This window comes from Megascapheus bottae, chromosome 1 (genome assembly GCF_031878675.1).
Source record: "Megascapheus bottae isolate mThoBot1 chromosome 1, mThoBot2.hap1, whole genome shotgun sequence".
Lineage (NCBI taxonomy): Eukaryota > Metazoa > Chordata > Mammalia > Rodentia > Geomyidae > Megascapheus > Megascapheus bottae.
Genome location: NC_143509.1, coordinates 23,884,035 through 23,955,899, shown reverse-complemented (window position 1 = coordinate 23,955,899; position 71,865 = coordinate 23,884,035). Strand labels below are relative to the sequence as shown.

Sequence of the window (71,865 nt, the reverse complement as noted above, 5' to 3'; positions counted from 1 at the left end):
TTTATAAGCTTTATTGCCACATGAATTTTCTGCATACTTATATTTGTTTGTAATGTGTAAGAGGAAAGTTCTCTCCAAAAATTTTTTAGCAGCCTAGAACTTGAACTACACCACTAAATAAAATATGTATAAAATATATACAATAGATAATACATAGCATAGATAATACAGAAGAATTTTATGTTGAAATTCAGTGGTGTTTTTCTGTCTAATCGTGCTGATCCAGTCATTAAATCAATTCACCAGACTGAACAAAGGCACATTTTAGCTTCTTCCCTAAGAACACTAATTTGAATTCATGAATATGATGAAAGTCTATGTTGCCAGAAAATGCCCGGGCAGTTAGGGAACAGAACAGAGAGGAAAGCAAGAAGCTTTTTTTTATCGCTTATCATTATATAGCAATTTAATGCTTTGAAAGTGAAAATAAAACATGGTGTGCTTTCTTCTCACCAATTCTGTGGGGCTTTTGTTTCCACTTAACAGATTAGGCGATGGCTGCATCTGAAGCTAATTCACTTGTTGCTATACCCAGATAGCCCACCTTTTTTTTTTTTTTTAATTCAATGTTCTTTAGTAAAAGTTACAGCTCAAAAGCTGTTCTTTTCAAGTGCAGAGATCACAGCGGAGCTTGACAACAATCAAATGCTGGTTGCAGCAGTCAGCCTGCAGGAGACAATTTGAGGACAAACAAAGAGGAAAGGTACTTTCACCATGGGTGGTAGACACATATGGAACTCATTAGCTGAGTGACAGTGTTAGCTGGAACATTCCAGGTTCAAGGAAGGTTCAGATGCATGCATGGAGAATGACTCTGACAGGCTATGGAGTGAATGCTGAATTGGGTCTAGGGACAACTCCGAGCTCTGGAGATGACTACCAAAGAAAGCACATACACCTTGTCTCTCCTAACCAGGAGCACCACAGCAACTGCAGCTGAGACTGTGAGAGATACCATCCTCCTGGTTTTTTGTTTGGTTTTTTTTTGGACCCGAGACTTGAACTCAGAGACTGGACACTGTCCCTAAGTTTTGTTGCTCAAGACTAGACTTTTAGCTACAGCTCCACTTTCAGTTTCCTGGTGGTTAACTGGAGATCAGAGTCTCACTGGACTTTCCTTCCTGCCTGAGCAGGCTTGGAACAACCATTCCACAGATCGCAGCCTCCTGAGTAACTGGGATTACAGGCGTAAGCCACCAGTGCCCCTGAGATCTGATCGTGACATCCAAACTAAATTCCAAACCTTATTACCCAGAGGGCAACTTGGACAGACTCCAAGCTCTTGGCCCAGAAATCTCCCAGAGTTAAGAGGAAGAACTTATAATTAAAACATTAAAATCCTAGCTCTCCTTCTTCTCCATCCTGGAATCAGTTTTTTTGTTGTTGTTTAGTTTTGTTTTGTTTTAAGAAAGCCAAGGCCCTGTGGCCCCTCTAGGGACCTGCCAGGATTGAAAGTAACTCAGAAACACCTTCTGAACTAGTGTCCTTCTTTTCAAGTTCCAAGTCCAAACTGATTAACTTCAAAGGACTCTTTACAAAACTGCGGATTGTTTTCCTGCTGGCTGACTGATAGTTGCAGTGGTTTTCAGCCCAATAATTTCTTGGCTAAAAAAAAAAAAATTGAATGTGCTCATTCATTTTGGCACTTTTGTTTGCAAATCCATGATCTCAACTGACCTGCACACTAGAGAACATGAGTTCAAATCTCACGCTTAAAACTCACTTGGCTCTGTAATCCTGGCTTCATCTCCTAAAGCCTTATTTCTTCCTATGCCATCCCCCAAAGAATTGTTAAAAAGTTATAGCTACATGTTCTCTTCAAAAATCCATTTTCTTGTGTTTATAGATTTAATCAAAATTGGAATTAAAGAGAGAAAGAAAGGAAAAAAGAAAGAAAGGAAGGAAGAAAGAAAGAAAGGAAGAAAGAAAGAAAAGAAAGGGCCAGAACCAGCTTCACGAGACAGTCTCTCAGCCTCAAAATCTGCTCTTGGTGTGACACTGTGCAGCCAACTGTTCCATTTGCTAATAATGTCATCATTGGAATGTGCTTTGTAAATACAGACAATGGGCATGTAGGAGAGAATGGAGCAGACCATTGAAACAGCCACCTCCCCTCCACTCTTTCCTCCATCCATCGGCAGGAGCTCTGGGTCATGCCTCGAAAGCATAGAATCCATAGAGATCCATGATACGTGCAAGCTGGGCATGTTTATGTCTATGACTGAGTAGAGGCACAGAGTTGTCCCCCAAGGTGCCACCACTTGTCATGGAATCCAGACTCACTTCAGATCCTGGAGTAAGGAAATGGAATTCTAGGACACATGCATAACATGGGATCACTCAATTTATCACTCAAGAAATCACTCAACTTCCATGGGAAAGGATGACTATACGAGAGCAAAGCTCCAGTTCCTTCTCATCTGGAAGCTGAAAGTGGAGAATGTAGGCGAAATGTGGGCACATGGAGAATAAAACTAAGCCGGGCACCAGTGGCTCACATCTCTAATCTTAGCTACTCAAGAGGTCAGAATCTCATGGACACTTCAAAGCCAGCAGGCCCAAGAGGGCCCATGAGACTCCTACCTCTAGCTAACCACCAAAAACCCGAAACCGAGACAGGGTTCCAATGGTAAAGCACCAGACTTAAGTAGCAAAGGTAAGTGACAGCACTAAGCACCTAGCACCTAAGTTCAAGGCCTATGCTCTGAGTTCTCTGTACTGGGGAAGGGGTGGAAAAGGGGGAGAGGGGAAAGGAGAGGAAGAGACAGGGAGGGAGGGGGAGAGAAAGGGAGAGAAAAATTTTAAATAATGACATTAGTTTTGTGCAATGCTACCACTATTCCAAGAGCAAAATGCAAACAAATGTCCCAGGTGTTTAGATATAAACTGTAGGACGTCAGCATCTCTGTATAAGTGGAAATTGCTTTTATGTGTAAATTCAAAATTGACATTACACAATATAAAAACTGGATGGCAAATTTTATGCCCACTATGTATTTATTTTTCTTCACAATGAATAGTAAATGACCAAACCACACTGACACAAGAGAGAGAATACAAAAAAAAGGCTTTTCTCTTTAATACTCTTTTGTCTTCATGTAAAAAGAGTTCCATATTTTTTAATTAAGTAGCTGTGCAAAGGGGGTGCAATTCAACATGTCAAGTTATGTGTATAATGCATCTTAATCAATGTCACACCTTCTGTCTTCCTGTGACAATAATAGAACTTGAACTCAGGGTCTGGGCACCATTCCTTAACTTTTTCCCTCAAGGCTGGCACCCTACCAGTTGAGCTACAGCTCCACTTTTGGCTTTTTGGTGATTAACTGGAGATGAAAGTCTCACAGCCTTTGCTGCTGGAGCTGGTGATTCTGGGGCTGTGATTCTCAAATCTCAGCCTGCTGAGTGGCTAGGATTATATGAGCCACCAGTACCCAGTCCTCAACAGTATTATTTCCTGTATTCTTCCGGACAATTCAGCAGCCTCCACCATCTGAAGAACCAGCATGGAAACCATTGCTTCAAGTCTCCACACTGTTGAACTAACTAGAACTCACACATGTGTCAGCCTATTTTTGATTGCATGCAGAAAGCTGAGTTCTGATGCAGGGACAGTGAGTTTTTAAATCATTCCAACAAGCAAAAGATTGGCCCCCTTCACCTTGGTACAACCCTAAGAAGAAACGACCTGTTCATCTATACAGAGCCTGTCACAAGAGTCTACTAAGCCATTCTACACACAACTTGCTCTTTTCTCATAATTTAGCCAGTCAACTTCAGAAAGTTTGGAGATTGTCTGATTTTTCCACACTTGTTAGGACATGTGTGAGGCAAGAGGAAGATCCAAATATACCTCCATACACCAAATCTTCTAGAGCTTCTTCTCTTTTATTTGTGTCACAGTAGGCTTCTACTAGTCCTTTATTTTCTCCTCTGTCAGAGTATCACTTACCAATGTAGATTAAAGATGACAGTGATAAAGAACAAATGGTATTATTCATGGCCTATTTAATGCCACTAATTGGGAGTTTTTTTGATGGTCGGTATCTTTCTGCTTCCTTTTTATAGCTGATAGCTAGTGAACACGTGACAGCCACATAGCAAATGTTGATTCAATGTTTCATTAACAAAAATAATCAGACTTAACTGCTGCTTATAAACCCATTTTAAGATTCATAGAGTTCTAAGAGTTTATAATTTTTTACATAGAAGCAGTATTTCAAATCCAGGTATTGGTAAGCGTGAGTTCTGGAACAGGTGTCACACCCTGAATGCCTAGTTATTCAGAATTTTCTTCCGATCTAAGCAGAAGGCAGAATGAAGGAGACGGTTTAATTAATATAAGCTTTGTAGATTTACTGAAAATATAAATAGCCTTAGGGAAAGAGTTTCAAATTTATACTTAATTTTCCAAGATACTGTTCCTGTAGACAGTTCCTATTTTCTTGGCAATTGATTCTGTCTCTAAGAGATCGTGCAGAGGAGTGAGGCAGTGAATGTAAAAAAAGTTTAGTATTTGAGTGACACTACTGGGTATTTGTAAGGATGATAGACATGTGTTCTTTGGAATATCCTCAGCATTTATGTCTTCATTTTTTGAGTAAAATCATCTTAATTCCTCTGAGGAAAACCTCATTTTCACTTCCCAGAAAAAAAAAACTACATACAAAACACATAAACAACCCAAGCTTCTCATGCCTGTAATCCCCGCTACTCAGGAAACTGAGATATGAGAATTGTGGATGGGCACCAGCCCAGAAAGCCAAATTTTAGAGAGTCTGATCTCTAGTTAACCAGCAAAAAGCAAGAATCAGAGGTGTGGCTCAAGTGGTAGAGAGCCAGCTGTGAGCAGAACAAATCAGGTGAGAGGACCGGGTAATGAGTTGGAGTCTCCACACTGGCATAAAGATGGGTAAACACCAAACCTGGGACCCAGGCCTGCTTGTACTAGTGAAGCTAGCATCTGTAGCCTCCATGAAGACAGACCCTGTGCCCTGAAGCAACACACAGGCAGCAACCAAATACATGACCACCTCATGCTTGAAGTCTAAGCCAAACAGCTCACAAATCCCTCTGCTATAGAGGACTTTGTTCTATTGAAGAAAGCACCACGATACTAGCTTAAGGATCACCTAGAATCAGAGACCTGACACTACTGGACTCCCTTCTTTCCTGGCATTTCTTTTTCCTCTCCTTCCCTTCTGACAGGCTTCTTCATTGAACTGATGGTTGTCATGGACACTAGAGAAGAAAGGGTTTCTCTCTTTGTCTCACCATGAGAAATTTCAGGGCAGGATTTGATTGGCTTGACTTTGGTCACATACCCATCTTCTGGACTTCACACAGCAGTGGAGGAGGGTTTGGGCCCCACTCCAGTCATGCAGCAAGCTTTTTAAAAAGCCACGGTCCCCAAAGAAAACTCAGGGACAGTGTACACCTGTGTCTAGGAACAGAATCTGCCTTGGACTGCAATAGACATAACCCAAGTGGGAAAGAAAGGGTTTGGCAGGAGCCTGTGGCTCATGCGTATCATCCTAGCTACTCAAGAGGCTGAGATCTGTTCATCATGGTTCCAAGCCAGCCCAGACACTCTTATCTCCAATCAACTATCCAAAGCTGGAAGCGGAGCTGGAGCTGTGGCTCAAGAGGTAGAGTGCTAGCCTTGACAGGAAAGTAAAAAGGCCCTCAGGGACCGCACTCGGGCCCTGAGTTCCAGCTCCAGGACTGGCAATAATAATAGTGAAGAAAGAAAGAAAGAAAGAAAGAAAGAAAGAAAGAAAGAAAGAAAGAAAGAAAGAAAGAAAGAAAGAAAGAAAGAAAGAAAGAAAGGGTTGACTAGGGGTACTGCTGGTTTGTGGAATCAGGACAATCTATGAAGTTGGCTTCAGAAACAACAAAACCAGTCCCCAGCCCATATACTATAAACTCTCGTTCTTAAGCTTCTCATTCTCTTTGCATTTTTACCTTGTTTTCCCAGATTCCATTTTTCCCCAGCTACGATGTCAGTGATAGAGCTTCCAGGTTCAACTCCTCTCAGTTCTGCTCTCAAGGAGGACAGGTGTCCTCATTCAAGGCCCCAGTGAAGGATGAGCTCAGGTGTATTCTGATTGGATGAAATTCCGATCTCCGTGGTGAAAGATACTATGACTGGTCTAAATTAGTGGTTAGATGTAAATTAGAGGTCACTAATACAGAGACTGAACTCACTCTACTGGAGTAGTTCCTTCAGAGAAATAGTTCCCAAAGCCCACAAACCACCACAGGAAACAGGAAATGGTGCCATGACCTGGGACACACTACTTTGGCCTATGTTCATTGAATTTGTTTCCATGAGTCTCAAACTTCAGGACAGGCCAAAATAAACTGGCAAGTCATTTTGTAAAAGGCAAAAGATGTATAGGATCTGAAGAGAAACCAGGGAATTGACAAGTCAATTCAAATTCAGATTCCCAGGCTCTGCCACCTCCCCAACAATGATCCCATATGACTGGATGGGGACCACAAGTCTCCATTTGACAAGATGACTGAGAGCTGATGATCTGTATAGCACACATCGGAAATACTGGCTGGAATGTCTCAAGATGCCTAGACACTTCAAGGCTGAGACCAGCTGAGCTCCGTTTGATTTGGGGAAAGAAAGAAAAGGCTTGGCATAACGTGAAATTCCTATCACTGGGATTACTCCACTCAACTTGTTTGAGATGAGATTTATCACTAACCTTTTACCCACGCTGACCCCAAGCCTCAGCTCTCCTGATGGCTGTAATCCCCAACTAACTGGGAATACAGGCATAGGTTACCATGCCTACCCCAGGTGTTTAAGTTTCAATGAGGAATACAACCTGGAAACCAAATGAATGATTCTACACCAGAATCAGCACTGATGAGTGAAGTTCTAAAATTATCTTAAAAGGCAAAGAACTATTCCAGTGCCATCCTCTAGAAAGGGAGCCCTTGCTATGTATGTGCCTAAGTGTGGCCTATGTGTCAGCAGGTGGCAGCCTCCGGGTGTGAGGCAGACCAGATAGATTCACACCCCCCTCAGAGTCGTTACAAAGGCACCTGTGGAATCTGCAACTGCCTTGTTACAAGATCCCAAGTGATTCCAGGTGATCTCCTCCCGAATGCCAGCTGGAAAGTCACAGCTGAATACCACTCAACCTAAGAACAATAAAGAGAGAGACCCAGTTTCACTAACGCAAACCCCCCAGCTGTGACGATCCATGCGCTCTGGCTGGAAGCGGGCTCCTCTCTCTGCTCAAGTCCACATTTTCCATCTCCACAATGGGGCGTGGAGCAGTGACAAGTCCCTCCATCTCCACTCCTTCCCCCAGCTCGGGACCACAATGCTCGAGCTCGGAGCAGCATCTCCAGCAACATGAAGCACTGTGGATTCCTCAAGAGCTGCTATTCAAGGCCGCAGCAGCATGTGCCAGCGTCCCAGCCCCGATCCTGGGTCTCGCTCCGTCAAGACGCACAGCTGGCACTCACACAGTCTTTTGTGGAGCCACAATGGCAGCCCTGAGGCTGGCAGCCCCACAGAGGCCTCCCTGTGCTCCACTTGCATGATGTCACGAGCAGGAGTATCCTGACAAACATTCAAGACGGTTCGATTCACATTGTAGACATTGTATAGAGACAGTGACGCACACATCTCTTTTTGACTTAACCAACAGAACCAGATACAGCCAAAGCTTGTTCTATTGTTACAGCCAGCACGAATATGGAAGCTGTATTCGCCACACAATCTTTTCTTTCTATGGCTATCGTGACTAGATTCACAATCCCTCGAGATAATTCTTTTCCTCTGTTTTAGTTTCCAATTCTTGGAAAGCAGGAAGAGGACTGGATCATTTTAATCGAAAGCACTCCTGTCTTCAGAATGAGTGAAGGAGGAGAGCAAGAATGCTTAGATTCTCAAAAATCACCCAACCTCCCGGGACCTTCAGAGAGAGAACAAGGATTGATATTGATTGTGTCCCAGGCAGAGAGGAGAAAGAATTCTTGTCTTTATCCATGGAAAGAATTCAACATCTCCAGAGTGGCTATTCGACCTTGAGAAATACCATCACCACATCTTTAGATCAGACATTTCTCATTTATAGCATGACAGTTGGAAGGATTAAATGCATGTAAGTGCCTGACATAAACAAGTCTCAATTGCATAATTCCAGTTATTTGGGTTCCAATCCTTTGGGCCTGTCATTTTACATATGATTGGAGGACTGTTGTTCTTTTTCTAATTGTTCAATAAATTGCAAATGCCAAATCCTAAGAGAACTCTGTGAGAGCAGGTAAAATAAGACTGAATTCCTCTTGGCGATTACTGACAGAATTATATTACAGTTGTGTTATCCAGTCCAATCACCTGTATGACTTCTGAACCCCTGAAATAGGGCTAGTACAAATTGAGATACTCTGTGAGCACACACAGCAACAAACAAACAAAAAAACCAAACACCCAACATGGAACCAAAACACAAAACATACAAATGGCGGCATATTCTATGAAGTGGTTGTACTTTAGAAAGATCATCTTTTGGTGTACCACATCAAATAAAATATATTCACATTCATTTCATTTGTATATTTTTAGTTTTTGAAATGGAGCCTGTAGCTAGGCTCATGCCTATAATCCTAACCTCTCAGAAGGCTGGGCTCTCAGGAGCAACATTTGAAAACAGCATGAGTAGACAAATTCAAGAGCCTCATCTCCAAGTAAACAGCCAAAGGCCAGAAACGAAGGTATTGGCCTGGTACTAGAGCTCTGGCCTTGAATGAAAAAGCCCAGGTGAGAACAGGCTTGGGAGGATCGAACCCTCCAGTATTGGCACAAAAATTGGAAGAAAAAAAAGAGATGGCTTCTAGAACATTTCAAATTGAATATATGAACATTTACTCTTCACCTACAAAATGGGATTCCCTAATTTTTGTTTGTCATCAGCCAAGGGACATATGAGGTCCCCTATCATGCCTCAGGGGACTGGCACTCAAGTGGCTCCCCTGCAGACTGAAAAGGAGGCAGAGGAAACCTGTCAAGACCCTAAGAGAAGAGAGCTACTGTGCCTGAGGATGCCTTTGCTTTGCAAGAAGACTTAAAGTTTTACCTCTCCCCTCCCCACAAGCCATTTGCTCTATTCAGATTTAGAATCCATATACCTTGACAAGTTCATTGTTGTGCCAGTACTGGGCTTGAATTCAGCGCCTGGATGCTATCCCTTATTTAGCTTTTCTGCTCAAGGCTAGCATTCTGCCACTAGAGCCACAGCTGAACTTCCAACCTTAGTTGGAGATAAGAGTCTCGTGGATTTCTCTGCCCAGGCTGGCTCTGAACTTTCATCCTCAGAGCTCAGCCTCCTGAAGAGCTGGAATTACAGGCTTGAGCCACCAGTCCCTTACCTCTGACAAGTGCTATTGAGGTAAGGAAGAGCCACCTCACTTAGATCCTTGTGAAAACTGTATAATTGCAAAACAAATACTTGTGTCAACAGGAATCTTGTCTTTTCTGCCTAAGTCATTTAGATATAACTCTTTTTTTTTTTTTTTTTGCCAGTCCTGGGCTTGAGCTCAGGGCCTGAGCACTGTCCTTGGACTTTCTCAAGGCTAGAGCTCTACCACTTGAGCCTCAGCACCACTTCTGACTTTTTTTTCTATGTATGTGGTACCAAGGAATCGAACCCGGGTCTTCATGCATGCTAGGCAAGCACTTTAACCACTAGGCCAAACTCCTGGCCCCTAGAGATAACTATTTCTAAATCAGGTTATAATAGCTCCAATGTACACAATTTTCTGCACATGACTATCCCAAATAACTATTTGCAAAGAAATGTCTGCCAATTATTAAACTATAAGCTAATGAAATTAGTATTTTGGGAGAAATTTGCCAAGATAAAGTATAATCTAGTTTCTTATAAACTGACAGAAATTCTGGACTACAAAACAAAACTCATTGTGTCTTTGTATCCAAAATTTCCAAAGATCTACATACCTATATTGGGACAAAGTCTATGGGAGTATTAGAAGTAAAGGTTTAATACAATGGGTTTGTTTATTTTTCTATATTAAATATTCCAAGGAGACAAAGGATTTTAACAGTATCAGGGTGAGAACTTGATGTATTATGGCTGAATATTTACTCATAATATCAAGCTATCGTGAAGTTATTCCATTTAAGAAACTCTATGAGCTGAGTACCGGTGGCTTACATTTATAATACTACCAACTCAGGAGGCTGAGATCTGAGGATCACAGTTCAAAGCCAGCCCAGGCAGAAAAGTCCATGAGACTCTGATCTCCAATAAACTACCAAAAAAGAAAAAGCCAGAAGTGGAGCTATGGCTTAAGTTATAGAACACTAGCCTTGGACAAAAAAAAAAAACTTCAAGGACAGTGCCCAGACCCTGAATTCAAGTCCCAGGACCAGCAAAAAAAGAAAAAACAAACTCTCTGAACTTCTGAGTTATTTCTCCATGATCACACAATAGTATCATGATACCCCCATGAATAAAATATAACTTTTTAAATGTATTCAAGGCCACACAGAATGATCTTTTTCTGGTTAGTGATCAGATACAATCTAATTAATGGTAGAGATCATTTGTTTCAAATCCATAGATAAAACCTTTGTATTCAACAAAAGAGTCAAGGCTGGTTTTGCAGAGTTTGTTATTTTATTGCACAGATTTCACTTAAAGAACAAAATGCACCATCCATGTTCGGAGAATTGGGTGGGGAGGGGTGTCTCAGAAACTGATACATCATCAGTGTTTACACCCGTACAAGCCAAATTCAATAGTACAGCTTATGTTACACACAGCACTTCAACATGGCTAATAGAATGAAAAGCAAGACAGGGGATGGGAGAAAAAGCTTTAAAATGTGTTAATTTGAAGCATATGCAAAAGTAAGATTAAAACAATAAAGATGTCATCATACAAACCTGGGAAATCAAAAAACAGTGCATGGTAGAATGTCAGCTCAAGTTCTACTCACTTGTGTGGTTATGTGTTGCACAGTTAAAAGTCTGCTTGGTTCATTTCCTTCATATTGATGAATTGAGAATTTCAGGAAGACCATGGTTATGGTTTTTGTTTTTTTAAGTGATCTATCTTGAAAAAGTATGTACAGATAAATGTAAGATCACAAACTAAAAAAGAGCTCGGCTCCTTGCCTTAGTGACAGAGAAGTTTTCCCAAGCACAGAAAGTTCCCCACCTCCCTTCCCTCCCCTGCCATTCCTCTCCTCTCTCCTCTCCCCTTTTCTATCTCTTAGGAGTGAAGGACCTTGGATACCCAGAAGAAAACAGGGAGGCGTCTTAGGAGGCTGCCATTGTCACTTGTAACTGTCTGAAAGGTGTCTTTTCTTTCTCGCCTCATCCATACCCCATTCAGCAAACGTTTGTAAGATATTTAAACTTTATAGAGAAACAAAAGAGTTGTGGTTTTTTTTTTAATAAACAACAAAGGAAAGTCCAAGAAGTGGGGGGGTGGAGAATAAGAGGAGCAAGGCCATGAGAAAATAAGAACGTGATCTATGCTAGAAATTTCTTTCAGGCAACCAAAAAGAGGGTGGGGCGGAGAGAGGTGAAGACTACGAAAATGCCAGACAGGCTGCTCTCCAGATCCGAGGCTGGGGTGCCTGGCAAAGGGGTGGGCGCCCCGCCTCCCCCCGCCCTGCAGCAAGCAAACGCAAGGCCCTGCGCCCCAAATCTACAGCACCTGGGTGGCGCCCGCAGCGCTCTCACACGTGGGCGCTCTTGGCGTGAGTTGGGGAGCTGGAGCCGGAAGCATAGTAGAAACGGTTTTCACCGAAAGACTGGGCATCTCCCGAGCAGCAGACGATCACGCAGCCCCCGACCAGGCACAGCACGGCGCCGATCCAGCCCGCATACAGGGAGTAGCCAAAGCTCACGATGGTGGTCTCACGGTGGGCGCACACGGGGAACCAGATGGTGGCCACAATGGCACAGAGAGCTGGGGAGACATGGGGAGACACTCCTGTCCACGGGCGTGTTTCTCCACGCCCAGGGCATTCACCCCCTCAAGGGCACTGGCCCTCGGGCACACACTTGCCAACTCCCCCCCCCCAAACTCTATCCAAAGAGCTCTCTGCCCTTCTCCAGTGCAACCCGGAATTTGCATCTATAGAATAAATTGACTGAAACCTCGTGTCAAGCCTGGCACAGGTGGTTCACACCTGTAACCCTAGCTACTCAGTAGGCTGAGATATGAAGATCGAGGTTCAAAGCTAGCCCAAAGAGTCTGGAGACTCTTACCTTCAATAACCAGTAAAAAGCTGAACGGGAGGTGGTAGAATGTTTGAAGGGGAAAAGCCAAAGGAGAACTCAAGGCCCTGTGTTCAAGCACCATTCCCAACACAAACAAAAATGAAAAAAGAGGGGCGGGGTGGGGGGTTTAAACGACAAGGTCTCTTTTTTTCTTTTTTTTTTTTTTGCCAGTCCTGGGCTTGGGCTCAGGGCCTGAGCTTTGTCCTTGGGTTTTCTCAAGGCTAGAGCTCTACCACTTGAGTCACAGCAGCACTTCCGGCGTTTTTTCTATGTATGTGGTACCCAGGAATCGAGCATGCTAGGCAAACTCCCAGCCCTCATTTTTTTTAAACAAGTGACAGAGAGGAGGGAATTCCCCAATGCAAACCTAGAAATCATCATTTAGGTTTAAAAATTGTCTTTATATATTCAGATACCATTCCATCTTCCCACTTACCTAATCATATTAATAATTTTCTCTTTGCATATGCATTTCCCATGTCCCAGGCTCTGGGTTCTGTGAAGGTAAGGGTCCTTTCTGAAAACTCAGTGTCTCACGCATACCAGGCACATAGTACATGCTTGGTGTACACTAGCTGAATGACTAGATGACCTAAGCTAGTCGGAGATGGGAAGTAAGATGATGCCCACTTCAGTCTCTAATTGATTTAATTTTGTCAGCTCACATGACAAACACCTGGAGAAACTGCTGTCATTTTCCTTGCTGTAGCAAATATTGTTTGCCATAATTGGAGAACCAGCTAAGTATCTGAGTTTATGTTCTGCTGTTCACAACCACAGAATCCCCACAAATGAAAAGCTCTGTGAGTAAAAGAATTCATCTATTCAAGAATTTCACAATGATATTTTTCATAATGGGCCACAATGGTAGAACTTAAGATCTTTCACCAATTTTGGGGTTCCAATTTTATAGATTAAGATAAGAAGCTAGATACTGGATGGCTCCCACCTATAAACCTAACTACTCAGGAGGCTGAAATCTAAATCACAGCTAGAAGCCAGCCCAGACAGAAAAACTGAGAAACCTATCTCCAATTAAACAGGAAAAAGCCAACTGTGTACTAGAGGCTATTGTCTGTAGTTGTAGCTACGCAGGTCAGCCCAGTAAGAAAGTCTTACCTCTAATAAACTACTCCAAAAAGAAAAAAAACCCAAAAGCAAGAAGGGGAGTTGTATCTCAAGTGGCAGTGCCCTTGTCACTTCCAGCTCAGCGAGATGTTTTTTCTAATTTTTACTCAAACTAATATTCTAACCTATACTTTATGTCTGCTGAAGAAATAATACATTTTTTTCTTTAACACAAGCTCTCGAATATGACAGCCGTGCATTTGTTCTTAAACTGATGCAGGTTTTGAAACACCTTAAGCTATCTCACTGAGTTTTTTTTATTAAAAACAGACTTAAGATCACTCCCCATGCTGAGTGTAAATAGATGTGATTCCAATCCTAAAAATATTTGGGTCCCAGGCCCAGCAGGCAAGGGCTGGATATACCCAGCCCTTGGGAGTCTGAGGCAGGGGGATTGTGACATTGTCACACACACACACACACACACACATGCCCGCACATGTGCACACACCAAGAGTATGGAATCCAGGTAGAAATGGTCAGCAAGAAAAGAGATTCAAGGAGCTTTAAATTGTCCAGATATAGTTTTCTAGCACCTTAAAATCATCCCATTAATTATGGTCCATACAAAGACTTTGTATTGATTAACTAAGAGGCTAAATTTCCTCTCCCCTCTCTTTGTATTAAATTTTTGAGATAGAGTCTCATTAATTTTTGGCTGGCCTCAAGCGTTCTAGACCTCTCTAAGAAGGTAAAATATTGATAGGGAAGAGGGGAAAACAAGATGAGGGGTGGGGGAGGGGGGAAGGGAAATGGGGACCATGACATGTGAAAGGGTATCATTGTATGGGAATTAAGGCACCATTTATCTGGCAAATATCATGCAACCCTTCTATTAATTACAATAAAAAATATATTTGAAAAATTAGAAAATAAAAAAAGAAGGTAAAATATTTTTATGTCCATGGTTTCCTTTCTCTTAAGAGCTTAAATGCAACACACCCTTCTGTGCCTTTTTATAGGAGATATCATGGAAGGAGACATTTTCTTTCCGAGAAAAGAAGCTGGGTATTTGTGAGTGCCTTCCTCTCCTTCCTCTTTATCACCCACTCCTGTGGCAAGCCTGGGGGGGGGCTTCAAAAACTCACAGACAGGGAACATTCTTTTCATCTCTCTTCCTTTAGCCGTGAATTCTAAATCAGGCACTCCTGAAGCATCTCTTGACCACTGTGTCAATCTTGCAAAGAGACACAGACAACAGCATTTTTCTCCATAAGGATAGGAACAGAAATCCTTTCCTAAAGTGTTTGAGCCAAAGAGAACTCAGAATCCACAACTACCATAGATTTGCATAGCCACACATGGCCCTGCACCCACCTCCAATCCACAAAGTGGGTGTTTGACCTGCTGTGGGGAAGAATGGCCAAACACCAGTTGTTTAGAGAAGGAGAGCAGGGAATGACAAGCAAAATTACATAGAAAAAAGGTTTCATTCCCAAACAACTGATTATATACAGTGCATCCAATCAGTCCCCATAAACAATTAACTGATTTCAAAACTGCTTATGGTTCCAATTAAGTTTTATGTTTTTTTGATTACTTTGCGTTAACTCCTACAACACACATGCAGTCTTTCCACACATCTCACAAAACTTTCAGCTTTGGTTTAGATTTTATAGAGTAAAACCAAAATGCTGCTCCATTTATTTAATTCTTCCCCACTTCCTAAGCAAATTAATAAAATATGACTACCTTCAGGTAAGAAAAGAATCAGGCTTAGGAGTCCCAAAGTAATCAACAGTTGGTTTTACATGTTTCAGAGGTTTTGCTAGATTTTATTGTAATATAACTCCTTAGAAAAGGGGAAAACCAAGCACAGGCAGCTCATAGCTATAATATTAGCTACCTACAGAGTGGCTGCAACTTCAGGATTGAGGTTCAAAGCCAGCCCAGGAAAGAAAGCCCCTAAGAGACTTATCTCCAATGAACCACAATAAAGCTGGAAATAGAGCTTTGATTCAAGTAGTAGACTACTAGCCTTGAACAAAAATGAGTTCCAGGCAGCACCCAGGAACCTGAACAGAGAGAAGGGAAAGGGGGGGAAGGGAAGGGGAGGAAAGGAGGAGACCCAGGAAAAATGTTTGACAAGTCTGGGGAGGGAGAATAATGAGATGGGTCTGATGAAGTTACATTGTATGATTATATGGAAATTGGACATGTCAAAATAAAACCTTCTTGTAATGTTAATAAAAATGTAAAGAAAAAACATTTAAGCCTATGTATATGAAGCAAGGCAGGACATTGTATTAGAAACATCTACTGTTTGGGGCCGGGAGTGTAGCCTAGTGGTAGAGTGCTCATCTAGCATGCATGAAGCCCTGGGTTCGATTCCTTGGTACCACATACACAGAAAAAGCCAGAAGTGGTGCTGTGCAAGAGACAGTGCTAGCCTGGAACAAAAAGGGTCCAAGGACAGTGCCCAGGCCCTAAGTTCAGGCCCTAGGACTGGCAAAAAGAAGAAAAAAAAATCCACTGTTTTACCGTTTTGATTCCATGAATGAGAAAAATGAGAGGGATGTATGATTAAAAGAATAGATGGATAAATGGATGGATGGATGGGTGGGAAGATGGATGGATGGATACATGTGAATAAACAAGAGGTAGTCTTCTTTCAGTTGTACTTTCCCCTTTCCACACAGCCAAACTAACTCGCAAAATCAAAACACCTTAATGTAACTTTAACACAATTAGAGCCACTGGCTCATGATTTACCTCATTAAAAACTTCCTTCTTAATGCATGCAAACAAAATAAATGAGCAGCAGCAGGCCCTTTATTTCCTAGTGGATAAATGAACTCTGAGTGGAATTCCTGTGGCTCTCAGAAATGAACCACATCAAAACCACCAAGAGAGGACAGGCCACCACCCAACATGAAAGGGAAGCAGGGGCGACTGGAAACAGTGCCCTGTAGTTGAACTCCAGATGAAAATTGTTTAAAAACTTTACAAAAGGAGAATTCACTCCACTTTAGCACTGCCTTAAAGGGACAAATGGATATGTGTTGACCAGCAATGAATGCAAATCAAATCATTGCTTTACCAAACAATGTAAAATAATAATAAAATGAGTACTAATTTTTGTCATTCTTAATGAAAGGCCAGTGAAACAGAGGTATGTTTGTAGACAAAAGAAAAAAATTAAAATTTGGAATAGTTCTGTTATCTAGGAACTATAAAGAAAGAGTTTTCCTAAGCCGGGCACCAGTGGCTCACATCTGTAATCCTAACTTAGACTCATGAGGCTGACATATGAGGATTATGGTTCAAATCCAGCCCAGGCATCAGTCCATGAGACGCTTATCTTCTGTTAACCACTAGAAAACTGATGGTGCTTTGGCTCAAGTGGTAGAGCACTGGCCTTGAGCTGAAGAGCTCAGGGACAACATCCAGGCCCAAAGTTCAAGCCCTTAAAAAAAAAAGAAAGAAAGAAAGAAAGAGAGAGAGAAGAAAGAAGGAAAGAAAGAAAAGAAGGAAGGAAAAAGAAAAAAGAAAGAAAGGAAGGAAGAAAGAAAGAAAGAAAGAAAGGAAGGAAGGAAGGAAGGAAGGAAGGGAAATTTTTCCTTTAAAAAAATCATGATTACCTATAAAGTCAAGAACACTGAAGAAATATAAAGGAAATTTTCATGCTTTCTCATTTTATGTCATCAGAATTCATTTTTCAATTAAGCCTCTAAAAACAAGATAGGAATTTTACCACTCAGACTTTTCAGATTCCTTCTTTTTGCAAAGTTAATCTGTTGCTTTCTTCTTCTTTGAATCCAGAAAAATTTTAGTTTCTCTTTTTCACATTTGTCATTCTCTAAAATGCTAACATAAGAACACATGGCTAAGCCAGGCGCCAATACCTCACACCTTTAATCTAGCTACTCAGGAAGCTGAGATCTGAGGATAGCAATTCAAAGCCAGCCCGAGCACGAAAGTCCATGACACTCTTATTTCCAATTAAGCACCAGAAGTGGCACTATGGCTTAAGTGGTAGAGCACTAGCCTTGAGCTGAAGAGCTCAGGGGCAGCACTCAGGCCCTGAGTTTAAGCCCCATAACCAACAAAAAAACAAATAAAAAAAGAACATACAGCTGTCAGAGGTGGTACTGCACTTACACAAGGGAATACTGGGGTGACCTATTATTTACAGTCATCATCGCACTAGTGGAACATTTGAATCTCTCTTTTTCCTGGCCTACTTTCAATATTTTCCCATTATTTTCTATCTATGTGTCATTATCTTTTTTCCTAGCCTCTCTCTGTCTATCTCTCTGTGTCTCTTGTGTTTCTCCCTGTGTGTGTGTGTCTGTATGTGCACATGCGCATACTCATGTGCACGTGTGTGCCGGTCCTACGTCTTGAGCTCACTCTCTGGCTTGGCTCTTCCACTCAGATCTCAGCCTTTTGAGTAGTTAGGATTACAGGCATGCATGAGCCACCAGTACCTAGCACAAATTCTGTATGTCATACCCCAGAATCAGATTTCCTACAGGGAGAAGAGAATTCTGAGATCTTTCATTTAGAGCATTAAGTAGAGTAGTTAAAAAAAAAACCTCCTGGGGCCAGGAGTTTGGCCTAGTGGTTAAAGTGCTTGCCTAGCATGCATGAAGACCCGGGTTCGATTCCTCGGTACCACATACATAGAAAAAAGCCCAGAAGTGGTGCTGAGGCTCAAGTGGTAGAGCTCTAGCCTTGAGAAAGTCCAAGGACAGTGCTCAGGCCCTGAGCTCAAGCCCAGGACTGGCAAAAAAAAAAAAAAAAAAAAAAAACAACCTCCGTCCAAACTCATCCACTCATCTAAATTCATTTTTCTATGGGTAATATGAGATCTGAGGATCGCAGTTCAAAGCTCGCGGGGTGGGGGGGGGGGGCGGGGGAGGCTTATCTTTCTATTCTCCAATTAACTACCCAAAAAGAGCTAGAAGTAGAGCTGTGGCTCAAGTGGTTGATAGCTAGGATTGAGTGAAAAGGCTAAGGAAGAGTGCCTAGGCTCCAAGTTCATGCCACAGAACTGGCAAAAAAAATTTCACAGACAGATATAGATAGACATACATAGATACAGATGTATTATAGATAAAGATAGAGATTTGTCATCATAATCCAGCCCCAACAAATCACATTGCTCTCACCAACCATGTAAACACTTCCCAAATAACTATTCCACACACAATACATTTTGCCATATCTTAATGTAGAATGAGTGAGGATATGAATGATGTTGATGATGATGATTATGATGATGATGATGATGATGATGATGAAAGAGTTCCACTTAGAAGCAATTCCTTCCTTTCCATTCCCCCCTTGTTCCATAAGAACCATCTAAATAAAGTCCCTTCTAACTGGCTGACAGATAAGAATTGCTCACTCTGGAAGTAATGCACCTACTATTTGGCGAATATAACTGTAACCCCACTATACATTACAATTTTTTAAAAAAAGAATTGCTCACTCTGAGTGAGACACAGGCCTTACAGTGGCTTTTCATGATGAAAACAAGCAAATGTTTCCAACTATTGAGTCCCACATTCTGGTCTCTACAGAACAACCCAAGAAAATCTTTCCATCAGGCCAGGACCCGAGCTAATGCTTTCAGAAACAGGTTCTTTTCTCTCTCACCAGTTCTGTGTGTGGAGAAGGCCCAGCAGAACTTAGATGTGATTGGGAGAATCCCCAGATGCCCTCTGGGCCAATGCTTTATCTTCTAGAAGCCAACAATAACAACAACAGCAATAATAATGGGAGCAAACACTGCCAATGTGCTAACTAAATAATTTCCACTTAGCATTTCCCTGAGAAGGAGCCATTTTGAGACATGAAGTAAGTGTCCTGACGAACACTGCTAAAAAGCAGTACATTCTTGAGTGAGTACAGTTAGGTCTGACTCCTAGAACAAGACAGGCAGGCAAGGCATGCATAACTCCCACAGGGACTCCTGAGAAGCCACACACAGACCCCATTCCCTTCAGATCTACCCCAGATCTGAGGCGCCCGCTGCTCCTTGAGCTACTCCTCTGGCTTAAGAAGCAGGCCCTCCCGCTCCTGCTGCACAGCAGGAATTCTCACCCATCACACTCCTGAGAAGAGAGAGATGTACAACATACATCTTTTTTTTTTTAAGCTTGCAAAAAACAAAACTAGCTACAGAATTCAGGGTAAAGAGTCACTGGCTTCCACTGTGTTTCCAGCTTCCACATCAAGACTGTGGATGACACAACTAGGGACCTGGTCCAGGGGGAACCCTTCCCCTTGAGTCAGCTGGAACCCCATCAGTGACCCTAGGACCCAGCACAGGTCCAGCACTAGCTTCTCCCAGGAGAGTGACACAAAGGGAGCCTTCACTCTGGCTCCTCCACCCACCACCAAGAGAGAGAAAACAAGACCCTGGGGCTCTGGGGTGGAAAGAGTTAGAAGACATCCACAGGTGCCACACTTGAGACAATAAGCTTTTACATTTCCAGACAAAACAACATCCAGCCCAGAGACCAGCGGTGACCCATGGAGAAATAAGAAATCTAAGAGGCAGAGAAGATGACAAATGGAACTGTGAGCAGCTGGGGAGGGCGGGGAGCAGATCACTCAAGGACACATTCCCCATCCTTTCAATGGACACAGCAAATGGGGACTGAGAGCTACACACCCACTGGCTGGCCCTACTTCATGTAATTCTTCTTTGAGACCAACTCTAAGCAATAAACTATGTCGGGCACCAATAGCTCACACCTGCAATCCTAGTTACTCAGGAGGCCAAGATCCGAATGATCACTATTTGAAGTCAGCTTGGTTATCACCAATGAACTAGCAAAACACTGGAAGTGGAGATGTAACTCAAACGGCAAAGTGCAAGCCTTGTACAAAAGAGCTAAGGGACAGTACCCAGGCCCTGAATTTGACCCTTAAGTCAGTTAGGAAATTTCAAACCACTGAGAACCTCCCATCTGGTCCCCAAATAACACTAGCTATTCAACCTGACAATTTGGTTGTTTTTAGGGATTTAAAAAAAATTGTCTGTATATACCTTGCTTTTATCCCTCTGTTTTCCATAAGGAAGACTTGTTTTTATATGTTTGCTCTTCACTGTGAATCCTTCACAATGCTCAAGTGAAAAGCCAGAATTTCTAAAGATAAACACCTATGATGACAGATTCATCCTTTGGCTCTGCTTCTGCCCTCTGCAGAACCTTCACAGCAAAGGTGCAGAACCCAAAGGGATTCTATTGCATCCCACAACGCAGTCCACCACACTGACCTATGGGAAAGGGAGAGGTGACTACAAGAAATCACTATGAAAGGGGGTATATGCAAGTCAGACAACGCTGGAGGCTGGTGTGGGTTCTGATGTTCTGTGTGGCACACACACATATGTGTGTATGCACACATATGTGCGTGCGTGTGTGTGTGTGTGTCCACACACAGGCACACAAGCCTGTACCAGGGCTTGAACTCAGGACCTCTCACAAGTCCTCACTGGCTTGTTTGTTCTACTGACTTGAGCCACACTCCCAGTTCAGCATTTTTTTTTTTTTGCAGTTAATTGGAGACAAAGTCCTGTAGATATTTCTACTCCAGTCTGGCTTTGAACCTTGATCCTTCAGGTCTCAGCTTCTTGTGTAGCTAGAATTACAGTTAGGAGTCATGGGTACTTGACCATACATACCCACACACATTTTTTTTAGGCTAGAGTCAGGCTTCTCATGCCTAGGATTCTTATCTACTGTTACACACACACACACACACACACACGCACACACACACACACACACACACACACACACACACACACACACACACACACACACACACTGGAATTCTCTAAGGCTTCATCAGCCCCCACAAACCCTTACCCATTTGCAACTCTGGGAAATGACACCCCACTTATCACATCTCCTCACAGAACTAGTGTCACTAGAAGATGTCTACAAGTGGGAAGTGACATCAGCAAATGGCATTGTCCCCTAGGCCTCATCTGATGGATTCATTAGGGGAAGGGAATTATTGGGCCCAGGAAAAGGTGAATTCATATCTAACCTATACCATTTTTTCCAACTTGATGTACATATGCTCCTGCTATGCTCCTGCTCTTAAAATCCACATCCTCCTTAAAATATAAGGATCTGGAACATGCTAGAAGAATTAGTGTCTAAGGGAGAGAGGGAGGAGAAAAATGAAATCCCCAGAGAGAAGAGCCAGAACCAGAAGGACCCTTCCCAGATTGTTAAATCAGTCCTCTGTGTGCGGGTCCAAGCAGCCCTCCATCCCAACTCTCTCTCCCTCCAGTCCAAGGCCTCACCACCTTCTCTTCAGTTCTCAAGACTTCTGGCTGGTTTCCTCCTGTCTCCTGTGCGTGCGTGTGTGTGTGTGTGTGTGTGTGTGTGTGTGTGTGTGTGTACACATCAGTCTCAATACTTGAACTCAGAGCCTGGACACTTACTTCTGAGGGTTTTTGCTCAAGGATAGTGCTCTATCACTTGAGCCACGGCTCAACCTCTGGCTGTTGGCTGCTTAAATGGAGAAAAGGATCTCATGCAGATGGCACAGTGGCTCACATTTGTAATCCTAGCTACTCAGGTGGCTGAGATCTAAGGATCAAGCAAGAAAGTCTGTGAGACTCCTATATCCAGTTAATCACAGAAAAGCCACATGTGGCACTTTGCCTCAAGTGGTAGAGCATTAGCCATGAGCAAACACATAGGGAACCCAGAGACAATGCCCAGGCCCAGAGTTCAAGTGTCATGACCAGTTCTGTTGTTGTTGTTGTTGTTGTTTTTAATGTCTCATGGACTTTTTCCCCGGCTTCAAACCATGATGTTTCAGATCTCAGTCTCCTGAAGTTAGGATTACATCCCTAAGGCACAAGGCCTTGAAATCTTTTAACTTTCCACCGTCAGTGCCTCTCATAGACATTTCTTATCCCTCTAGTTGAACTTCCGGTGACTAGAAAGGGGTTACTGGTTAGGGGGAGTCTGTCAGGAGGTGGAAGGATTGCATCTCTTGACTTCCTTTCACATTCCTCTTGAACTCGATGAAACAGCAACTGCAAGGTCTGAGAAACATGGGGTTCACTCAGTGTTGGGGTGCCAGGAAGTCAGGCAGGAAGCTTACCCAGCAGAATGAGCAGAACACCAGCCAGCTGAGCCCGCCTGTACTTGGCCACGCCAGGCTCATGACCCATTCGGATGCAGGGGAGGACTGTCAACAGTAGCAAAATGGCCGGCAAACCCAGAACAGAGGCAGCAATCATTAGAGCTCGGCAAGCTTGCACATAACCTGGGAGTAGAGAGCAGAGAGGACCCATCAGATCAGCCTGATTCCCAAGTCCTGCACACAGGAATTCAGCCCCACACTGCTTCTCTTCCCATTCCTAGCTTTAGAATGGGCTAAGTTGTCCAAGACGGCTACGCACTTGTAATTTTTTTTTTACTTTTTTATTGAAGAATTTATTAACCTTGATTTTTACAACATATTTCAAATGTCATGTTTAACAAACAAGTATTCAAGAAGGGAATCTCTATCTACAATCACTGGCACTTAAGTTTTAGAACATAATTAAAATTAAGCTGAGCGAGGGTGGGGGTGCAGGGGAGGGAAATGGGGACCAAGACATGAGAAAGGGTATCAATGTATGTGAAGTAATGCACCTTCCATCTGGCGAATGTAATGTAACCCTTCTATTAATTACAATAAAAATTATATGAAAAAAAGAAAAAAATTAAGCTGAGGGTTTGTATGTCATAGATAGATATTAATTATGTAATAAAACATTATGTCTATAGAGTATATAGCCCATCACACTTGTAACTTTTTTTTTTCCAGTCCTGGGCTTGAGCTCAGGGCCTGAGCACTGTCCTTGGACTTTCTCAAGGCTAGCGCTTTACCACTTGAGCCTCAGCACCACTTCCGGCTTTTTGCTATGTATGTGGGGTACCGAGGAATCGAACCCAGGTCTTCGTGCATGCTAGGCAAGCACTCTACCAGTAGGCCAAACGCCCGGCCCCACACTTGTAACTTTTGAAACAACTCAAGAGAAAAAGAGGAAAGGGCCAGGGCCGCCCATGGCTGGTGCCCAATAATCCTAGCTACTCAGGAGGCTGAGATGAGGGTCTCAGTCCAACACCAGTGTGGGCTGGCAAAATGCCAGAAGTGGAACTCTGGCTCAAGTGGTAGAGCACCAGCTTTGTGTAGCAAATCTAAGTGAGGACAGCGCCCAGGCCTCGAGTTCAAGCACCAGTATTGGCACAAGAAAGGAGGAAAGAAACAGACACAGAAACAGACACAGAGAGAAATCATGATACCTCTATCTATGTAAACAAAACCTGACAAGGCCCTCTGAGAAAATGACAGACTTAAACGTATTGCTTCATTTTTAAATGTATTGATTCTCCTTATAACTCATCTCATCATCTTAAAGAAAGGTTGTCTTCATCATTTTCTCTTGTTTGTTTAGATAGAGTTAGAGCTAGGTGGAAATGAGACAGACAGGGTTAGTGAAAAAGTCATGAAGCTGGCCCAGTTCTGGTACATGCCAGGAATTTCATACCAAAAGCAGCCAATCTGCGTCATGCACCACATCTCAACTTTAACTGTCTCTTAAGGTGGGCGGTGTCTTTCAACCACTGCCTCTCTGGCCCTCATTGTTAAAGCGGCTCAATCAAGTACCTACGGACTTGGCGGCCTCCAGGGAGGAGCCCCAGGACCCGAGGCCCCACCCCTCCCTGCAGTTTGGAGGCTGGCCAGGGCCCACACAAAGGAGCCAGTGGCAGTAGCCACCCAGGGTCTGAAATTCATGGCACAGCCTGTCCAAATGCTACAGTGCCAAGGCTGCTCTGGAAGCCAAGAGATGGACTGTCCCTGCCCCCACCCAAAGCGCAAGGGAGGGGAAAGAACTAGAGGTCAGAGATACTCCCTAAAATGTGCTCCTCCTGCAGGATAGACTGTTCTCTGAAAGCAAACCACTCTCAGTATACCTCATATCACAAAATAAGGAGGCACAAAATACATTTATACTACAGTCAAAGGGTGTGTGTGTGTGTGTGTGTGTGCGTGAGCGCGCGTGCGCGTTGTGGCTTAAACCCAGGGCACCCAGGGCCTGGGTGCTTGGCTTTTGTTTGTTTTCTTTTAAAGAAAACTTGATGGAGCTTTATTAATTAAGACAAGCAGACAAAAAGCAGAAGATAAGCGAGCAGGGCACACTCTAGCATGCAGATTCTTTCAAAGAGCAGGGGGAGGTAAAGAGACCTTCCTTAGGTTTTTCTATTTGTTTAACTCAAGGCTAGCACTCTACCACTTGAATAATACTGCTACTTCCAGCTGTTTGGAGGTTAACTGGAGATAAGAATCTCACGGACTTTTCTGCTCTGGTTGGCTTTTTTTTTCTTTCCTTTTTTTTTTTTGCCAGTCCTGGGGCTTGAACTCGGGGCCTGAACACTGTCCTTGGACTTTTCTCAACATTAGAGCTCTACCACTTGAGCCACAGCAACCACTTTCAGCTTTTTTCTATGTATGTGGTACCGAGGAATCGAACCCGGTTCTTCATGCATGCTAGGCAAGCACTTTAACCACTAGGCCAAACTCCTGGCCCGGTTTGGTTTTAATTTTTAAGAGCTCGTTGAGGTTAACACGTAGTCCCAAATAATCTGCTTTTAGAGTGTTCGGTTCTGGGTCCAAGCCAGGTTTACCCAAACCAGAATTCTGAAGTTGACCCCAGACCTGGTGTCCCCATCGCTGTGTCAGGTTAGAAGTGGAGAAGAGGGCGCAGAGGGGACCTGCCCTCCTCCGGGGCGGGCCCAGAAAGGATGTGGAGCTTCAGGAGAACGTAACCCATGAACCACGGGTTAACAACAGGTGAACGGGAGCCGTTTTGGCCTAGTGGTAGCGTGCTTGCCTAGCATGCACGAAGACCCGGGTTCGATTTCTTGGTACCACATACATAGAAAAAAGCCGGAAGTGGTGCTGAGGCTCAAGTGGTAGAGCTCTAGCCTTGAGAAAGTCCAAGGACAGTGCTCAGGCCCTGAGCTCAAGCCCAGGACTGGAAAAAAAAAAAAAAAAAAGCCAGTGGGACGGCAGCAAGAGGCAGAGGAAGTGTGGGGATCTGTCAGGTCTGGGAAGCGTGGGACCTGGGCAGCTCGTGTGGCACCGGCTCTCCGTGGACGGGACTCCCCGCCCTCCACGGCGAGGATCCGGCAGGATCCCGGCAGCCCAGAGCCTCCGGGGGGCCCAGCCTCTCCATGCGCCTACCCGGTTTGCGGCTCGACCTCGGGACGGGAAGGAACGGAGAGCGCCCGGCCGGGGGCGTCGTCGGGGAGGCGCGGTCGGTGCGCTCCTCCCGGCCCGCGCGGCCCCGGTCCGCGGGCAGAGCGGAAGTGGTCGGGGCGGTGTGCGGGGAGGCTGCCGGGTGGCGGGGGCGACGGGGCTCCCCCCCCCAGGAAGGACCCCCTGCCCCTGGCTTAGCCCAAAGCCAGCGTTACCACCCCAAGGCCAGGTGCCCGCGCCCGGGCGCAAACGGGGTGTCGTCTGGTGGGGGGGGGGCTGTGACGATGCGGGGCTCGGGGTGGGGTTAGCCGCGAGTGCCAAGGTCCCCGATGTTTCTAGAAGGTCCTCCACGGCCCCCTCCCACCACCCCTCCTCAAGGCGGGAGGCTCGGCAGCCCCCCGCGGGGTGGGGAGGACGGGGAGCGGCCTTACCCGGCAGGATGAGGATGTCCACCAGGGGCTTGCAGTGGTACAGGCCCGTGGCCATCACGCAGTCGGCCCACAGCCCCTTGGAGCCCAGCTCGTCCAGCTTGCGGCAGGTGGGGATGGTGTAGCCGCAGGTCACCACCCAGTCGTTGGTGGACGTGGTGACGATGATGCCGATCCAGCCCACGAAGCTGGTGACGAAGCCCACCACCTGCAGGCACGTGGCCACCATGGCGGCGGCGGCCACGACGTGCCCCGCGCGCCTGGACCCCGGCTGGCTGCGCCCCGGCCCCGGGCTGGACGGCACCGGCCGCGGTGCGCTCTCGACCGGGCGGGCGGAAGGGCGGGCGGGCGGGCGGAAGGGCGAGCGGGAGGGCGACCTTGGGGGCGGCCTGGGCCCGGCTCCGACGGCGCGGGCGGGCGGGCGGCGGGGACAGCGGCGACCGCGGCGACGGCGGGGACGGCGGGACGGCGACCGAGTGGCTGCGCCCCCGCCCCCTCTTTAAAACCCCGCGGCCCCGGACGGCGAGCGCCAATCGGAGACGGCGGCGGGTGGGGACGGCCAATCGGGACGGGTGTGGAAGGGCCGCCCCGCCCCGCCCGGGGGGGGGGAGACGCCCGAGGAGCCCCAGTCCCCGGGAGTGGGGGTGTGGCGGGGGAGAAGCCCTGGGGTGCGGGCTCAGCCTCCCTCTCCCGCCCCCCCTCCCGGGCCTCCGGTTCGCCCTCGCTCCCGCCCCTTCTCTCCAGTCCAGCGCGAGGGCGCCCCGATGTCAGCACCCGCCAAGCGCGGCCTGAGACTGGACAATCCGCACCGCGGCAACCAGGATGGGGAGCCGGGTCCGGGGGGCGGGGGCCGAGGCCTGCGGGGCGCCGCGGACGCGCCACTCACACCCGTTCGGGCTCGGGCCGGAGGCTCCACCGCCCCGGCTCTCCACCACCCCGGGGTTCTCCACTGCCCTCGGCTCTCCACCGCCCCGGCTCTCCACCACCCCGGGGTTCTCCACCGCCCCGGGCTCTCCACCACCCCGGGGTTCTCCACCGCCCCGGGCTCTCCACCACCCCGGCTCTCCACCACCCCGGGCACTGGAAGCCAGGCTTGCCCAAACCAGTTCTCCTTTATGTCCGACTGACATAAATGAGACCCGAGGACCCATTCCCGGGCCACCCGGGCAGGAAATTCGGAGACACTTCTCTCCAGTCACCACCAAAAAGCCAGAAGTGGCGCGGCGGCTGCGGTAGTAGAGCCTTAGCCTTGAGGATAAGAACTCAGGGACAGCGCCAGGCCCCGCACCCAAGAATAAGCCCCATTTTAAAGGGGCTGAGGATGGGGCTCAAATGCTAGGCCCCGACTCATAGGAGGCCCTGAGTTCAAAGCCAGTGCTGCCAAAACAACACTGACACCAAAAGCAGGAAGTCTCCTTTCTCTTCACCATCTTATCATGTAGAGAAGACCTCTTTAAATGGTGTGGATCTTAGTCATCTTTTCTTTCCTGTGTTGAGCATGTGCAATCGCGGCTTTATTGAGGCCTGAACTTCAGGCGTAGGTCCTGCCTATTAGCTTTTCTCCAGCCGAGACTGGTGTTCTACTATTTGGACCTCATCTCCACTACCGGTTCCTTGGTAGTTCCGTGGCGATAAGCATCCCACATTCACAGGCTGATTTTGAGGCTCATCCTCAGAGCTAAGCCTCCAGAGAAAGTAGCCTTGCAAGCCTGGCATCTTAACATATCCCTTGATCAATTCATCTGGGCCACTGCCTCCCCATCCATTAGTCAATCTAAAAGTGTGCAAGATTGGCCAGGAGCATGACCTAGTGGTAGAGTGCCTGTCTAGTATGCACAAAACCCCGGGTTCCATTCCTCCCTCCTCACCACATACACAGAAAAGGCCAGAACAGGGCCGGAGTTCTGCCTAGTGGTAGAGAGCTTGCCGAAAACCCGGTTTCAATTCCTCGGTACCACATACATAGAAAAGCCAGAAGTGGTGCTGTGGCTCAAGTGGTAGAGCTCTAGCCTTGAGGGAAAAGCCCAAGGACAGTGCTTAAGCCTTGAGATCAAGCCCAGGACTGGCAGAATGAAAGAAAAGAATGAAAAAGAAAAGGCTGGAAGAAAAGAAAAGGCTGGGGGCCGGGAGTTTGGCCTAGTGGTAGAGTGCCTGCCTACCATGCACAAAGACCCAGGTTCTATTCCTCGGTACCACATACATAGGAAAAAGCCAGAAATGGTGTTGAGACTCAAGTGGTAGAGCTCTAGCCTTGAGAAATCCCAAGGACAGAGCTCAGTCCCTGTGCTCAAGCCCAGGACTGGAAAAAAAAAAAGAAAAAAAAGAAAAAGAAAAGGCTGGAAGTGGTGCAGTGACTCAAGTGGAAGAGCTCTAGCCTTGAGAAAGCCCAAGCCCCAGGACAGGCAAATAAATAAATAAAATGTGAAGCATTTTAGCTAGCACATCAACTTCCTGCCATAAACTTCTACAATCTTAGAAATGGGTGACAAACCATGAGAACTGTCCTTAGTCCTCTCTAATGGTGAGGTCGTTACACGTCATGTCTTTAAGAAAAGATTAGCCTTGAGAAGAGTATCTGCTTCCATGGAAACAACAAAGAAACAAAATGCCCAAACAGAAATGTATCTGTGATAGATGCCAGGGATGACCCAGGAACCACGTGAATTACAGAAACAAGCCAGCCTCTACTACTTTGACAGAGATGAAGCTAAACAATTAGGTTATTATCATTACTGAATGAGAAATAATTAGATCAATGTGCCATGTACAAAATGCTACTTAGAAAGTCAGAAAGATGTAGCCTATTTAAATAAATTAGCTGTAAAGAAAAAGAACGTATATCCATTCAAAAGGAAGGCAGACAGCCATAGAAGTCCAGAAAACTGGGAGCCCCTGGTTAGACAGAGCAAGGAGAATCCTTTGCTATTACCCATGCTAAGGTCATCCACATTGCCTGCCTGTGCTAGAACCCTACTCCTCAAGCCCTTCTGATTCGGACCAGACTTTCTACCCTGCATAGCTTAAATCAGCACCCCACACCACCCCAGGCACCCTTTCAGTGTGGTAGTGAGTCTCTCAGGGTGCAGACATCTCAGATCCTGTCAACAACAGGTTCTCAGACTATCCAAACACAGAAAGACCTCAGTTCATTTTTCTCTTGAGAACCTACACTGTGCCACTTCCTCCCATGTCGACAGTCTATAACAAAACTAGAAATGGATGAATGAGATCTCACTTCTGACCCCCAGCCCAATTTTCTTTTCATTAACAAAAATGGGGGTCTTTCCTGTGACCACAGATGATTCTTTATCTTCTTGTTACCTGAAGTTATTTCAAGCAGATGATTAGAGGATCAGTCAAATGTTGTAAAATACAGATGCGTACTGAACAAAGAAAACGTCATGGCTAGCTTTTTTTTTTTTTTTTTTTTTTTTTTACCATTTACATCTAAAAATAGCAGACCAACTAGAGCTGCTCATTCACATTGCAAGGCAGTCTCTTCAAAGGCCCTCAGAGAACACTGGGCCAAAGAGGTGGACTCTCAGCGCCCACTAGTGGTCATCTTTTATCATTGCATGCTGGTTTAATTTTTTTTTTTTAAAGACAATTTTTGTGTCTTGCACAGAAACAATCTCAACATACCAAATAATAGTAAGACTTAACTACAAGATGCATTTGTCCATAACAGCCTTCTCTATGTACTGAAGAAAATACATCTCTTTAGGAAACCAAACATGAGAACACAAGATGCAGATAAACTTACTTATGAACAATTACTCATTTACAAATAATGTACTTTTAATAGGATCTCTCTTTTACTGTGATCATGGGGCTTGAACTCTGGGTTCTGTCCCTGAGCTTTTCAGCTCAAGGCTACTGCCCTATCCCTTGAGCCACAGCACCACTTCCTAGGATCACTTTTTTTTTTTTTTTTTTTTTGGCCAGTCCTGGGCTTGAGCTCAGGGCCTGAGCACTGTCCTTGGACTTTCTCAAGGTTAGAGCTCTACCACTTGAGCCTTAGCACCACTTCCGGCTTCGTGCATGCTAGGCAAGCACTCTACCACTAGGCCAAACTTCTGGCCCCCCTAAGATCACTTTTTAAAGATAACTTATTCATGATTTTAAATATTTAGTAACACAAAAATTCTATGCATACATATTTTTAGAGTTAAAGTATAAATTCACAGTATAGAAAAGTATGTAAAGGGAGAGAGAGAGAGAGAGAGAGAGAGAGAGTATGTGTGTGAGGGAGAGAGAGAGAGATTGAGTTTGCACAGCTCCAAGTTTTACTAAGATGGCAATCTAAAGACACATGAGGAAGAAATCAGAACAGATTCCTAGACAAATGGAGCCTTCCTTGATAGAGAAGGAATGCATTGCTCAGTTTTCAGTTTTTAAAGCCCCCATTTATATCCAGGCACTGGTGGCTCACACCTGTAATACTAGCCACTCAGGAAGCTGAGATCTAAAGACTGTGGTTTACAGCCAAGCCGCACAGAAAGTTCATAAGACATAACTGATTAGCAGAAAAGTAGAAGTGGGATGTGGCTCAAAGTGGTAGAGTTCTAACCTTGAGCAAAAAAGCTCAGGGACAGTGCTCAGACCCTGAGTTTAAGAGCCAAGACTGACAAAAATGTCCCCAGTTAATAAGGTAAACTAAGATGAGTGCAGTTGTCCAAGTAGATAGTTTGCATGTATGAAAATAGAGCAATGAAACCCATTGAAATAATTTTAGGAAGGGGGAGTGGAGTAATAGAGGGTTGAGACTGAATGGAATATATTATATACATGGGTGAAAATGTCTCAGTGAAATCCCCCATTTTAACTAATGTGTGCTAACTAAAACAAGAACAAAAGCTCTCCAGTTATCTTGAGATACTGGCCTATCTCCATCAGCAAGGTATATCCTATTTATACAATACTTCCCTCTAGAACTTCAGGTTCAGCTACTCGCCCTTGCACAATTATGCTTGCCTATAGTTCCAGCATTTGGTAGGCTGAGATGGGGGGATCATTAGAGCACAGACATTCAAAGATTAGCTGAGAAACAGAGAAACTCCAACCAAGGAAAAGAAGGAAGAAGGAAAGAAGCCAGGCACTGGTGGCTCCTGCCTGTACTCCTAGCTACTCAGGAGACAAATCTAAGAATCTCAGTGCAAAGCCAGCCTGCTGGGCATGAAAGTCCATGAGACTCTTATCTCCAATTAACCACCAGAAAACTAGAAGTGGTGCTGTGGCTCAAGTGGTAGAGCACGAGCTTTAAGTTGACGTTCTCAGGGACAGTGCCCAGGCCAAGAGTTCAAGCTCCACAACTGACAAAAAGAGAGGAAAAAAGAGGAAGGAAGGGAGGGAGGGAGAAAGGGAGGGAAAAAAAATAAAATTCCCTACACTGTGTGGTTCTCACCCTGTATCAAAAAACTGAGATCTGTGGATCAAAGTTCAAAGCCAGCCCAGGCAGGAAAATCTGTGAGACACTCCTCTCCACCAGAAAACTGGAAGTGATGCTGTGGCTCAAAGTGGTAGAGCACTAGTCTTCAACACAAAAGTTCAGGGATAGCATCCAGGCCCTGAATTCAAGCCAGGAGTTTGGCCTAGTGGTAGAGTGCTTGCCTAGCATGCACGAAGACCCGGGTTCGATTCCTCAGTACCACATACATAGAAATCAAGTGGTAGAGCTCTAGCCTGGAGAAAGCCCAAGGACAGTGCTCAGGCCCTGAGCCCAAGCCAAGATTGGCAAAATAAATAAATAGATAAATATCAGCTACTTGAGAAAAATGTCTTTCAAAGCCGCATTTTTTTACCTTCATTATACATTAATAATGCCATTACTTCAGAAGCCATTTTATCCCAAATCTGTCTTTCTTCTGCTTGTAAATAAGCCAAAATAATGAACAAACATAATAAAATAATCACAGTTTTAGGTTTGAGCCTTCTCTTCTTGGGCGTGTGTGTGTGTGTGTGTGTGTGTGTGTGTGTGTGTGTGTACTGAAGCTTGAACTCAGGGCCTCAAGCTCTCACTTAGCTTGTTTTCTTGTGACTGGCACTTTACCATTTGAGCCACACTGGCACTTTTGGCTTTTTGGTGGCTAATTGGAGATAACTTTCCTGACCCAGCTAGTTTTGAAATGAGATCTTCAGTTCTCAGACTCTTCACAGCTGGAATTACAGGTGTGATCCATTAGCTGTCAGCTTCTATTAACTTTTGTAATAACTGTGAAAATCAAACAAATATCACTTGTATGTAAAATGCTTGGAGCAGTCTCTAACACAGAATACTTAATAAATATTGGCTTATCTAGCTGGGGACATAGCTATGGTAGAATGCTTGCCAAAATGCCAGTGCCTTGAGTTCAATTCTCAGTATCACAATAAATAAACACATAAATAGATACTAGCTTCTACTCTGAAAAGAACCAATTGTTTGTAAATGTTCATAAACACAGTTTTTAAAACACATGAGCAAAATTCAAACCAGAGAGCACATAAATAAGAATTTGAACAGAAATTAAATTATATCCCTTTGTTCCAACTACAAGGTAAGGAGGTTTCTTTAGCAGCCAATTCAAGATCCATCTCAACCATAAAGATTGAATTCAAATTATTTTAATTCCACAGATATTTCTGCAAAAATTATCTAGGCCACAAGGGGGCTCTCATAGCCTCTGATAATGCTACATAAAAATGATTTTATTAAAAAAAAAAAGTAACACCAAAGTGAAAATTACAAAACACCATCACTAACATACACTCTTTCCAGAGTAATTTGGCAATATATATATAGCAAGGAGATTTTTTAAAATCTATTTATTGGTCTATTTCTAAACGTTTTATTTAAGGAAGTTATGAAAATATTCAATTATTTTTATTTATATTTCAATTAAGTGTGCCTGGACATTTAACGTTTTTGTTGTTTTGGGTGTTGTTTCCTGGGTTTTTTGTGTGTTTTTATTTTAAACTCGGGGCCTGAGCTCTTTTGGCTCAAGGCTAGCGCTGTACTTAGAGCCACAGCCCTATTTCTGGTTTTCTGGTAGCTAATTCCGAGACTTTTCTGCCAGGGCAGGCTAGAAACTGAAATCCTCAGATCTTATCTTCCTGAGTAGCTACAATACAAGCACCTGTGCTCGGTTCCATTTTAGTTTTTAAAGTTAAAATATTTTAAGTAGGGGGCTTGGAGTTTGGCAGAATCTGGTAAAGTGCTCGTTTAGCACGCATGACGATCCAGATTCAATTCCTCGGTACAACATACATAGAAAAATCTGGAAGTGGTGCTGTGGATCAAGTGGTAGAGCGCTAGCCTTGAGAAAGCCCAGAACAGTGCTCAGGCCCTGAGTTCAAGGCCCCAGGACCGGCAATAAAAAAAAAATACTTTAAGTAAACCAGGCACTGGTAGCTTATGCCTGTAATTCTAGCTGCTCAGGAAGCTAAGATCTGAGGATCTGAGTTCAAAGTCAGCCTGGGCAGACAAATCTAAAAGATTCTTAACCTCCAATTCACCTGCAAAAGGCCTGAAATGGAGCTGTGGCTCAAGCTGTAGAGTTTCATTCTTCAGCGATTGAGAAATAAAGACTAGAAAATTAAATGAAACTTTTACAAAAAGCCAATGAGGGAGACCTTAAGCTCAAGCTACACACACACACACACACACACACACACACACACACACACACACACAGTGCACCAGCTTTCCATGTCCCAGCCTTGTAAACAACCCCTTCCTCTAGGGCAGGGCCCAACCTGCCCTTAATCCATGCCACTCAAACAACTCCACACAGAAACATACCGCACCTCAGCCTGCTAGTACCAAAACCTATGTCATCCACATTAGAATATTGGGCTTTGGGTTTGACCAGACTTTTCTCAAGTACAATATTGCATCTGCTAACTAGCCTCCTCATAAATGCAGAGGGCAAAAACTTACAGGTAAGCTAATAAAAGACATAGGTGGCCAGACACTGATGATTCCTGCTTATTATCCTGACTGCTCTGTAGGCTGAGACCTGAAGAAGAGGAGGGAGTAGGAAAAGGAAATTCCATGCAAATAGAAACCAAAATAGGAGTCAGATAGATATACTTCTTTTTTTTTTTTTTTTTTTTTGCCAGTCCTGGGCTTGAGCTCAGGGCCTGAGCCCTGTCCTTGGACTTTCTCAAGGCTAGAGCTCTACCACTTGAGCCTCAGCATCACTTCCAGCTTTTTTGTATGTATGTGGTACCAAGGAATCGAACCCGGGTCTTCGCTCATGCTAGGCAAGCACTTTAACCACTAGGCCAAACTCCCAGCCCTTCTTTCTTATTTTTATTTTTCGTCAGTTGTGGAGTTTGAACACAAAACCTGGGTGCTGTCCTTGAGCCTTTTGCTCACTCTACCAATTTGAGCCATAAGGCTACTTCCCGTTTTCTGGTGGTTACCTGAAGTAACTTTCCTGGACTTTCCTGACCAGGCTGGCTTAGAACTTCGATCCTCAGATTTCAGCCTCCTGAGTAGCTGGGATTACAGGTGTGAGCCACCATGCCCAGCCTATACATACTTCTACCAGTAGATTTTAAGTGAACAAACACTGTAAAACAGGCCAGGCACACATAGCCCACACCTATAATCCTACCTACTCAAGGAGGCTGAGATCTGAGAATTGTGGTTGGAGGCCAGCCTGGGCAGCAAAGTCCTTGAGACTTTTATCTCCAATTAACCAGCAAAAAGTGGAGTTGTGGCTTTTAAGTGCTAAAGCGCTAGCCTTAATTAGGGACCATGCCCAGGTCTTGAGTTCAAAGCCCAGGATCAACACACACACACACAGCGCAGAAGAGGAAGAACTCAGTTTTATAATAGGTATCATTAATTTTGGAAATCATGATTGCACAACTCTGAATATTCAGTTGCCTCTGAAATGTACTTAAAATGGCTAAATGATCCTTTATTCAAACATCACACAAAAAAAGTGAGAGTATTAGAGCCATAATGTAAAATGACTTGTCGTGATGCCCATCTCTTATTTATGTCCCTGTGTGAGGCCGCTGCTGTACAGTAGAAACTGGACTTCATCTGAAATACAGGACAACAGAGGCTGTGTGTGACTCAGAAGGGATGGCCCATTTGGGTAAGTAAGCCACCCAGAGGCTGTGACATGAACAATCCATGAAGTACACACACATACACACACAGTGTCTGTCAACAACTCTGACTAGAGCAAAGCCTTCAGCTGTCAAGCTCATTTGGCTGTAGGCACAGGTTACACCCTAGCTGTACCCTCAGATCAGCTCCCGAGACCACTCAGCTAACCTGCTCCAGGATATCTGGCCCTTGAATATCGAGACATTTGTTACTTTAAATTTGGAGCCAGAAGTTTGGCCTAGTGGTGGAGTGCTTGCCTAGCATGCTCGAAGACCCAGGTTTCATTCTTCAGTACCATATACACATAAAAAAAGCCAGAAGTGGTGATGTAGCTCAAGTGGTAGAGCTTTGGCCTTGAGAAAGCAAAAGGACAGTGCGCAGCCCTTGAGGTCAAGCCCTGGGACTGGCAAAAAAAAAAAAAAACTTTTTTGCTAAATTTAGGGATGTCACAGATCATTCACAGATAAGATAGATTATATCATAATCTGGGAAAGACATTAAAGCAAAACTCCAATTGTCACAAAAATCGGGTATTTTCATCACCTGGAGTTATTACATGAAATGTTCTATTTTATAATAAAGCAGGTTTTCCATGTTAATGTGTATGTATAGACTGTAAAGAAACAGAAATGACCATCGGATAATTAACCTACCACAGGATCAAATTTGATTGGCATTAAAATTTTTTATTTGGAATTTCATCCACAATCTGTACAAGATATTTACAAGGCATGAAAATGGAAAACAGCACAAAATACAATTGAGGTATAAGCTAAGAGCACAGTATGTCATGTTTCAATAAATAGAATTCAAAATTTGTAAACTAAGTGACCAGATAGATGAGTCTTATTTTTTTAGTAAAACCATATAAAATATTTATTTCACGTGAGGTAGAGGACAGTTCTGTGTCATGTAATGCAACCAACGCAGCAATTTTAATCATAAAACTGTACATCATTGGCAAAATTATATGTTAAATTGTGGTCAATATAGTCATCAAGTTGTTTCAATAGTTGCTGAACAAATCATTCATGGACTGCTTTAACCAGTTAGAAATTCAGAAACAATTTAAGACTACCATATTGGCTTAAAATTATCAGGATAAAATAAATATTCCTAGCAAGATAATTAAAAGCAGGTATATTTTATTTCTTATAAACTCTAACTTCCCAAAAGATGCGTTAAGGTTTAGCAACTGTTTAACAGGTTGTTTTTATATAAGAACTACTTTAAGTATGCTGTGCTTCCTTGATTTTCGAGTGAGGTATCTATATTGATTGAAAAAAATCTTACAAATTTATATTAAACTAACTTCAAACACTTGTTTCTGGGCTTAATTTTTAAATGTTTTTACATTTGATCATTTCCTAATTCAAAACAGTAGCACTACATATTTCATTCTATTTCTAAACAGGCTCCAAATTACACTATGTATTTTAGAAGCCATTTAAATGGATTTTAAAAAAAAAGACTGTCCTTTTAAGAGAAGATGCAATATAAAATACCCATATGCTTTCTTCCACAGTGGATATGCTTAAGTATTCTACACTAGAAAAAAAATTAAGCTCAGTTTAAATTATTCAACTCCACAATATGTAATACAGCAGTTTTATGTTCCTTATTGCTGATAGCTTCAATAAAATCTATTAACAAGTAGTTCTAAGCACAGGAAAAGAAGTACAGTATGAGCACAAATTTATATGAATTTTTAACTTCCTGTTGTGTGAAATAAATGCATAAAGGGCAAATAAAATATTCCTTACATAATCAAATATGGTCATTATTAAGAAGAAAGCTTCAGAAGCTACTAAAAATGCCTCGTTACAACCGATGCCACTACTTACAGGGCAACATCTTCTGTATTAACTGGGTTTCTTGTCATTTTTGTGCTCCATCATACAGAAGCCAGAGATGTGCAAATGAATTTTTGCTCTGCTATGACCTCTAGAAGGTAAGGGCTACCTGCAAACATTATAATACTTGCTCTATTTTGCCTACTTTTGTGACGATCTATAATTATGTACACGTGATTTTTTTTCTTTTCTCTTCCTTATCCCTGTACAAATGATTTAATATCTAAACTGGTAATATATTAAATGTTATAAAAATCAGTTCAAGAAGCAAAAACATCATAATTATCAAGGACACAGAAATTTCAAGCAAAAGAATATACTTTACAAAACTTAAAGCAAAACCCAAACCTAAGTCATTGATGAAATCATTGAGTGTTAGAAGTTACACTTGTGAGCGTGTTTACAAGCTTCTAAGTGACAGTTACTCCCTTTATAGATTTGGTTTGTTTTCCTCACAAAAGTTTAGACCACCGAAACTATCACCACCCAAACTAAATACCGCCCATCACCCAGGAAGCCAATATTGATTTTTTTCCAGCTAGGCTCCAGCAAAGCTTTACAGGCCATTACTTAATGTAGCTTTCTATCCATTCTTACTTTACCTTAAAAAATTACATATGCATATATATGGATGCATATATGTATATACATATATGTTAAGAAATCTAAGGGAAAATCTGCTTGCTTAGTGAACCTGGCATGGCACACAGAATCTAACACCAAAACAAACTTGAAGATAGCAACCAGCACATGAAATGAGCATGCAAAGAAGGGTGTTAAATGAATATTTTAGCAGAGGTCACTTTTAAAGTATTACAAAATCTCTACATTATTTTTCAAGCTATGTGGTGCAATTTAACTTAAAGTTACTTTTAATAATAAGACATATTTACATATTGACTAAAACAATCTTCAAGGAAGACAGGACAGAAACCTATGGCACACCAATTAATGTATCCTTTGGAAAGTAAAGATCTTACAAAGTCATCAAAGACTAGAAAAAAATGTTTCTTTACTTGTCTGTAATTTAATGGTGTTTTGATGCCCACTTAGAATTCTAAAATACCGTATTTCAAAGAATAAGCCAAATATCTTGGAAGGTTTGAGTTAAATATTGTCATTCTCTAGGTCATAAGCAGAATAGTTTTGAGATAATTAGAAAAATGAAATGGCAGGTACTTGAGGTAACCTCCCAAAAAGTTGAGCTATATACAATCATTTCACAACCTAACTAAAACTATTTTATATGCCTATTGTGTTTCTTTCTCCAGGTCTAAATAAATGGCACTGGAAGGATATGGTCATAGTAACATTTTTTTCCTCCTTGAGGAAAGAATCAACAAATTAAACTATAGGTTTAATATAGTAAATGCAAAGTATGCATTTAGATAAGAAAATAGTTAGGAAACAAACTACATTTGGGGAAATACAAAAGTGCCCTTTGCATATGTAAGTACCATGAAGCAAAATGTAATAATCCATTATAATCTAGTAAATTCTGAAGTACTAAACTGTCAGAAGACCGATGGTAGAAACAGCACATAACCTTCATCTAGCTAATCTCTTTTTAACACAAATTCAGCTTTTTAAAGTAGTTTCTTCTAGTATCTTAAGAGGAAACATGATGGGATAATGTGCTGAGGGATTCAAAAATTCTCCTTTAAAGTAACTGCAGACTGAAAATTTTACCTATTAACTTTTAGCCTAAGAATTACTCATTATTAATGTGAAATTTAATATTAAAAATTATACTTTTCTGTGCAAAAAAAAAAGAAAATGAGAGAAAAACAAAGTGCACATGTGGTCTTTCCCCAAGTTATGGAGTTCCTTTGTCATCTGAAATTTATTTTATAAACCTTTCAGTAATAGATATTTGAATTATGCTATATTAACCTATTAGCTATCTGTAAATTCATGATTTTCTATTAAAGAGCAATTGAAAATGGTCCATTCATGCAGTTTTGATAACACAATATTTAAACATACAAAAGTTCAAAATAACCTTTGAGGTGTTTAATATTTTATCATTTAAAAGGAACAAATCCATTATAGAAATTCTAGTAAGATCCACATAAGACTACATATAAAACTGTACAGGATTATGGACTATACAGAAACTAATGTACATCAATGGCATCTGTTTTTCTCAAGAACATTAATATTTTCAATATCACTATTAAAAGTTCAGAATTTTTATTTTTCTGAAGTCACTTCAACACACACACACACACACACACACACACACACACACTTCTAAATAAAACCACACTTAAATCACAACTGCTCCTTGTGTTTAGCAGCGAGGCATAATAAAGCATATAACCCTCCATGCCGTGTCCAGAGGTGTGCTGTTACTTCGTTAATAGAATGCCTCTTGAGAGACATTAAAAAGAAAAATGGTGGAAATCTGTTCTACTATCTGAACAAAGTAAAAGTAAATTTGGTATATAATAATATTATATCAACTTAGGAGACAATGAGAAAAACAGATTTAATTCCTGGAGTAGCACTATATTAGATACTGGAATTAGGATGCTACTACTTGTATCTAAAGTTGAGTGTGAAATATGGGTAAATAATTGACCCAGCTTCTTTCCACCATATAGCTCTTTAAAAGTATAGAACTTGGGCCAGGAGTTTGGCCTAGTGGTAGAGTGCTTGCTTAGCATGCACAAAGACCCAGGTTCAATTCCTCAGTACCATATACATAGAAAAAAGCCAGAAGTGGTGCTGAGGCTCAAGTGGTAGAGCTCTAGCCTTGAGAAAGTCCAAAGACAGTGCTCAGGCCCTGAGCTCAAGCCCAGGACTGGCAAAAAAAAAAAAAAGTATACAACTGTAAGTTTATATTAGAAATATAAGTTGATTATCTACTAGTTGAAACCACATAGTACTCTTACCAAGCTGACAAGGGAAAAAAAGTACAAAGAAACCACATTTTCATTCATTTGGAAAATTAAGAATTTATGTACTAATATATAACCTCTTCTGGCTCTACAAATAAAAAGAATGTCTAATCTTCATGCAGATAAGATGTTCAGAAATCAATTACCAAAGCAAGCAACAAACAAAAGAAACCCTGCCCATAATCCACAGATGAACTCCTTAACCATGTCTACTCCTTAGCCGTCTTCGACGACTTCAGGATTTGCAGCTTTAGCTCTGTGATCATCATCTCTAACTTCTGTCTTGCCTCCCTCTCCTGTCGCAGTTCATCCTGGAGTTGCTGCCGGTCCGCCTCGGCGTGGTCCAGTCTCTGTCTCAGTTCTGCCAACTGTGTGATTTAAAAAACTGTCAGTTGTCACTGTTTCCTTTTCCCATTTTCCAATTACTTTTTACAAAATCAGCTATTTTGTGCATCTTACACAATCCCTGGAGTCCCCTACATCCAACATGACACTGGACTGAGGGGCTGCCTACCTCCAAAACACTGGCTGCTCTACTCACCTGACAGCCGGCTCCTGTGCACCGTCTCCACATGCAGAGCTACTGTCATTACTTATCACCAGCACTTCCAATAGAGCAGGCCAATCGTTTATCTTTGTTCATTTTACTTATAAGCCCACAGACTACATTAAAGCAATAAAATTTTAGCCAGGTGCTGGTGGCTCATGCCTATAATTCAAGGCCAACTGGTACAGAAAAGCCCACAAGACTTCTTAACAGAGAGTTACTCATGGTGGGATAAGCCTGTAATTCTGGGTTACAGTGGGAAATCCACATAAGCAGATCGTGTTCAATGAACAGGGGAGCAGAAAGTGAGACCCCATTTCAAACAATGCAAAAATCAGGGCTAGAGGTATGGCTCAGTAAGAGGGTCTGCCTACAAGAGAAAAATCTGAGTTCAAGCACCACTACTACTCCTCTAAATATCTGTGTGTACAAATTTTATATAACTTAGTTGTTTGTTGGTTTATCTATTTACTGACACATTCATTCATTGATTGAGTGCTGGGGAATTCAATCCAGGACTTTGTTGTGAATGCAAAGCAAGTGCTCTGCAAGCATTTATAGTTCCAGCCCAAAACAACAACATTTTATCTTTATAGAGAACTAGAGATCAGTAATTCAAGTAATTATCAATTATAGAAAATAAATGCTTAAAAAAGCCCAAAAATAATAAAACCAAAGAAAATTATATTTACCACAATTAGCTATTTTACAAACAACAATAACATAAAAAGAAACTAAAAATAGTTTCCATATCCATGTTGAAAGGGCATCAATATACAAACTGAATTATTCTTACCTGTGCTGCATACTCAGCCTCCTTGTCTTTTTCTAAATTTGAGTCACAGGTACATTTCTGCTTCATTACCTGCTCCAATTTCTTCTCTAAGTCTTTCTGCTCAACATAAAATTCCTCCATTCTTTGAGCATGTTCATTTTGCAAAGATTCAAGCTCTTTCTGCAAATTCTGCTGCTCTTCAGTGAGTTCCTTCATAACTTTTGAACTACTCAACATTTCTACTTCCTGTAATATAAAAATCATGACAGTTTTTAATTGATTTACTTCATATTAAAAACATCACTTCGTGTCTATGGCCATACCACCCTGAACACACCTGATCCCGTCTAAAAACATTACTTCAAGAAAAAAGTCAAAGAATATCTAACATCTGTAATATATTATTTCTCTATTGAAGCAATTATTAAAATTGTTGTCTCTGAAAATTTAAATGTCAGCCAGGTGGGCTCATGGCTATAATCTGAGCTACTCAGTAGACTGCCATATGAGGACTGTGGTTTGAAGCCAATTCAGGCAGAGAAGTCCATGAGAGGGGCGGGAGTTTGGCCTAGTGGTAGAGTGCTTGCCTAGCATGCATGAAGACCTGGGTTTGATTCCTCGGTACCACATACATAGAAAAAAGCTGGAAGTGGTGCTGTGGCTCAAGTGGTAGAGCTCTAGCCTTGAGAAAGCCCTAGGAGAGTGCTCAGGCTCTGACTTCAAGCCCCAGGACTGGCAAAAAAAAAAAAAAATTGAAAAGTCCATGAGACTCTTATCTCCAATTAAGCACCAGAAAAATGCAAGTAGAGCTGTGGCTCAAAATGATACCACGCTAGCCTTGAGCAGAAAAGCTCAGGGGCAGTACCCAGGCCCTGAATTCCAGCCCATGACCAACGAAATAAAAAATTACATGTCAAAAATGCTTACCAGTATAAAACAAAATAATCCTACGTACAGTTTTACCGTATCCTCTTGACTTTCTCACTAAAACTACTGTTTTGTTGGTGGTGATGGTCACAGGACTTTAGACAGAACATTAGATAGAAATTTTACCATCTGAAGCTGTTGCTTCTTTTGTAAAATTGAGTTCAGCTTCTCCTGTTGCTTTACATAAGTTCTCATTACTTCTTCCATGATGTTTCCCTTATCATCTTCGCAAGTAACATCTCTGATAGGAAGTGGAGCGGAGGCTACAGCATCATGTTTGCTTGTGTTTCTTACTAAGCTTCCAGTGGCAGCCTCAGATTTCTTCTTACTTGTAGAATTATTTGAGATCGATGGATCTTTGAGCATAAAAATAATCAAGTTAGTATGAGTAAGACCATTAAAAAGTCACTATAATAATCCATAAATGAAATCCAAGACAGTTCTATTTACAAATTAAGGAAAATAAAATACTCAAGACAATAGTGTCAGATGTTTATAATGATAACTACAAAACTAGTAAAGAAAGAATCTGCAAACCTAAATATATGGAAAGAACTGGCGTATTCATGGAATGCACACAGTAGGGGCAATACTGTAAAGAGGACAACACTTCCCAAACTGATCCATTATCCAACTCAATCTCTATCAAAAATCCTAATTCTGATATCTGCAGGGAACCTGACAGGCTTATTTTAAGATTCCTACAGAAATGTTATGAAATCCAAAATAGCTAAAACAATCTTACTGATACAATTTGAGGATTCATCATTTCCAATTTCAAAGCTGACTACAAAGCTACGAAATCAAGAAAATTAAGAAATAAAAATCACAAAACTTATATACTTCAAAGTTCACTATTAATAAAGTGAAAGACTGACACGTAACTCCTAGAACTCAAAAATAACATACAACCCAATTTAGTACTCAAAAAAAGAGACAAACCAAACCAGGCAAAGAATCTAAATTACACTTTCCTCAAAGAAAATACCTAGTAGCCAGGAAAACTTTTTTTTTTTAACTTTTTTTTTTTTTTTGCCAGTCCTGGGCTTGAGCTCAGGGCCTGAGCCCTGTCCTTGGACTTTCTCAAGGCTAGAGCTCTACCACTTGAGCTTTAGCACCACTCTGGCTTTTTTTTTTCTTTCCTATGTATGTGGTGCCGAGGAATTGAACCCGGGTCTTCGTGCTAGGCAAGCACTCTACCACTAGGCCAAACTCCTGGCCCCAACTTTTTTTTTTTTTAATGTTCAACATCGTCAGTCATTAGAGGATTTCAGATCAAAACCACGAAGTACAACATGGCAGTGTGATAGTCATGACACAAGTTACAAGTGTGGACAAAAAATATGCACACCTCAAAACCCTCCCAAACCACTGAAGAATGCAAAATGGTGCCGCCACTTTGGAGAGTATGAACACAGTTAATATATGACCCAGCAATTCCACCCTTTAATATGAAACTATATGTCCACCCTAAAACGTGTATTGAAGTGTTCATAGCAGCACCATTCATAAAAGTCAAAAAATAAAAGCAATACAAAATGCCCATCAACTGAAGAACAATAAACAAAATATGGCACATCCACATAATGAAATATTAAGCTACAAAAAGAAAAGTATAAACACATACGAAATAGGCTATAGGATTCTTTTTATAGAAAATGTCCAGAGTGGAAGTGATGCTGTGGCTCAAGGGGTAAGGCGGTATCCTTGAGCTGAAGAGCTCAGGGACAAAGGCCAGGCCCAGAGTTCAAGCTCCACAAACAACAAAAAAAGAAAAAAAAAAAGAAAGAAAGAAAATGTCCAGAGTAAGCAAGCTCATACACAGAAAACAGATTAAGGAACATGAGGAGTGATTACTAGAGGATTACAGCGTTTCTTTGGGGAGTGATGTAAATGTTCTCTAATTATATTGATAGCTATGAACTGTATACTTTTAAGTTTTATGGCATGTAAATTACATTCCCTTTTTTTTGGTCAGTCATGGGGCTTGAACTTTGGGCCTGGGCACTGTTCCTGAGCTCTTCAGCGCAAGGCTAGTAGGCTAGTGCTCTACCACTTGAGCCACAGCACTACTTCTGGTTTTCTGGTGGTTAATTCAAGATAAGAGTTCTCATGGACTTCTTCCCCAGGCTGGCTTTGAACTTTGATCTTCAGAAATCAGCCTCCTGCGTAGCTAGGATTACAGATATGAGCCACCAGTGCCCGGCCCAATTATTTTTTAAGTACAGAAATTCATTTGGAAAACAAAATACAATGCAAATATGACACAATGATGTATAATGAAGTACTGCTTATCATGTCTTAATCCAAAGGAAAATTGAATTGCAAAAAGTCAAACGTATATTAAGAAAATCAAGAATCTCAATTCCCTATAAAAATAGTTAAAATAAGAGGGCTGGGGGCTGGGAGTTTGGCCTAGGGGTAGCTTGCTTGCCTAGCATGCACGAAAACCTGGGTTCGATTCCTTGGTACCACATATATAGAAAAACCCGGAAGTGGTGCTGAGGCTCAAGTGGTAGAGCTCTAGCCTTGAGAAAGTCCAAGGACAGTGCTCAGGCCCTGAGCTCAAGCCAGGACTGGCAAAAAAAAAAAAAAATAGGCCCCCAAACCAGAAAGAATTTGGAAAAGAAATGGATTAAATGATGAACCTCCACAAGGAGACCTTCACTGGTTCCTTCCCACTCTGAGCCATAGGATTCCACAGGAAGAAAAAAAAAGGGGGGCTGGGAATGTGGCTTAGTGGTAGAGTACTTGCCTAGCATGCATAAAGCCCTGGGTTTGATTCCTCAGTACCACACAAACAGAAAAGGCCAAAAGTTGTGCTGTGGCTCAAGTGATAAGAGTGTTAGCCTTGAGCAAAAGAAGCTAAAGGACAGTGCCCAAGCCCTGAATTCAGTCCCATGACTGGCAAACAAAAAAAAAATTAGAATAACTAGTAGACTACTAACAAATTTATACATGCTAGGCACTAAGCAAAGCCAAACCATTTTTTGTTTTTTTTTGGTTTTGTTTACATTCCTGTCTGTTATGTGGACAGGTCTTGTTTGATCCACAACATTTACAAGGCAGAGTGAACAGGCAGATTTTTTTTTTCAGATGAATTCTAAACTTAAAACATCCACCTGATTCCCAGGGCACGCAATCCTTAATTCTGTGAAAACATTATCCTGAGTTCTACACCTATTTTTTTTTTTTTTTTTTTTTTTGCCAATCCTGGGCAAAAATACAGGGCCTGAGCACTGTCCCTGTATTTTCTCAAGGATAAGGCTCTACCACTTGAGCCACAGCACCACTTCTGGCTTTTTGCTATATACGTGGTACCGAGGAATCAAACCCGGGTCTTCGTGCATGCTAGGCAAGCACTCTACCACTAGGCCAAACTCCCGGCCCCTACACCTAAGTATTTTTACATATATTTTGTTTTTAAAACTGTTATTATAAAGTAATGTATAGAAGAGTTACAGTTATGTAAAAGTCAGGTAAAGTATACATTTCCTTTTGGACAATGTCACCGATATATTTCTTAAAATTAATAACATCTCAAGCCATAGTAAATTAAGCAAAATAAAAACCTATTGCAGAATTCTGGCCAAAAGAAGAAAAACACAAGAACCACTTTCAATGTGAAGCCATGTGACACAGTATTTCCGTGGCTGGAGCATTCTAGACAAGTGAAACAACCACAGTTCAAAGAACAAACAACTTCTTGGGGCTGGGTACGTGGCCTACTGATAAAAGTGCTTGCCTTGCATGCACTAAGCCCTGGGTTCAATTTCTCAGCACCACATAAACAGAAAAAGCCAGAAGTGGTGCTGTGGCTCCCTTGAGAAAGCCCAAGGACAGTGTTCAGGCCCTGGATTCAAGCCAGGACTGGCAAAACAAAAAAAGAAAATAGAATTAAAAAACTTCTTTTAAAAGACTATTAGATATCTAATTTTTAAAATATAACTTCTGAATACTTACCTAAGTGTTTATATAATTCTCTACTTGTTTTCAAATCCATTTTCTCCTGTTCTTCGAGTGAGACATCTGGATAGGACACTGTTTTTTGATGCTTACTACTGCTGTGAAGTTTCTCAGACTGTCTTGACATGGACTTAGTTGCTTCTGTCTTTGTGACCTCTTTAGATTGGGACACAGCAGAAGTGAGCGACACATTTGGGGCAACCACTTTATCACACATGTACAAGTAGTAGCTGAAAACAAAGTAAGGTAAATATTACATACTACATTTAGGTAAAAATAGGATACGTGATGTCTTTCTACAGTTAAACTCCTTTTTTTTTTTCATTTACCAAAAGGACAATCTAACAATTCACAAAATAAGAGTCCATAATAAAGGGGAAACTATTAGTCCCTTAGGAGACCAAATATGAAGAATTATTCTGCAAGTCATTTCTAAGCACTACAAGGACACTCAATGGAAAAGGAGTCTCTTCCTCTTCCCACAAACCCAGCTGAGAACTGAAGCATGAAGTGCTTTCCAGAGCTGTTTGTTTTGCAGCCAAGAAGGTCAAGTTTACTCTAGAAAGAGAACAGGGTAGATGCTACTTTGAGGACTAGTTTTTTGCCCCCCACAGGCCTCTAAAGGAGGAACACTTGTCTTTGTCACAGTTTGTTTAATCACCCACTACACTGCTCCGACCTAGCCCAAAGCAGGCCAGTAACAAGCTTCCAGGGTCCATGGTGGATAGCGCAGAAAGAAAACTGGTACTCTGGATGCTTCCTGGCTATTAGGCAGTTCTCATACATCAAATCCAACAAGGCAATCTTTTTAAAAAAACAATTAATACGTTCTACCTATAAAACAGTAAAAATGAACTGTACAAAATTAAGATTGAGTTTTGCTCAGTTTGCTCAAAGCTCACATAAAAGTACCTAGATTACCTGTAAGACTTGTGGAACAAATATGAGCTAAGTACTTAAACATGTAAAATATGAAATTATGTAATTAAAGCTTCATCCTCTCATATGTGTACAGGACATCTGTACTGTTCCTGTCAGGTTTCCATCTGAAACCTGAGTATTCGGCTATGAAAAAAAAAAAAAGCCTCCCTTAGTTTAATAGTGTCCAAAGGATTTACTTTGATACATGACTGATTTTTTTGCCAAAAATAAATAAGACTGACATTCTTCCCCATGCTTGGAGAGATCAGACTTACAGTAGCATATCTCATTGAAAATATGAAAATCTAGTGGTGAGATATGATTAATAAAGCTCCAAGTTTCATAGTTTTTAAAGTTTCACACCAAAATGGAAGAATTGTTTTGCTTCTTTTTCTGACACATGGAACTATAATCTCTGTACAACCATTTAACTAAATAAAAAACCTCATGTTTCACTTGAGGCAGAAAGGAAATGACCTACTTCTAGAAAAAATATACAAACTCTAGTAACGATTTTCTCACATATTCAGTCCAATTAACATTCTTTAGATTCTTTCAGTTTTTTCTAATAAAAGTAACTAAACATTTATAATTTCCTATGATGAAAAAGACAAGATATTAAATTCCTTGTTTGTGAATTTTCAAAGATAATATATTAATTAAGAAGAAACCTTAAAAACTAAACTCCTAAGGCCTGAACCCAACAACAAGCTATGAGATGAATCTATATCCACTCACCTGGGGTGTAAAAATGAATGTGTCTGAGGAACAGAGTCTCCTTCCTGTTTTATAACAGGATACCATGACTGTAATTCCATTCCTGGTGGTGTATCAGTCTGCAGAAAAAATGTGGAAAGGTAAGGCTTTTGAAGGCAAAATATGATTCTGATTTTATAGTTTCAAGGATCAAATCCAGGGTCTGGCCAAGCAAGTTCTCCACCACTAAAAGGCCATCTTCTTCTTTTTAAAATATTTTTAGATTTTTTAATTCCAGTTCTGGGCCTTGAACTCAAGCACCTGGATATGGTCCTTGAGCTTTTATGCTCAAGGCTAAAACTATACACTTGAACCACAGCTCTAGTTCTAGCATTTCTGGAGACTCATTAACTGGTAATGAGTCTCACAGACTTTCCTGCCAGGCTGGCTTCAAACTACGATCTTCAGATCTCAGCATCCTAAGTAGTTAGGATTACAAGTATGAGGCACGGGTGTCTGGTATAAAGGCCATCTTCTACTGAGCAGGGTATCCTTAGGATCATGTCTAATCATTTTGACTCAAGAGACTCATAGCACTGTCATGTCCCAAGTTTCTGTGTATATATTAACATAGGCTAAAGGAATAACCTCAACAAATTCCTCATTTTTTTAACTGTATTTTTTTTTTTGTCTTTTCTTTTTTGGTACTGGGAATCAAACCCAGGACGCTGTACTTGCTAAGCAAGCACTTTGCCACTGACCCCAAATTCCTCATTTTTATTTATTTTTATTTTTTTTGCCAGTCCTGGGCTTGAGCTCAGGGCCTGAGCACTGTTCTTGGTCTTTCTCAAGGCTAGAGCTCTACCACTTGAGCCTCACAACACCACTTCGGGCTTTTTTCTATGTATGTGGTACCGAGGAATTGAAACTGAATCTTTGTGCATGTTATGCAAGCACTCTACCACTAGGCCAAACTCCCGGCCCCAAATTCCTCATTTTTAATGGTAGTATTCTGAAAACATACTGTGTTGAGAAATTCTTATTCTTCCTACTATAATCAAGTACATGATATCCGATTCTCATAGTGTTTGTTAGAATACTAACTAGATGACCTTCTAGAGCAGTAAGTGCTTTGGCCACTTAACTCTGAAATCACTTTCTTAACAAGTATCAGTATCTTTTCAGAAACTTAAAAATCTTTAAATTTTAAGCACTGAAGCCATATACCTATAAACAAACAAAAAGGCAAAAGGAACTGGCAGGTTAATATACATTCACTTGCTGAGAATACCAACCACGCATGTGTGCACACACATACAAAGTAGCATCATAATCTCCATTTTATATATTTAAATAAAACCAAGGTTAGGAAATTGAAGCAAGAGGGGGGAAAAAATAACTTATGGCCACTAACATCTTCCTTACTTTCACTTGCTTTAGAACTCTGTTCTTCCTGCTAAGCGCCCACATGTACTTACAGTCATTACCCTACTCTTTCAGGAAAAGAATGCCTTGCTAAGAACAAGTGGAAGAGGAAAGAAGTTGCTGACAGGTGCCACAATGAATAGTAGAGACAGGTGAACAGACAGATCCAGTACAGTGAGCACTCTTACTTAAAGGCAGAGTAAGTCAAAAAGGAGAGCTGATGAGAATATGGTTCAAAGCCATCAAGGGTAGAAAAATCTGTGAGACTCATCTCCAATTAATCACCAAAGAAAAAAAAAGGCTAGAATTAGAGCTGGGGCTCAAATGGTAATAATGTGCTAGCATTATGCAAAAAAGAGCTCAGGGAGAGTAGCTGGGCCCAGAACCAGCACCAGGTGGAGAGAGGGAAGTGGGGGGGGGGGTGCCTATGGCTCATGCCTGTAATCATAGCTACTCAGGGACCTGAGATCTGAGGGTTGTGGCTCCAAACTAGCCAAGGCAGGAAAGGCCAGGGGATGCTTACCTCTAATTAACCAATGAAAAGTTACAAGTGGAGGTGTGGGTCAAGTGGTAGAGTGCAAAAAAAAAAAAACAAAACACCAAGCAAAAGCTTGAGTCCCTGAGTTCAAAGCCCAGAGAGGGAGAGGACAAGGGAGAGAGAGGGAAAGGGAGAAGGGTTGGGGGTTCGGGGGGAGGAAGGGCAGAGAGAGCTGGCTAGCTATTGCCTTTGAGAGCCTCCAAACCCTTCTTCACTTAGAGAGAGGGGGTGTGGGGGACGACAACAACATTCAACAATGACACAATATACGGGTGGGGGTAAGTATCAGTTAGTCAAGCACTTTCCTAGCCTGTATGAGGCCTTGGGTTTTTAATTGCCAGCACCACCAAAAAGGAACGAGAGGGGAGGGAGGTCCCAGTACTTCAGTATTCCAGTTCGGTGCCAGAGTCCGAACAGGGTAGGGAAGAAAAGGATGGTAAGCCGCGGTAATTAAAGCAAACTCAACTGTGAACAGTTCAGTCAAGGACATCTCGCTGATGGAAGAAAACAATGAGAGTAAAGAATCTCAGGACAGATCTGACCAAAGCCAAGTGTCCTCAACAAAAATGGCTGAAACAGACAGGAAGTAACTCCTGGTACAAACACAATTTGATCAAACAGGAGATGATTTAAAGCCAGTAAAATTCAGAAATAAAATTATGAGAATTTGTATTAGTAAGAGATCTAGATTTTGGCTAAGAATTATTGAGTAAGGAATCTGAAAATACTTCAAAAGGATTTGACTATTCCAGTAAAAGTCTAGACTATATGTAAATAAATGCTTTTAAATGCTGATCAAATATTCTGATCACAGTTCTGATCATTAGGTCAGAATTGTGAATAAGGACAAATTCAGCAGCTTATGTATAAAACCAATCGCTTGTTTTCTCTGCCTACAGCTCAGTTCTAGTAGTAAATTATAAAGGGAACGGACTTCTGGCAACAAATACTAAATGGTAGCAGTAAATGTTAGCTAACAGCCTAACAACGAGATAAAATATAAACACAAAAACTACCTCAAAAAGCAAGAAAATCTGAGACCTCTGAAACAGTCCAGGCAAATAATTTATTTGTCTCAATTGTCCCATACTTCTAGACAGAGTATAATAATTGGTATTTAAGTCTTGAATCAATACGATGTAGTTAAATTACGTTTTGTACGCCATTTAGATTAACTCATTAAAAATGTTTGTTTAATGCAGCAGTGGTAACTCACTAGACCCTATAGGTGGAGACAGGAGAGAATGAGGGGAGGAGTGGCATTGTTTAAAAAGCAATGTACTCAATACCTGACTTATGTATTACCCTTTATAATAACGATATAAAAATTAAACATTTTTAAATGTTTATTTTAAAAATCTTGGTACCTAGGCATGGATGGATCATGCCTATAATCCTAGCTCCTCAAGAGGTTCAGATCTGAGGATCACAGTTCCAAGTCAGCCCAGAAAAGGAAAGTCTATGAAACTCTTATTCCAATTAGCCACCAAAAAGCCAGAAGTGGAGCTGTAACTCAAGTGGTAGAGCCTTACCCTTGAGCAAAAAAGCTCAGGGACAGCACCCAGGGCCTGAGATCAAACCCCAGGACCAGCACACAAAAACATAAAACTAAAAAATTAAATAAATCTTGGTGCTTTTGAGCCAGAGACCTGGTTCAGCATTAGAGCACTTGTCCTGAGGTTCCCAACCCTAGTACCATTTAAATAAAAAACAGAAAAAAACCTTAGTGTGTTAAAAACACGAGCTTAATTGGTAGAATTTTATATTCCAATAATCATCTACAGTAGAACGGTATTAATAAGGCATGTGTAAGTTATTCTAACAAATTTACAACATCAAAGATTATCTTGAATTCAATGACACTTCTTTGTTAGAGAACAAAGTGTCTTTTTTTTTTTTTGCTAGTCCTGGGGCTTGAACTCACGGTCTGAGCACTGTCCTAGGCTTTCTCAAGGCTAGAGCTCTACCACTTGAGCCACAGCACCATTTCCAGCTTTTTCCTATCTATGTATGTGGTACAGAGGAATTGAACCCGGGTCATCATGCATGGCAAGCACTCTGCCACTAGGCCAAGCTCCTGGCCCCAGCCACACCTCCACTTGTAACTTCATTGGATAAGCATCCCCTGGCCTTTCTGTCTTGGCTAGTTTTGAGCCACAGCTTTCAGATATCAGTTTCCTGTGTGCCTTTTTAAATCAGTTTTATAACAGAAACAATTCTAGACATATTGCTCAATAAGCCCTTTTCAGTAACCTAGGAGCAATGCTCACACCTATAATCCTAGTCACTCAGGGGGCTGAGGTAGAGAGGATTCCAGTTAAAAGGCCAGTCCAGACAGAAAGTCACCCAGCTCCCATCTCAATCAATAAAAACCTGGGCACAGGCTGCACATCGGTTATCCCAGCAATACAGGGGGATAAAAATAGGAAGATCACAGCCCAGGTCTGCCGAGCTAAAAAGTGAGATCCTACCAGCTAGTCTATCAATTCCCTTAATAATCTTACAAATGTAGCCCCTAGCCAATGTCTGAATTCCAGCCTACAATTGAAAGCAATCTGAGGTTAAAATTATATATATACAAGCCAGGCACAGCTCACACCTATAATCTTAGCTACTCAGGAGGCTGAGATCTGAGGATCTCGGTTCAAAGTCTGTCCAGGTACTAACAAGTCCTGAGACTCATACCTTCAATTAATCACCGGAAAACCTGCAGTGGTGCTGAGGCTCAAGTGGAAGGGTGGTAGCTTTGAGCTGAAGAGCTTAGGGCTCAGGGACAGCACCCAGGCCAAGGTATAGGGTGGTAGCCTTGAGCTGAAGAGCTTAGGGTCAACACCCAGGCCCAGAGTTCAAGTCCCACAACTGACAAAAAAAAAAAAATATGTGTGTGTCTATGTGATAAGTTTCTCCGTTTTTGGTATTATCAGTATGTACTACTATACTTATCACCCAGTAGAGACTCAATCATTTATTGAGTGAATTTTGAAGGACAGTGTGGCTAGTTAATTTGTAGAGTAGACTTTAGTAATTTTTAGGGGAGAGAAGGGTATCTCAGTGGTAGAGCCTTGGCCTAGTATGTGCAAGGTCTTGGATTAAACCACCCCTAGGCACAATCAATTATACACACACACAAAGACAAGGTTACTAGCTACTATGAAATCACAATCACTAGCTTCTGTAAAATGCACAAGACAATCTTTCACATTTACTACCTTTCTCTTCCATGAAGCACCTAGAAAATCTCTACGCTGCTGGGCGAGGTGGCTCAAGTCTGTAATCCTAGCTACACAGGAGGCTGAGATCTGAGGATTAAGGTTCAAAGCTAGCCCGGGAACAAAAGGACTCTGACTCTTATCTCCAATTAACCTCTAGAAAAAGGGGGAGAAAGTGGGGCTTGGCTCAAAGGTAGGGCAGTAGCCTTGAGCTGGAAGAGCTCGGAGACAGAGCCCAAGGATGAGTTCAAGCCTCATGACCCCCCCTCAAAAAAAAAAAAAAGAAAAGAAAGTCTGTAGGCTGCCTTATCAGATATACACATTAAATAATACAGGTGATGGGAAAATGCACACAGCACTAACAGTGATACTGTGTTGCATGTTAATTTTACTTAATATACTATGGGAAGCCATAAACACATTTGTTACAAATTATCCTAACTGCATGTTAAAAACAATTAAGAAAGCACATATTATACAACAAAACATTCACAGACATGCCAGATTTTCTCATCTACTCTGCATTTGTGCTGACATACAAATTAGGTTTTCAGAAAAAAAAATAATTAAAAGGCATAGCAGTAATACTACTGATCAGAAATACAAATTAGATAACAAGTTATGAGCATCTTTTGTCTTACCTTTCAACATCAGAAAATTCATCTTTTTACATGTTTAAACATTAAAATACAGTGTATTACTAAGCAAAGTGTATCATTTGATAGGCTGGAACCTCAGCATTTTAAATGCTTTTGTTGTTCATTTTCCCCACCATTATCTTACCCCAAATGAACAGATGGCAGCTCCACACACACAAGCAACATTTCAGATGTAATATTTCATTCCAAAGGTTCTTTTTCTAAACACCAAACTATATGTATAAAAGCAAAATTTAAACAACCCCAATATGCACAGAAAGTTTGTTGTTGTTGTTGTTCGTTTGTTGTTGGTTGTCTGGCTTGAACTCTGGGCCTGGGTGCTGTCCCTAAGCTTTTCAGCTCAAGGCTGTACCGCCCTACCCACTTCCAATTTTCTGGTGGTTAACTGGAGATAAGAGTCTCACAGGGGGGCCGGGAGTTTGGCCTAGTGGTTAAAGTGCTTGCCTAGCATGCATGAAGACCCAGGTTCGATTCCTTGGTACCACATACATAGAAAAGAGCCAGAAGTGGTGCTGAGGCTCAAGTGACAGAGCTGTAGCCTTGAGAAAGTCCAAGGACAGTGCTCAGGCCCTGAGCTCAAGCCCAGGACTGGCCAAAAAAAAAAAAAAAAGAGTCTCACAGGGGTCGGGAGTCTGGCCTAGTGGTAGAGTGCTTGCTTAGCATGCACAAAGACCCGGGTTCGATTCCTCGGTACCACATACATAGAAAAAAGCCGGAAATGATGCTGAGGCTCAAGTGGTAGAGCTCTAGCCTTGAAAAAGTCCAAGGACAGTGCTCAGGCCCTGACCTCAAGCCCAGGACTGGCAAAACAAAAAAGAGTCTCACAGTATTTAGTGCCCAGGCTGACTCTGAACCGTGATCCTCAGATCTCAGCCTCCTGATTACAGGTGTGAGCCCACCGCACCCACAGAATATTAATTTTTAACAAGTAAAAATAAGAATGTTCTACTGACGTTTCTCTAAATCCTGCACATCAACTATAGCTACTTATGCACATTATCCTTTGATAATGAAAAATTTTAATAAAGAACTATTGTGTCTAGATAACACACAGTTATTAGTCTTAAAACACAATGACAAATAGCTGAGGGTTTAACTTCATTTTAAAAAGTCATTTTTGTCAGTACTTTTTAAACACTAAAATAAATCCACCCACTCATCATTATTCTTATACAAATATCCAATTTAAAAAAAACTTTCTAAGTCCTAGACTAACATTCAATAAACTTTGCTTTCAAGTGACATTCTAGTTTGTAGCTACACCACATGTTATGATTTTCAAGTCCTAAGAAACTGAGGATAGCTCAAAATACTACAGAACTTCTAAAATCCCAACAAAAATCAACATTTAAAACTATTTTTATGGGCCAGGAGCACGGCCTAATGGTAGAGTGCTTGCCTAGCGTGCCTGAAACCCTGGATTCAATTCGTCAATATCACATACACAGGAAAAGCCGGAAGTGATGCTGTGGCTCAAGTGGTAGAGTGCTGGCCTTGAGAAAGCCCAAGGACAGGGCCCAGGCCCTGAGTTCAAGCCCAGGACTGGCCAAAAAAAAAAAAAAACACACACACACACACTATTTTTTAAAAGCATAAATTTAAAAGTTCTATAAATGATTACAATTCCTTTTTGTGGGGCAGGGACTTAAAAGTTTAAATTATGGGCCTTGCACCAACTTAGCTTGCATGTTTGTGTTCTATCATTTGAGTCAACATTCCTAGCCCAGCTTTTTTGCTGGTTATTTTAGAAATGCAACCTACCAGACTTTTCTGCCTGGGCTGGCTTCAAACTACGATTCTCCAGATGTCAGCCTCCTGACCGGCTGGATTACAGGAAGAAGACACTGATGCTCAACTAAAAAAATCATTTTAAATTGTTGTGCTCAAAACAAATAGTTTGGTAGTTTAACAGTCTATCTTCCTAATGATTATACAAGGGATATATAATATATACTAAGTTCCTATTGTTTTGGGGCTAGCCCCAAATAAATCATTGGCAATCTTATTAAACACATCAGAAGATATTTAACTAGAAAATAACTCCGTAAGTATTAAGTGACTATTCCAATCATGGTCTTTTTACCATCTACAATGCTAAGATGTTCAAGGGGTCAAATGATTTTAGAAGTACATAAAACATCCACCGAACAGCTGCTAACAACTCTTATTGAAAGAAACCAAATCCCTCAGTAGATCTCAAGTTTCCTTAATAGTGCCAACATGTTGTGAATGAAATGTCTCCACAACTGCAATGAATAGTGTGTCGAGGTAACAAATCACTGCTTAGGAGATTTTTTAAGGCTAAGTCTTAAGGCTCCCTTTATTGTTATCATTAGAATTAACTAGCTGAATACAAAGCTGAGACAACAGGTTATCAAGGCTGGATCTTCAGAAATCACAGAAATGCTTGCTGTTCCACCGTCTGAAAGATCATGGTCATCTCCTACCTCACTAAGCCAATATTAGGCTAAAGTGCTAAACTATGTTCTTAGGCAAAGCAAGGCTCAAGCTTTAGAGAAAGCATAAAAGTCTTATTGAAAACCCTTCTGGCAAAGTGTGTTGTAGCACTCTACTCATAACTTGAAGGAACTGATAAAAATCCTAACTCCTGGGCCAGGAGTTTGGCCTAGTGGTAGAGTGCTTGCCTAGCATGTACGAAGACCAGGGTTTAATTCCACATACATAGAAAAAGGTCAGAAGTGGTGCGGTGGCTCAAGTGGGAGAGTTCTAGCCTTGAGAATGGCCAAGGACTGTGCTCAGGCCCAGAGTTCAAGCCCCAGTACTGGCAAAAAATAATAACAATAATCCTAACTCCTGGTACTTTTCAAAATTAAAAATAAATTGTACTGCAACTCTTTAGTGTTCATTGTACTTAATATTAAAATTATGTGGCCATGTGGCTGCTTTAGGGAACTGGGGGAGGGTATATTTTGTTTCGTTTTATTTTTGTACTGTGAGGGCTTTTAGCATAGAAGCATGCTACCACTAGCTATCTAGATATGTAGAAAATTTACATTTTTACAGACTATTTGTCAGAATGTTTGATGTATAGAAATCTAAGGCTTTACTTCTCCATTTCATTTTAGAAATTTTTTTAGATTATGGTCTTTAAATAATGTAAGGTATATATATTTTAAACTATATAATACTGGCCGGGAGTTTGGCCTAGTGGTAGAGTGCTTGCCTAGCATGCACGAAGACCCGGGTTCGATTCCTCGGTACTACATACATAGAAAAACAGCTAGAAGTGGTGCTGAGGCTCAAGTGGTAGAGTGCTAAGCCTTGAGAAAATCCAAGGACAGTGCTCAGGCCCTGAGCCCAAGCCCAGGACTGGCAAAAATAAATAAATAAATAAACTATATAATACTTTATATATACTTTATTACATTATATACTTTATATATATATGATCATGAGACTATATATAATATTCGTGTTCAGCTATTTCATGCTGATGACCAATTAAGTTGATTTAATGACCATCCTGATCCTCTCAAGTCATAAGAGATAAAGTCCTAAATAGAATTAAAAATGCCTCAAATTGGCATTCACTGCATATAATAAATTAACTTTTCTCCAACATATTTTGAATGTTCCTCTGTACTACTCTAAGAAGAACTGACAAAACCATCTCTGAAATCATTTTCTGTAAACCCCTGATCAGAAAGGCTATGTGGATGATTTTATATGTGTATACATTTATATGTGTGTATTCCCACATACTCACATACATACACATACACACATGCGCACGCACACTTAGACCAAAGAGATAATTTCTTACAATTTTTTTTTTTTGCCAGTCCTGGGCCTCAGCACTGTCCTTGGACTTTCTGAAGGCTAGAGCTCTACCACTTGAGCCTCAGCACCACTTCCAGCTTTTTTCTATGTATGTGGTACCGAGGAATCGAACCCGGGTCTTCATGCATGCTAGGCAAGCACTCTGCCACTAGGCCAAATTCCCAGCCCAATTTCTTAAAATTTTTAACCTAAGTCTTTGCTTTTTTGTGTGCTGGTACCAGGGCTTGAACTCAGGATCTTGGGCTCTGGCTCAGCCTTTTCTTCTGTCACTGGGCACTTCATTACTATGAGCTCTACCAGTTGAGCCACACTTCCAGTCCAATTTTTTTACTGGCTAACTGGAGATAAATGTCACAGACTTTTCTCCCCAGGCTACTTTTAAACCAGGATCTTCAGATCTCAGCCTCTTGAGAAGCTAGTAGTAACAGGAGTGAGCCACCAGATTGTTTTGTGTGTGTGGCAGTAACTGGGGCTTGAACTCACTACGCTTTGTAGACAACCAACTCTATCTTCTTTAGGTTTATACCAAGAAACATGTCTTCTAGCCTAAAGTACCAGAGGAGGAATTTTTATACTATTATAACTCCAATGACCTCTGCAGAAACAAATGGAAATATGAAACTAAATGAAACGGTTAATATGTTTTCAGAGGGCAATCCATGCCTGTCATCTCAGCTACTCAGGACATGCAGGTGGGGAGGACTGTGGTACAAGGACAATCAGAAAAGTATTAGTAAGACTCTAATCTCAACAAAAAAAGATGTGCATGGTGGGGTAGGCCTGTCAGACCAGCTTCACAGGCAGCAGAAGGACGACTGCATTCTAGGCCCACACCGGCAAAAAACAAAAACTTAAGACCACAATCTGCAAAATAACTAAAGCCAAAGAAAAGGCGGGGGGTGGGGGGGGGGAGGTTTGGCCTGGGGCTGAGGCTGAAGTGATATGAGCAACTGATCAGCAAGTACAAGGGTCTGAGTTCAAACTCAGGTACTGCCATCACATGCACCCAGAGAAAAAAAATTTAAGTTGATTATCTTTAGAACATCTATTTGCATGAGATGACCTATATTTTCCCCTAATATAGAATAAAAACTATACTATTTTATCTAAAACCAACTAGAATGTTACACGTTTTAGTTTTGGTATACTAATAAATGGATTAAAATGGATTGCCATAACTGGGCACGGGTGGCTCACACCTGTAATCGTACTCAGGAGGCTGAGATCTAAGGATCGCTATTCAAAGACAGCTCAGACAGAAAAGTCTATAACACTCTTATCTTCAAATGACCACCAGAAAACCTAAAGTAGCACTGTGGCTCAAAGTGATAGACTGCTAACCTTCAACAATAGAGCTCAGGGACAGCATCCAGACCCATAGGTTTAAGTCCAGTCATATGCTCTAACAGTAAAGAATCACCTATAATGTGTTTATCTACTATTCCCTTGACCTTGGCCAAAATCAACTAACTATAAATGGTCTCTTCTAATGTACTTGAAAATAATCTTAAGTAAATATCACCCTTCAAATGTACAAATGATATTCACTTTGCAACCTTTTTCATAAACAAAAATTTATATGATCTAGTTTGATTTAGCTGAATACTCACTGTAGATGTGAAAAATAATTGGGAATACAATTGTTTTGCCTATTTGTATGTTTTTAAATACAATAATAATTTCCTGGTTTGAAAAAATGCACAAACACAGGACCGGGAGTTTGGCCTAGTGGCAGAGTGCTTGCCTAGAATGCACAAAGACCCAGGTTCAATTCCTCAGTAACACACATATAGAAGTCAGAAATGGTCCTGTGGCTCAAGTGGTAGAACACTAGCCTTGAGGAAAGCCCAAGGACAGTGCTTAGGCCCTGAATTCAAGCCCCAGGACTGGCCCCCCCCCAAAAAAAAATGCACAAACAGCTCAAATCAAAGTCATCGGGGCAAACTTAGGCAGGTCTAAGATCATGTATATTTCTTATAACCTGAGTAACAGAAAACAGCCCTGCCAGCCCCCATCCAGGACTGTGGTAAAGTAGATGTGTTATTTCAGCCCTCCTCCCCATCTACAGTGCTTTTTTCTGATGGGCCAAGCTGGCTGAGACAGCATCCAACCCAAGCACTCATGGCCACGCTGCCCTCCTATCCAAATACCATAGCTAGAGGGAAAATCAATGAAGAATAAACAAGTGCTCAGGATCAAACCCCATTTGTCTGAGAACTGGACACCTCCTGGAAGGGGTGGCCAAATACCCTCTTTCCACTGAAGCTGGAGAGTCCAGTTCAAGCTTCCCCTTGTTCCATGAATTGGGTCAAGTGTCTGAGGTGGGTCAGGTGCTATACCTTATGCTTGTAATGCCAGCCACTCCAGAAATCAAGGGACAGAGGTTCAAGGCCAGCCTCAGCAAAAACTCAGAAAGATCTCCCCCACCCCCAGCTCAATCAATTATAAGGTAGGCAGAGTGCTATGCACTTGTCATCCTAGATATACAGGAAGCAAATGGAAAAGGAAAACAGTCCAATGTGACAAAAGTAAAAAAAGCAAGATCCAGCCAGGTATCAGTGTCTCATGCCTGTAATCCTAGTTACTCAGGATGCTGAGATCTGAGAATCTTGGTTCCAAGCAATCCTGGGCAAGAAAAATCCTTGAGACTCTTACCTTCAATCAAGTAACAAAAAGCTGGAAGTGGAACTATAGCTCCAGGGATAGAGTGCTAGTCTCAAGCAAACAAAGCTCAGAGATAGTGCCCAAGTCCAGAGTTCAAGCCTCAGGACCAGAAAGGGAGGGGGCGGGAGGGAGAGAAACAAAAGCAAAAGCAAAAGCAAGATTGTATCTTGAGTTACAAGGGCAAAAGGACTAGAGTGTGGCTTTCTCCACACTTGCTACAGCACCTGCCTAAAAGTTAACATTCTTCCAAATATAGTTTCTGCTACTTCCATTACTTCAGGAAAATGACTGGGCTTCATGTCAGAGAGGTGCACTGATCAGTAAATTTCTCCATTATATAAGCAAATCCCCTGTCAGAAGGAAATAATCTCACATGCTTTCCTCACAGATCTTCAAAAACTACCTCACAAATGTTTTCAGGAATAAACATAAGATATGCAGTGACATTTTTCAAAGAAAAATCACTCAGATATTCATTAATCACAAATTAAAAATTATTTTCTTAAAAGATCTAATTGTTACAGTTTTTAAAATTCTGCTAATTTCTTCAACTCACATAAAATTAGAAGCAATATCAAAAAATATCTGGGTACTGGTGGTTCATATCTGTATTCCTAGCTACTCAGGAGGCTGAGATGTGAGAATTGAGGTTTGAGGCCAAGCTAGGCAGGAACGTCTGTAACACTCCTATCTCTAATAAACCACTCAGAAAAAGCTGGAAGATGTGCTGTGGTTCACTTGAGAACCCACCCCCGAGAAAAAGAATCTCAGGGACCCTCCGTGCCCTGAGTTTAAGCCCCAAAACCAGCACAAAATAAAACTATAGCATATCTTCACCAGAAAAAAAAAAAATGAAGGGGAAAGAAAAACATTTTGCCAAAATAAAAAATGTATTTATATTAATATATACTGGGATGGTACATGGGCACAATCGAAGTGAAGAATGGTTTTGTTTTTGCCAGTCCTGGGGCTTGAATTCAGGACATGGGCACTGTCCTTGAGCTTTCTCAAGGCTAGAGCTCTACTACTTGAGCCACAGCACCACTTTCAGCTTTTTCTGTGTATGTGGTACCAAGGAATTTAACCCAAGTCTTCATGAATGCTAGGCAAGCACTCTACCACTAAACCACACTCCTGGCCCAAGGAATGATTTTAATTAACCAAATGTTAACACCTTCAAGTAAATTTATCACTATCTTTTTCCTTGTTGTCATTAGCCCATTTTTTTTTTTCACACAAATACAGTACAAGAATGGTCAAGGAGGGCTGGGAGTTTGGCCTAGTGGTAGAGTGCTTGCCTAGCATGCATGAAGACCCGGGTTTGATTCCTCGGTACCCCACATACATAGCAAAAAGCCAGAAGTCGTGTTGAGGCTCAAGTGGTAGAGTGCTAGCCTTGAGAAAGTCCAAGGGCAGTGCTCAAGCCCTGAGCCCAAGCCCAGGACTGGCAAAAAAAAAAAGAATGGTCAAGGTAGTTTATCCCAAAAATGCCTGAAATAATGAATATTAGAGTGAGAGTATCTGGCAAATAATACAGTTACCCATGTCTTTTTGAGGGCTGAATCGCCCAGTTAGCCTGGGGAACAAGATAGAAATACTGAAAGGGGCAGTCCACATTCAGAGCTGTTTTTTTTTTTTTTTTTTTTTTTGCCAGTCCTGGGTCTTGAACTCAGGGCCTGTGCACTGTTCTTGGGCTTTCTTTTTTTTTTTTTTTTTTTTTGCCAGTCCTGGGCTTGAGCTCAGGGCCTGAGCACTGTCCTTGGACTTTCTCAAGGCTAGAGCTCTACCACTTGAGCCTCAGCACCACTTCTGGCTTTTTCTAAGTATGTGGTACCAAGGAATCGAACCCGGGTCTTTGTGCATGCTAGGCAAGCACTTTAACCACTAGGCCAAACTCCCAGCCCTCTTGGGCTTTCTTAAGGCTAGAGCTCTACCACTTGAATCCTAGCACCACTTCCAGCTTTTTCTATGTATGTGGTACCGAGGAATCAAACCCAGGTCTTCATGCATGCTAGGCAAGCACTCTTACCACTAGGCCAAACTCCCAGCCCCTTGCGGCTGTTTTAGCATCTTGAGAAGGAACTTTGGCCCTGCACAAGTACAGATGTAAGCATGTTTCCTACTGTGGTGTACTGGCTTACAGTCAATCCCACTTTAAAGACAGCTAATGACTGTCTGAAGAACATAAACTTATCTAGTAGCCACTGGCAAGAAATTTCAAGGACTAACCTTTTGGAAAGCAAACAGTCAACTCTGCTAAGTTAATTTACAATAACTTGCCTTTACTGAGCTTCAGAAGCAAACCACTCACTGCCTTAAAAACTACGCTAGCCAGGTGCAGTGGCTCACATCTGTAATTCTAGCTACTCAGGCGGCTGAGATCTGAGGATCACAGTTCAAAGCAAGCCTGGGCACTAAAGACCGTGAGACTCTTATCTCCAATTAACCACTAGAAAACTGGAAGTGGTGTTGTGGTTCAAAGGGTAGGGTGGTAGCTTTGAGCTAAAGAGCTCAATGACAGTGCCCAGGCCCAGAGTTCAAGCCCCATGATGGACAAAAAAAAAAAAAAAAAAAAAAAAGCCTCTAAATTTCCCTCACCACCTTCGCTCATCAAGTATGAAACCCCTAACCTTAAATTCTAGCATAAACCCTGACTTTGTGTGAATGCTCTGCAATCACTTATTGGATATACTGCATTTTTTTCCTGTAGACAGGAAATAACAGTATTATTTCAAAGATCAAAACTAATAGTGAAGAAACAAAAAAAATTTTGGTTAGTCATGGGGCTTGGTGGTTAATTGGAGATGTCTCATAGACGTTCATTCCCCCCTGCTGGCTTTGAACTGTGATCTTCAAGATCTTATAGCCTCCTCAGTAGCTAGGAGTACAGGCATGAGCCACAGGAGCCCAGCTAGTGAAGAAATTTTACAGTTCTTAAAACACAGACATTCTTCTCCTGTAAGATTTAAATAAAATTGTATTTGTGAAACAGCTAAAAAACAATGCTTAACTCATTTTAAACAGATTGTACTAGTTACTATTACTTAATATCTATTTTAAATCAAGAAGGAAAATACATAAAATAACTAGATAGAACCAAATAGTTAATTCAAATTTCATCTATTTCTTAGGCATCCAAAGTCTTAATCAGAATTAAGAGACCAGCTTATCCTACCAGATAATGTAGGAGAAAGAATATTAAGATCCCTTAGCTGATACGATTTTTAGACTTTATTAATCTAAAATAAAATTTATTCTACTCGTATCATAATTATGACTGGTGCTTACTTTCAAAATTATTTTTGATTCCTGGAATGACAGATTCTTCCAGCTAAACATGCCCCATTTCTTTTCACTATGATCAAGCCTGACCATCAAAGCACAAAAGCATTGGAGTCATAGGTGTGCCTTGAGCCTGCCACCAAAACTGTTTTGGCTAGCCATTGCAACATTTGCAGATGGAGATAACACCATAGTGCAAATTACCTTGAATCCTAGAAAAAACAATATATTCAGTCATCAAGAAGCAGAATATGGGCCGGGAGTTTGGCCTAGTGGTAGAGTGCTTGCCTCATGCATGAAGACCAGGGTTCAGTTCCTTGGTCCCACATACATAGAAAAAAGCCAGAAGTGGTGCTGAGGCTCAAGTGGTAGAGCTCTAGCCTTGAAAAAGTCCAAGGACAGTGCTCAGGCCCTGAGCTCAAGCCCAGGACTGGCAAAAAAAAAAAAAAAAAGAAGCAGGATATGCCAAAGAGTACCAAAGTTCCAATTCCTTCACTTCTTGTCTATATGAAAGTCACTTTGCCTGACTCCACACTTAAAATCCTACGAAAGCAGGAAGCTGAGATCTGATGATACAGGTTCAAAGCCAGCCTGGCAAAAAAGTTGTGAGACTCTTATCTCGAATTATCCACAAAAAAAGCTGAAAATGCAACAGTGGCTGAAGTGGTACAGCACCAGACTTGAGCAGAAAAGCCAAGTGAGACCTCACAGACCTGAAATGAAGCCCTCTCCCCCATACACTTGGTCTCTGGCTTCATTCTTTTTACCTGAAAAATGGCAACAACCCTAACTCTCTGCTACGTGGGAACTCAAGTGAGAAAACACTGAAAACTACGTTATAGCCTAAAAATTGCAATACAAACATAACATTGATAAGGTTCTCGTTGCATAAGGAGTTTTTTTGTTTGTCATTCCTGGGCCTTAAACTCAGGACCTGAGCAGTGTTGTTGGGCTTTCCTCAAGGCTAGAGCTCTACCACCTGAGCCACAGCACTATTTCTGGCTTTTTCTATATATGTGGTACCAAGGAATTGAACCCAGGGCTTCATTCATGCTAGGTAAGCACTCTACCACTAGGCCACACTCCTGGCCCACGAGTTTCTTAAAAGTTATAAAAAATCTGAATTTAAAAGTAAACCATTACCCACTACCCCAAATTACTATTTTTAAAAACTTGCCTTAGATTGACTTCTCTTTCCATTTCTTAGGCTAAACTTCTCCTTCATTTCTTCTAAGATTATCTTCAGTTTCTTCTCCTCAGGTGTCCCTAAGTATTTTGGGTTCACATGCAGGTAACAATGCCATTTGGCTGATTCAAAGCCCCAGTGGCAAGTTCTTTTATCAGGTGACCTGTGTGAATGCATCACAAATGTCTGGGGTGCAAACATTCCACAACACTCCAGACACTGAATGCAGGGAGCATCAGGCTGAACATAAAACTGAGGTGCAAACAGACCCTGACATTTGCCCAAGCACTCATGCTCCACTTCAAAGGCACTGCCAGTTTCCTTTAACTGGGCCAATGAGTTTTTAGCAGGAAGTATGCTACCATTTTGAGGAAAAGTCCGTGGCCTCAATAAAGCATTACACAGTCTTTGTGCATCAGTTAATGTGATCAGCCCACAGGAAGGGGCATTGAATGGAAGTATTCCCAGGACCTTTAAGATATGAAGCTGATCTGAAGTACACCTGGAACAATAGATGTATAACTCATCACACACTGTATTTATTTGCTGAAGTGAAAACTCTCGGAGAACAGAATTTAAGACTTGGGGCAAACAGAGTCTCTTTTCTCCTCCAACTTGAAAACAAGAAATTGACTCCCCCTCCAGAACAGTCTGGGTAAGCTCTGTGGAGCTGTCAGAAGGAATGAGTAGTGGGCCAGGAAGAACCTGAGGGGATGGCAGAGGCAGAAATACAGTAGGTGACATGCTTTCTTGGGAATAGCGAGCGGAAAATGCTGCTGGTCCACCCAAAGAGCTCTGGCTACTTAAGTGGAATTGTGCCAGCGTGTGTTTCAGACTGGGGTTCAGATGTAAAGGTTCCGACAAGGCGTCTCGCTTGCCATGCTCATCAGTCTCCATCGGTGCATCCCCATAGTCATCCATGTGCTCCATCTTCACCGCTGGCACCTTGTTCACCATCTTCCCATTTGCATGAATGTCTGTCATCATTTTTTTCACTGGAGGGCTGCCATCATCTCCCATCCTGCTCAGTTTTTTATTTGAGCCCGGAACCAAAGTGAAACTGGTCTGTAGATTTTCCATTGTCACGTTAATTGGGTTAAATGATCAAATCTGAGGTTTGCATTTGCATTTTGTTGCTTACAGAGAAGCAATAGTGTGAAAGAATACTTATGATTTACTCACAGGAAATTTTAATTGCCAAGGAGAAATTTTCCTGATAAGATTTTGCAACTTGGCATTGGTTCTGCCTATCCTCTAGCACAAGGTCATTGCAAATCCTATAAAATTCCTCATTTTGCTTGTAATACAGAACAGAACCATAAGCAGAGATCTAAAAAAAGCTTTTGTTTTCTTGATTTATTCAAATATCTGTTAAAGTTACCAATTTCTTGATTCAAGATGTCCAGGTTTGATTAAATAATTGTGTTTAGTGGTTGTTTTTAAGCAATGCATGTGGAAAATGTAAGCTATTACTGTGTCACAAAACCTAGGCCCAAACACAAGTCAAAATGATGTAATCAATTTTAGTTTTTGCCACCAGGGACACCAAAAAAGGAGAAGGAAAGTATCTCCACTAAAAATGATGGACTGTTGGGTCTGTGCTGACAAACTGAAGACTTGTATAAACCTCCACGTCAGTTAAGAACCGCTTCTGACTCCCTTTGAACTTCTATAATTAAAAACTAAGATAAAGAAAATTTGCCCAGTTATCTTCGGAGATTAGTTCATTCTTCTTTTAATCTGGAAGAAGAGAGAGGGGATGGAGGAGAGTTATAGATGAGTTTGTTCCTGAGACCATAGGGTCAGTTTCAAACCAGTTCCTTAATCTGAGTTCACTTTACCAAACATGAGTTCTTTACCTTCAGTGATTTAACTTACATACCAGTTAACCAGTTACATAGAAAAGCAATCGGGTGAGTAAAGGGAGCAATATATTCCTCAAAAAGAGGAAGACTTCACAGATTCAGAGATAGAACATTAAACCATCTTGTTTCCAAAACTCTGTCCAGAGGTTTTATCAGCTATACCACCTTAATAATTTTTTCATCTACATACCTCTCCAACTTCATCTGTTTTTTTAAAGCCCACCAGTTTAACCAACCCCCCTCCAAAAAAAAAAAACATACAAGTTAACATAGCTACCATATGTAACTAATTTACAATCTCAAGTGCATAATTGGTCTGGTCAGTGTACACTACACTTCTGGAATGTGGGCAAAAAATTAACTTTCTTTTTAAAAGGTTAGAGAATGCTTAATGGAAGCCAAAAGCTTGAAGACTCCATGCCTGGGAGAATCTCCATCCTTGAACAAGACTAATCCGGGACAAAAAGCACAAGGCAGACAAGACCTCACAAAGAATGCAAATGGAGGAAGAGGGGGGAAAAGATTCTTCCATTTCCTTCTCCTCCGTGGGCGAAAACCCCAAAAGAAATCCACTATTATAGGGGTTTTTGGGGGGGGTTGTCTTGTGTTTTTGTTTGTTTTTTGGCTTTCCAAACTCGTAGCCCTTTACCTTAACACAAACCCAAAGGAAAGCCACCGAGCCAACGTAGGCTGAGAAAGAGGGCAGGAAGCATGACCTAGAACCGGGGAGCCCGAGCCCTTGGCCACGGAAGACCATTCACCCATCTCGCACCCGACAGCCGCGCGGAAGTCGGGGCCCCAGGACCTGTGGGGAGGAGTAGGAGCCCCCAGTCCTCCCCACCCCCCATCCGCGAGCTTGGGGTAACCACAAGTGCCCTCCCCACACCGCCCCGCTGCGGGGGCCGCGGAAATGCCGCGCACCCCCCGGAACTTCCCCGCAAGCTACCTCGGCGCCCCCGAGGGTGCCGCCCGCCGTCACCCCGAGCCCCAGCCTGGGACAACCCGGGGCCACCCGGACGCGCCAGCCAGCGCCAAGCCCAGGTGCCCGCGCCGCCCGACCCAGACGCGTCCGGGGCTTCCCGCGGGGCGCACGGCGGGTCCCGGTCCCAGGGATCCCCAGGGCACCGGTCAAGTGCGGCGCCCTGCCTGCCCGGCGCCCCACACACACACCCGGGGTCAGCGAGGCCAGCGCCGCCGGGGTACCGGGGTCCGCCACGCGCCCCCGACCTCACCCCGGACCTGCGCATCCGGACCCCGACTCCGGCCTCCGCACCCAGGAAGCCCGACGGGCTTTGTCAACTCCCCGCCACCCCCCGGCCGCCGCCGTCGGGCCCCCCGAGGCCCGCGCGCCTCGGGCCGCCCGCCGCGTCCCCTTCCCGCCCTCCCCCGCGAGCCGGAGCCGCACCTGTGCCCGCCGCCGCCGCTCGCCCGCTCCCCTCGGCTGTGCCGGCGCCGCTCCGAACCCCACACACATCGCTACACACAGCCCTCTGACGTCACCCGGCCTCGGCCCGCCCACGTCACTGCGGAGACACTCGGCTTCCCGCAGACGCCGCCGCCGTCTCCGGCCGCCCGGGGGAGAGCGAGGGCGGCGGGAGGGGGAGGGGACGGGAGCGCAGCCAGCGGCGGCTTCTCGCGCGCGCGCGCGCGCGCGCCCCAGCCCGGCGTCGCCGCCGCCGCCTCCCTGAGCGCGCCAGACCCCCGGGGACGCGCGCGCCGTCTGCGGAACGCGGCGCAGCCTCCCTCCCCCACGCGCAGCCGTCGCGCACGCGCGCCGCCCAGCCCCCCCACCCGGGCGCGCGCCCCGCGCTCCGGTCCCCGAGCGCCGTCTGGGCGGCTGGCGCGGGCGCTGTCTGCGGCGCAGCCGGCGCAGACAGGATGTTCCCTCCCGCCCCGCCCCCACAGCCGCCGCCGCCGCCCGCCCTCCTTCCTCGAGTCGCCCAGCCGGCTGTCTGGGGCCGCCGCCGCCCCGCCCCCGCCCCACCCGCGGCTCTGGTGACCAGCCAGACTCGGGGGCGCCCTGGCCTCGGGCGGCTGCGCGACGGCCTGGGCGGGGAGGGGGGGCGGGGGGGAGCAGGAGAGGGCGGCCCGGTGCACTGTGCGCGACCCCGGCCGCCGCCCGAGGTCGGGCGCGGGCGGCCTCCCCCGCCCCGCGGGCCGCAGCTGGGCCGCCCCGCCCCGGAGGTGACCGCCCGGCCTCGCCACCCGCGCTGGCCCCGCGCCCCGGCCCGCCCGCCCGCCCGCCTCGAGGGGCCCCCGCCGCCGGCCCCCGCCCCCGCGGGGCCTCCCGCCCGCGGCCGCCCTGCCAGCTGCCGACGCAGCGCCCGCCCCGCCCCGGTGGCCCCCGCCTAGCCCGGCGGCCTCCACCCAGACGCCTTCCCCCGGCTGACCTCCATCCGGCACCGGACCAGGCGGGGGGGGGGGGGGGGGGGGGAGGGGGGGGGGCGAGGAGGGGCAGGTGTGACGACGACCACCGGGCCAAATCAGCGAGGGGGGTGACGAGACGACCCCCACAGCCACTGGGCCAGACGGGGGGGGGCAGGGGTGACGACCACCGGGCTGGAGACGGGAGGGGGGGACGAGACGACCCCCACAGCCACTGGGCCAGACGGGGGGGGGCAGGGGTGACGACCACCGGGCTGGAGACGGGAGGGGGGGACGAGACGACCCCCACAACCACTGAGCCAGACGGGGGGGGGCAGGGGTGACGACCACCGGGCTGGAGACGGGAGGGGGGGACGAGACGACCCCCACAGCCACTGGGCCAGACGGGGGGGGGGCAGGGGTGACGACCACCGGGCAGGCAGACCGTGGGGGGGTGACGAGACGACCCCCACAGCCACTGGGACCGTGGGGGGCGTCAGGTTGGAACGACGCCCACAGCCACCAGGCCAGACCGGCAAGGGGGGAGTGACGACGACCGGGCGGGGGGAGGACCTTTAGCCACCAAGCCAGACGAGGGGGGAGGGCGATCTTCCTCGGGCGTGGGGCCAGGTGGTGGGGTGGGGGGGACACGGCGACCTCCATCGTCACGGGGCCAGATGGGGTGGGGGCGTGGAGAGGACGGGACCGAAGTTCCGGCAAAACCGAGGGAAGGCGTCTGTGTCCCCCCCCATCCACCCACCCCCCGCTCCCGGCCGGAGAGGGGGCGGTGAGCCGCTCGTGTGGGCGCGGGTCTGGGTTAGCCGAGCAGCGAAGCCTCCCGGGGTCTTCTTGGGCCACGTTCCCAGGATAGCCCGGCAGACTTTTGGTTGAATCCCGCCCCGCTGCTCGGTCATACTGGGAAACCTCAAGAAATCCCCTTTTCTGCACCCTGCCTCCAAGACCGAGAACCGAAACGCTGCGGGGAGCCGCGGGCCCAGGCTCCAGCGCCTCCTCTACCTACCCGGCGCCCTGGTGTGCCCCAGTGTCGCCCAGCTCTTGTTCTACAGTTTGGGGGGGTTGCCCAAATTGGGGTCCACATTTGGAATCGGCCGATTGGGAGTCCTCGAGCTTGTGGATTCTCCCCTCACCCCACCCCTTTCTCCACCACCAAGGGCCCACCAGCCTCCTGCCCCCCCCCCAGGTTCCCTCCCCGAGGCCCTCAGAGCCCTGCTCCCAGGTCGTGCTCCCTCACCCACCCACCCCCCACCTTCCCGCCCCCTTTTCTGAACATGAATAATTCCCCAGCATTTCCCATCTGTTATTGCCATAGAGACAGAAGCTCCGCCAAGATAATGATGTTCTGTGCAGAGCCGGGGGGGGGGGGTGAGGGGGGGAGAGAAACAGCATCTGTGAGTCTGAGGGAATAGATTTCCTAACCTCGAGAACATTCGGGAGGTTTAGATGAAGAGCTGGAGTTGAACGGCTAGACAGGCCCGAGACTTACCCCCTCACAAGCTCTCTGCATCTGGTTCCTATGTCTAGCAAGGAGAAACCATTTTCAATACAGTTTAAAAAAAAAATAAATGAAGTGATTCTGAAACTGCAGTTAATAGCCACCTTTCCACCACAAAGGTAATTACTTGCTAGAATGTCCAAAAACCTAAGAACCAAAATAAATTGAACAGTAAATAGATTTGGGAAAGATCAAATGCTTTCCCTTTCTCTCCTCTTAGTTGAATTTGCTCTCCGAAGGAATCTGTTTTTGGAAAGATCTTTTGTGCCTGTGATTTTATGTGTAATAGTTTGAAAAATCAGAGGCAAGTGTAGCTAGAGCCAATCAAGCTTTGAGGACATATTTTTCCATTGATTCATCAAAGTACAAAATGTACCAAATTAAAATTCACTTTGCCCTTGATCTTCCAAGGTCTTGTCCTCCAAGGTACAGGGAAAGTGCAGCCGAGGAGGTTTTCTGAGTCATGGTTTTTAAGATTTATCTGAGGATTTTCAGAAATTATCAGTAAAATTGATTATACAGTATAAAATTTAAAGCATTGAAAGCAAATAACGATCTTTATTACAGAAGCAAGAACGGGCCTGGAATCAGTGGCTTTTGTCTGCAATCCTAGCTACTAAGGCAATTTCATCACCACTTATTCAGTGAGAAAATATATTCAGGGGTAAAGTGAAATCTTTGCTATAGTTTATTGTCTGTCAGATTAAGTAATAATCTGGGTAGGGTCCCCTTGTAGTTGAACACAAAACAAAGAAAAGCCCAGAGAAATTGACCTCAGGTTTAAAGGGGGGAAAAAATCAGAAGGGGAAAAAAAAGGAAAGTCAAAAAGAATAACCAAAAAGGACAGAGAAAGGTCATGTTGGAAATGTTCAAACTTCCTGTTTTTAACTTGCAAACAAAAATAATATAATTCACGTATTTCGTTGTCACTTCGAGAAATTTTATAAAGTGTTTAGGAAGTTTGGTGGTGGTTGTTTTACTCCAAATTAAAGGTTTAAAAAGACAGGAATCATTTGCCTGTGATGCTGCCAGTCTTCAAGCTGAGAGAGATTTGTCTATATAGAAATGTGAGATACTGAACAGTTCAAACTATTTGATGATTTCTGTATAATATATGCTAGAAATTAACTCCTTTAAGAAAAGGAGTGGTGGGGGTTGGAGGCATGGCTCAATAGTAGAGCACTAGCCAATGAGTAAGTGAGCTACCAAGTAGGTGTTCTAGTCTGCACCTTAAAAAGAAGGGGTAGAAAATGTGGCTTAGTGGTAGAGTGCTTGCTTCACAGGCATGAAGCCCTTTGTTCGATTCTTCAGTACCACATTAATGGAAAAAGCCGGAAGGGATCTGTGGCTCAAGTAGTAGAGTGCTAGCTTTGAGCAAAAGAAGCTCAGGGACAAGGCTCAGGCCCTGAATTTGAGCCCTGGTACTGGCAAAGAAGGAAGGAGGGAAGGAAGGAAGGGAGGGAGAGAAGAGAAGAAAGGAAAAAAAGAAGGGAGGGAGGGGCCAGGAGAGGAGAGGCGAGATAGTGAGGCAGAATTAGGTCACCTGCCAAACCACATTGTTTAGCACTGGCAGATCTAGAGTTAGAACC

At 43.2% G+C, this 71,865-nt stretch overlaps 2 protein-coding genes across 2 annotated transcripts; both read right to left on the bottom strand.

The window, feature by feature from the left end:
- Positions 1 to 10,651: 10,651 nt before the first annotated feature.
- On the bottom strand, positions 10,652 to 26,425 carry Cldn11 (claudin 11). Its single transcript, XM_090338708.1, has 3 exons — positions 26,080 to 26,425; positions 22,502 to 22,666; positions 10,652 to 11,972 (listed from the first exon to the last, which is right to left on the bottom strand). The coding sequence occupies exons 1-3, from the start codon at positions 26,303 to 26,305 to the stop codon at positions 11,740 to 11,742; spliced, it is 624 nt and encodes a 207-aa protein (XP_090194834.1). The 5' UTR covers positions 26,306 to 26,425; the 3' UTR covers positions 10,652 to 11,739.
- A 13,427-nt stretch (positions 26,426 to 39,852) lies between these two features.
- Skil (SKI like proto-oncogene) lies at positions 39,853 to 66,399 on the bottom strand. Its single transcript, XM_090338705.1, has 6 exons — positions 64,526 to 66,399; positions 47,813 to 47,910; positions 46,151 to 46,383; positions 42,314 to 42,543; positions 41,282 to 41,506; positions 39,853 to 40,306 (listed from the first exon to the last, which is right to left on the bottom strand). The coding sequence occupies exons 1-6, from the start codon at positions 65,612 to 65,614 to the stop codon at positions 40,148 to 40,150; spliced, it is 2,034 nt and encodes a 677-aa protein (XP_090194831.1). The 5' UTR covers positions 65,615 to 66,399; the 3' UTR covers positions 39,853 to 40,147.
- Positions 66,400 to 71,865: the final 5,466 nt, after the last annotated feature.

Excerpts from the sequence above, each read along its gene's own strand:
- Cldn11 (XM_090338708.1), bottom strand. The coding sequence starts at position 26,305 with ATGGTGGCCACGTGCCTGCAGGTGGTGGGCTTCGTCACCAGCTTCGTG. Across the intron at positions 22,667-26,079 it reads GGACATCCTCATCCTGCCGG|GTTATGTGCAAGCTTGCCGA; the intron begins GTAAGGCCGCTC and ends CTCTACTCCCAG. Across the intron at positions 11,973-22,501 it reads TGTTCTGCTCATTCTGCTGG|CTCTCTGTGCCATTGTGGCC; the intron begins GTAAGCTTCCTG and ends ATGTCTCCCCAG.
- Skil (XM_090338705.1), bottom strand. The coding sequence starts at position 65,614 with ATGGAAAATCTACAGACCAGTTTCACTTTGGTTCCGGGCTCAAATAAA. Across the intron at positions 46,384-47,812 it reads CATTCATTTTTACACCCCAG|CTACTACTTGTACATGTGTG; the intron begins GTGAGTGGATAT and ends CTTTGTTTTCAG. Across the intron at positions 41,507-42,313 it reads AGAAGCAACAGCTTCAGATG|GAAGTAGAAATGTTGAGTAG; the intron begins GTAAAATTTCTA and ends TTTATATTACAG.